The sequence below is a fragment of the Giraffa tippelskirchi genome, chromosome 9, assembly GCF_054371585.1.
Source record: "Giraffa tippelskirchi isolate mGirTip1 chromosome 9, T2T-mGirTip1v1.2.pri, whole genome shotgun sequence".
NCBI lineage: Eukaryota > Metazoa > Chordata > Mammalia > Artiodactyla > Giraffidae > Giraffa > Giraffa tippelskirchi.
In genome coordinates, this window is record NC_137283.1 from 96,802,856 (window position 1) to 96,874,944 (window position 72,089).

Sequence of the window (72,089 nt, forward strand, 5' to 3'; positions counted from 1 at the left end):
CTCAGAGTCCATAAAATTGTTCTATGCATCTGTGTCTCTTATTCTGTCTCGCATATAGGGTTATCGTTACCATCTTTCAAATTCCATATATATGCATTAGTATACTGTATTGATGTTTTTCTTTCTGGCTTACTTCACTCTGTATAATGGGCTCCAGTTTCATCCATCTCAGTAGAACCGATTCAAATGTATTTTTTTTTAATGGCTGAGTAATATTCTATTGTGTATATGTACCACAGCTTCCTTATCCATTCGTCTGCTGATGGACATCTAGGTTGCTTCCATGTCCTGGCTATTGTAAACAGTGCTGCGATGAACACTGGGGTACACACGTCTCTTTCACCGTTCTTTACCACTAGCCGTTCTTTACCACTAGCCTGCTTCCGTGGCACAACCTGTACTTCTGGTATGTGCAGACTGCTGTGGACCAACACCTGGGGTCTGGCGCTATGGTGATGCCCCAGGCCGCCTCGCTGCACGTGATGATCGTGGAGTTCAGGGACCTGTGGCGGATCCGGAGCCCCTGTGCTGACTGTGAAGGCTTCGATGTGCACATCATGGACGACATGATTAAGCGTGCCCTGGACTTCAGGGAGAGCAAGGAGGCTGAGCCCCACCCGCTGTGGGAGTACCCATGCCGCAGCCTCTCTGAGCCCCAGCAGATCCTGACCTTTGATTTTCGGCAGCCAGTCCCCCTGCAGCCTGTCCATGCTGAGGGCACCATTGAGCTGAGAAGGCCCGGGAGGAGCCACGGAGCTGTCTTGTGGATGGAATACCACCTGACCCCGGACAGCACAGTCAGCACCGGCCTCCTGAAGCCTGCAGAGGACAAGGGGGACTGTTGCTGGAACCCCCACTGTAAGCAGGCCGTGTACTTCTTCAACACCACACTCGACCCCAGAGTGCCCCTGGGCGGCCCGCAGACCATCACCTACACTGTGGAGTTCCACCCCCACACTGGAGACATCACCATGGATTTCACACTCTCAGATGCCCTGGACCGTGGGTGCTGACCCTCACTTGTTGAGAAATAAAGTGGAGGAGGGCTCTGGGGAAAAAAAAAAAAAAGGCTGCTATCCAAAAGTCTACAAGCAATAAATGCTGGAGAGGGTGTGGAGAAAAGGGAACCCTCTTACACTGTTGGTGGGAATGCAAACTAGTACAGCCACTAAGGAGAACAGTGTGGAGATTCCTTAAAAAACTGGGAATAGAACTGCCATATGACCCAGCAATCCCACTGCTGGGCATATACACCGAGGAAACCAGAATTGAAAGAGACGCGTGTACCAGTGATCCTTTTAAACATTGTTTTCACTGAGATCTTTCTTTTGATTTATCTTTTGGTCGGTTGGGTTTTTCAATTTTCTGGAAAGGCTCACAGGTGTTATATTCCAGGACTTCTTAAATGTTTCAGCTGGCCATTTTAGTTCATTCATTACTTTAGGAAATTTTTGTATTTTGTCTTTGAACATATTTTCTGTGCCATTAGTTGAATGCCATGCTGTGTATACTGATTGCCATAGCCTGGATCATCTTTTCCTTCCATGTGTATCACATTCTCTCTACATAATTAAATTCTTAATCTAGTTCCTTTACATTCCTTTATTAAGTTCTTTTATAGCATGATGTGTTAATACTTGTAGAGAATGATCTTCTTTTTATTAGATTTGGTTTTCTCAAAATAAATTCTACATCTGGTTTTGCATGCCATGATCTCCCCTGACTTTTTTTTTTAACTTTTTGTATTGTGTGTGTATGTGTCTAGTACATTTCATCTAGCTTATGCTAAATAGCAGCATCTCTGTACAGACCTCCTATTGGAACTGATTCAGAGGGAGGGTGGTTGCAATTTGTCTTTACCATATTTGAGAACTGTTACTCCCAGTGAACTGAGTTTTAGAGTCATGTCATGGGAGTTCTAGCCATGGGAGTTCAGCACCTTCTAGTAGGGATGGGCCAGAAAAGAGGTCTTATTAAAGCCTGAATCCAATCTATGTCTTCCAATCTATGACTTCTGTTTTCTGTTCTTAGATTTTGTCTTTGATTGTTCTCTAAGAATTGTACTCTTATTCCTGTGTCAGTATAATTTGAGGTTTCAGATCATTTTCCCAGTTTGGAGTGAAGCCCTATAAACTAGTGAGCCCTAAAGTTTCTTCTGCATTTTCTCTGAGCCTGAGACCTAGATTCTAATAATTTGGGCATCTGTTCTTGAGGATTTTACCACAATGTCTTCAGAGTTTCTTTTGTCTCTGTAGATTATGTGGTGTTGGTGAGATTTGTCAGAGTCAACTTTTCTTTTTCTCCCGATACAGCTTCTGAGCCCTGGTAAGGAGCCTTGCTCTTTTAGCTAGAATCCCATTTTTCTGCTTGGCCATCATTTTTCAAAGTTCATGTAATAAAGGGTTTCTTTCATTCTGTGGTGGTGGTTGTTGTTCCATCACTGAGTTGCATCTGACTCTTTGCAACCCCATGCACTACAGCATGCCAAGCTTCCCTGTTCTTCACCATCTCCCAGAGTTTGCTCAAACTCATGTCCATTAAGTTGGTAATATCATCTAACCATCTCATCCTCTGTCACCCCCTTCTCCTTTTGCCTTCACTCTTTCCCAGCATCAGGGTCTTTTCCAGTGAGTCAGTTCTTCATATCAGGTGGCCAAAGTATTGGAACTTAAGCTTCAGCATCAGCCCTTCCAATAAATATTCAGAGTTGATTTCCTTTAGGATTGACTGGTTTGATCTCTTTGCTGTCAAGAGTCTTCTCCAGCTCCACAGTTCAAAAGCATCAATTCTTCAGTGCTCAGTGTTCTTTATGATCTAGCTCTCACATTTGTACATGACTACTGGAAAAACCATAGCTTTGACTATATGGACCTTTATCAGCAAAGTGATGTCTCTGCTTTCTAATACGCTTTCTAAGTTTGTCATAGCTTTCCTTCCAAAGAGTAAGCATCTTTTAATTTCATGGCTGCAGTCACAGTCCACAGTGATTTTGGAGTCCAAGAAAAGAAAATCTGTCACTGTTTCCACTTTTTTGCCATGAAGTAATGGGACCAGATGCCATGATCTTAGTTTTTTGAGTGTTGAATTTCAAGCTAGCCTTTCTACTCTCCTCTTTCACCCTCCTCAAGAGGCTTTTTAATTCCCCTTCACTTTCTGCCATTAGAGTGGTATCATCTGCTTATCTGAGGTTGTTGATATTTCTCCTGGCAATCTTGATTCCAGCTTTTCATTATCCAAACTGGCATTTCACATGATGTACTGTTCATATAAGTTAAATAAGCATGGTGAAAGTATACAGCCTTAACGTCCTCCTTGCCCAATTTTGAACCAGTCCATTGTTCCATGTCCAGTGCTAACTTGCATTTTGACCAGCATACAGGTTTCTCAAGAGACAGTAGTACTACTATTGAATTTCAATGCTTCCCCCACCCCCATTGTTGTTCAGTCTCTAAGTCATGTCCAACTCTTTGGGACTCCCATGGACTGTAGCACGCCAGCTTCCCCTGTCCTTCACTATCTCCTGGAGTTGGTTGGAACTCATGTCCATTGAGTCACTGATGCCATCCAACCACCTCATCCTCTGTCACTCCCTTCTCCTCCTGCCTTTAATCTTTTCCAGCATCAGAGTCTTTTCCAATGAGTCAGCTCTTTGCCTATGTTTATTTCATCAATTTTTGGCAGATGATCAGTTTGCAGTGTGACTTCATTCTCCCTCATACCTCAGAATCTCTGTCTTTTACACTTAAATAATCAATTAGATTTCTGAACACTCTAATGAAAACAATTACATTTTTGCCTATATCTAGAGATAAAAGCTGACAGCAGACCTTTAAAAACAGCTGACTACAAACATCCAAAGAACTGGCTATCCCCACCCTACTTACCTGCCTCATTAGATCTTTCATTCTTTGAGGTCTGTTGCTTATTTATTTTTGATTTTAAAGACTAGTTTTCTCTTCTGGATATAATTACATCACATACAGATTAGTATGCACTTTGGCTTTCTATGAACATCTACTTGATTAATTTGGTAATATTTTAAACAGTATTAATAATCTAGGATTTTATTGGCTCATTCTTAAATATTTATATGCTTTTTGTACAAGAAAGTCTTTTCTATGGTCACTATAGAAGCCACTTTATTGAGTTCAGAGTTAAAACTGACATATGATTTGCCATTTTTAGATTATTATCTTATTTCTGTTCTTACTACCTATTTTGATATTTTAGAATAGAGATATTATTTTTGGTTTTAACTTTTAAAGTATCAGTTTAGGACAATGACAAAATATTCTTTTCTTAGCTGATATTTGGTTCCTTTTATCTAGCAAGCTTGGGAGAGAATTTTTAGATTAAAACAAATTCTACCCTGTTTAAGAGTAGAAGGAGTGTTCCACAGTTATTGTTTACTGGTGAGTTCTCGTTTGGGCTGAATCTATGCTTTCACTTTTGAGGATCTGTCACATATTCAGGCTGCAGAGGAAAACAATTATAACTCAAATACGTGTTGTATTTTTGTTTGTTTACCTGAAATGCTGAGACTTTCCAGAGTTTAGAGATACGCACACACTGATACACTTCAAAGGCAGCTGCAGGTTTGGGTTCAGTTGATTGTATTGTAGAGAATATGAAATTTATGACATGCTATCATAAAATCCTTCTACACCATTGAGGAGGAATGTGTGTGTGTGTGTATGTGTGTGTGTGTAATTTCTCCCTTAATGGATATTATAGATTTGAGGAGACAAAAAGCATGCATTATGCACTGTGTTTTTATTTTCAAGATTTACATACTGCATACAGCCCTCCTCTTTCCTTCTGCTACCATAGAACTTGTGTGGAAGGAACCTGACAAGACGGACAGCTACATTCCTGCCCAGTTCTGCCTGCCAGATGGTACACTCTCATTAGCCGTTACCATCTCTCCCTTCTGTTCTTGTGTCACTTGTCTCTCACAGGTGTTTCTTCCATCTTTCTGTTTGCTACTAGCAATTACTCATACTCTGTGCCCACATTTCTAAATAACCCCTGTATTTGCTTGCATTATGTTTAAGAACCAATTTTCTCTTTTAAACCAATTACTGATGATTTTTTCCCCATCATCAGTATTTTTACAGAGTAGTTGAATTCTTTCAAGTTCAGGTTTAAAACTGTTGAAAGCCATATTTACCTAGTTAACATACATTCTATATGATGTTGCATAGTCAGTATGTAATTATTGACTTTTTATTTTCCTTTATGATGTCTTTGAAAGGTTGAGCAAATCAAAATATTTCTTTTTTCAGCTCTGTTAGGTCTGGATAAGACATGTCTATATATTTATAGTTAAAAACCTTCCAGTGAAACCACCATTTATTTTTTTTTAATCCTTTGACTACCTAGTAATGATATTTAAACAGTGAAGTCATTCCCTGAGTGTTCTCTCTAATCTTTATGTTTTTGAGCACTCTTGTGTAACAAGACAGGAAAGAAAACAGAAGCAGTTATTTTGTGAAAGAAAAAAAATCAAGAAAGAATTTAAGCAGTGTTTATAATAACTTCTATTCCTGTTTTTAAAGTTAGCACGGTGTTAGCACAATTTTAAATATCCAAATGTAAACAAAGTCAGTTCTTTTCTTTATAAATTTATGCGAAATTCTTCCTAACACAGGATGGATACTATGACAACATTATAATCTGTACTATACCTGCAAGTTATTAATTATATTTGACTTTCATTTTTCATAGATATTAGCATGTAGGTACTACTAGTAATAAGAATTGTCACAGAATTTTGATATCTTTTACGTCAAATTAAAGAAAATTGATCACTCCTTGGGAGAAGAGATATAATAGGAAAGAAGCAATTAATCTTCTTGTGAAACTCTAAATGAGATTGGCTATTATTACAATTAAGCTTGAATAAATGGGCTTCCCAGGTGGTGTTAATGGTAAGGAACTCGCTTGCCAATGCAGGAGATGTAATAGACGCTGGTTTGATCCATGGGTTGGGCAGATTCCCTGAAGGAGGAAATGGCAACCCACTCCAGTATACTTGCCTGGAGAATCCCATGGACAGAGGAGCCTGGCGGGCCACAGTCCATAAGGTTGCAAAGAGTCGGACATGACTGAAGTTGCTTAGCATGCAACACGCAAATGAATCCAGGTTGTTAGTTATGTCTTTCACATTCCAGGCTCTATTTTACCATTTTCTTGGGGGTAGAAATATATGTTATTGTCTAGAGGATCTTATTACTAGTGATAGATGAAGGATAGATAGCCCTTGGTGCAGTGGCAGTGCATTTGGTAAAACATTCACAGGATGAACTAGGATAGACTGGAATGTATACTGGTGAGAGGGATTCATTAACTGGCTCATTGTTTCAGGAATTTAGAAATATGAGAGGAATAGTAACTGTAATGGCAGAGTTGGATGATGCTCTCAACAAAGATAAAGTGGAGAAAGTGAAAGTGAAATCGCTCAGTCGTGTCCGACTCTTTGCGACCCCATGGACTGTAGCCCACCAGGCTCCTCCATCCATGGAATTTTCTAGGCAAGAGTGCTGGAGTGGGTTGCCATTTCCTTCTCCAGGGGATCTTCCCAACCTGGGGATCGAACCCAGGTATCCCGCACTGTAGGCAGACACTTTACCGTCTGAGCCAAGCAAATACTAAGCAGTTCAAAGCTAAATATGAAAGGCCAGATTCCCTGGAGGAAGACTTGGCTACACCATGGCATTATATATGGTGATATGTGCCCAGTTCTTTTTCCAAAGGGACCTATGCACGTTTAATCAGGTAACTATAAAATGTGGGAAAGGGAATCCCCAAACATTTTGGGAACTAGATACAGGGTCAAATAGAATTGTTTAATTCTGCCGACTACCCCCTGAACAACTGGTAAATTGTTCATCATATTTCATCTGAGGAGGAATCATGGAGATTAGCACCACCCTTAGAAACATAGAAACCCAGGATGGTGGTTCCCATGGTGTTTCAATTTACCTTACCTTACCAGTCTTGGACCTGCTAATACCTGCTGGATCCTTGAGGATGTTATCAGATTACCACAACCTCAACCAAGTAGTAGCCCCAGTTTTAGCTGCTGTGCCAGGCATGATATTGTTGCCAGAGTACATTTATACAAAGTTGGGCACATTGCTTGTGGTGAGTAATCTGAGGAATGCATTCCTTCCAGTCTTAACAGAAAAGAGGATCAGAAAGTTTACATCTACATAAAACAGATTGCAGAATACTTTTACCTTTCCCCCAAGATATAAACTCTCCTGCCCTCTGGCAGAATGTAAGCTCTGCTCCTCTCTGCTAACTATACTCAGCCCACTCGGTGCTTCTGCCCATCCATTTCAGTCTCTTTAATCTATTCTCAACCTGTAGCACCTTAACTTCTGTTCCTTTTTAACACTGTGACCTTCTGTATGATAGATAGTTTCTTCAGGCTTCATTTCAACCTTAATAAATGGGAATAATAATTATGCCTCATAAATGAGATCAGTTTTGTGTTAAAAGTTAGGTGAACATGGATTAGACCTGGTGGCTCAGACTTTGTGATAATGTAATCAGGGTCTGTCTTAGCTTGGGCTGCTGTAACAAAATGCCACAAACTTGTCAACAACGCAAATTTCATTTCTCAGAACTCTGGAGGCTAAAAGACCACGGTCAGCGTGCTGGCATGGCTGGTTTCTGATGAGAGCCCACTTCTGGGTTGTAAACTCCTGACCTCATGCTCCTTCTCACGTGATGGAAAAGAAGAGCAAACTGGCTCTCGAGACTCTCATAATGGGACCAGTCCCACCTATGAGGGCTCTAACTTCGTGTGCTAATAATCTCCCAAAAGCTCACCTCCAAATACTATTGCCTAGGGTTTAGGATTTCAACACAAAACTTTGGGGGGAACACAATCAGTTAGTTAATAGCAGGATCTAATGAGGAAAATAAAGTGGAATGTGCTTTAAGTAGCACCAAAGAGGAAATTTCCATAGGTGATGCTGGAGATGAGAACCAAACAAAGAATGCTGAGGACCCAGAAATTGACAGCAGCAGAAGTGTTCATCCCCCACTAGGCCTGGAAGACAAAGGAATGAAATAGACTGGTGTTGTTAGAACTCAGAGGTTAGGTTGATTAAACGGAAACTGGAACCACAGTGGGCTTGAATGGTGGGAGCTGAAGCCAAAGAGGAAATTCAGCCGTTCTCAAAAGAGCTGACAAAAGCAAAGAATGGAGAGATGAAGAGAGAATTACTAGAGTTGCTCTGTTTTCCCTACCCTCCAATATCTTGCCTCTCAATGACCAGAAGTCAGTTGACATTGAGCCAGGGAAACGCCACCTGCAGAGGTCAGCTCAGAGCACAGGAAGAATCTGAAGCCAACAGTGTTTTCATCTTTCGGAGATCACATGACATAAGGCCACATCATTGTGGGTAGGAGTGGGTGTGGGGTGTCCCACGGACGTACTGCTATTGCCACAATCAGCTTTTCTGTAATTAAATTAATTCTGATTTAGGCAGTGAGGAACTGGAAAAGAAAACTAATGGAACACTAAGCAGCAATAGGAAATGAATTTCCAATGCATTATGCTAAGTGAGAGATGCTAGACATATAGAATATGTATACCACGTGATTCCTTTTATATAAAATTCTAGAAAAGACAGTAGTGATGGAAAGCAAATCAGTGGTTTCAGGAGGCCAGGGTATGGAGGGAGACGAGTAACTGCAAGGTGGAATGAGAAAAATATTTTAGGATAATGAAAATATTCTTTGTTATAATTGTGATGCTGGTTGCATAACTGCATATATTTCTAAAAGTTTATCTAATAGCACATGTAAAATTGATGAGTTACATTTTATGTAACTATCGGTAATGCTTACCAAAACAAGTGAAATCAAATATACACAAGTAATTTTAATACATATTTATTTTAAAGGGATGTTAATTGATTTCTCAAACCTGAAGACGTCTCCCAATTTATTATCATTTGCTATTATGTTCTGTTCTCACAAATCAGCATATAGATTGCTATCATGTGGGAGACTAATTTTCTAACCCATCCTTTGATTATGTTAGAGAAGTCAAAACTCAATTTTTCTGAAGTCACGTTTAAAACTGTGGTTCTAACAGTGCGTACTCATCTGAATGATTGAGAAGATTTTCCACTTTTCATCCAGCATTTAATCATGGAAGCCCAGTTAGAATGTATGGTTCATATGAGGCACATGTTAGCATTTGACATCAGGTGCTTTAATGATTAATTTTCTACAACATCTAAACAAGGCATGTTAGAGGGGAAATGACTGTCAAGAACTCTGGATTCCACATGAAAGACTCATTTCAGGAAATTATTTTCTGAATCAAACTGTATAACTCCATGACCTCCCTGGAGGGAAAACTTGAAATACTCTTGCCTAAAATAGCAAAGTTGGACTTCTAAATTATGGAAAATGACAAACACATTGAAAATCTGGAAGAAACATCTTGGGAGATTAAAACAAACATCACAAAGTACAGTGCATAGAAAAGAGCTGATTAAATTCAGTATCATTATGAAAAAGATGGGCGGTACAATTTTAAAACCTAATAATATCATGGACTGACTGGAATGTTTGGAAACACTCCTTAGTGGAATTTTGGCAAGGCTGATGGAGTGTTGATAACTTAATGTTGTATGGAACTTACTTTCAGATATCAGTATTGTAGATAAGATCCATAATGTGGGATTAAAGAAACCCTGTAACCAGAGAAAAGTCATTGTAGGTAGAGATTTGAACTCTTGGTGTGAGAGAAACCCTTCAGTCAGAAGGAAAATCCTTTTCTCCTTGGAGCTAAGCCTGGAGACGCAGACTAGGGAGGGGGGCTGCCTGAAATACCAAAGAGGGCATAGTTATTGTTTCCTGATAATTGTCAGTGACACAACAACAGCAACTTATCTCCTTTGACATATTGAAGGCACACAAAGACTGCTGGGGAGGAGGCCTGTTGACATCACTCAGACGCTAATCTTGCCTCTAAAATAAATTCAAAGGAACTTTTATGTTTCCTAGAACTGGAGAATTTCTATGATGCTAATCGTACTTTAGCTGTTTGGAATTGTTCTATCTTTCAGGAGTCTTTATGCTCTTCATAATTTATCTCAGTCATAATGAGCATAATTAGAAGTTTGTCTTTTTGTAATCTTTTAGCAATTTAAAATATATCATTAAATATTGCAATAAATATGAAGGGTGAGCTTTCTGCATTAATAGTACTCAATAATATATTTTAATTGCATTATGAAAATACATTTAATAATGCATTTCCATCATTATGAACATATTTTCCATTGTCACTTGGGGGAATCAGGAGAGTTAGGCCTTTGTCAATGGAGTGTGTAGAACTCTGTTTATAATGTCAGTGTGGTAATACAGTAAAATGTCATTTTTCAAACTGTAATACAGAAACTTGATAGGCATGAAACTTTATCATCCCGAAACATGTTTTTGGTTAATCAGACCATAACTTAAGTGCTGCACTAATAGAATTTAAATCAGTAAGTTATTATCACTCACAATAGATCTATTGATTAGGGAAAACATGGAAAAATTTTACTCATAGATTCTTATTTCAAAACCTTTCTGTCATTGAATTGTGACTTTAAGTGCATTATGTTTTGTGTCTTTGTATTCTACACAGCTCTGGTTTCTTTGAACACATAGATATTGCAGATAAGACTGTCAGACTAAAAGATCGAGTGACTCTTAGGAGGTATTGGGGGGAACAGGCACTGGGAATGTGAACAGATGTTAGGAATATGCTTTAATCCCTCAAGGCTCTTCAGATGTCAATTGGCTTATGTTTCTGGACATTATCTGCTGGATCACATTGAGCTATCTCAATGTTATATTCCCAGGGATTGATTTCATTAATGAAGAACATGCCAGAACCTGGGGTTATCTACAATGAAAGATGATTTCTTCAGGCCTGGTGAGCTGAAAGATGACTGGATGACCACTTTGTGAATGGAAGAAGTTCAAATTCGGGGCTGTTGTGAAGACTTTTAACAGCAAGCTGAAAAAAAAACTGGACACACTTCAGAACTTGCTGGCAAGTGTTTACAATCAACTGGAACAATTTCAGGGCACGTTAAGAAGAGGAGGAGGAGGCCTGAACTGCTGCTGTGAGAAACTGGGGCACGGAGTTCTCATCTTACAGCAGTTAAATGCCAAACATTCCCTCATCTACAGAGAGAATGATGTTGGGTTGAGTGAATGCTTAGAGTAAAAAAATATGCGTCACAGAAATAACAAACAGGAGATAGGGCTAGGAAGTAAGGACGTATTCTGATTTGGCTTGTGAACTTTATGTTCAGACATCTTACTACTTTCTGAGCTGAAGGCAGTAAGAGTTTAAATCCATCTATGACATTAGAATTTAATTTCCACATTATTACTCAGAAACTAAGTGGCTTGTGGAGGTTCAAAGTGAGAATCGATACTTATTTAAATAGATACCTAGAACATTTAACATGTTATCTGATGTCTGAATTACAGCAGTTTCAACCTGCAACTATTTCCCAGGGTTTCTTAGTGTGTTAGTATTGGGACAGGTTTTATGTTGGAGCAGACAGCTTTGGTCAAATGATATTCTGCAGCCATGTGTGCTAAAGAGAATCCTATGGGCACTCCAGGAACACTACAAAAATGAAGTTTTTGTATACTTTTCTATAAATTATTAAATATCACTCGGATAAAGAGCTATTATTCTCTTATTTCCATTAAGGGATTGAGGGTATTTCACTGAATCTTGAATAAGATTCTTTGGCATTCCCCTGGGGGAATAAAATTCATTTGGACATAAGCTTTTGTTTTTGTTGTTTTCTATTTTATTTTCTCATGTAACAGGAATGATGTTCATCTGCTGTATACTCTATTAAGGCTAGTTTACTCCTTTTTCTAGAGCTGACATTTTTAGCTATTGGACTTTTGACACGTTTTTATTCCTGAACATGTGAGAACAAAGCATACTTTCCAAAAGAAAAAATCTAGCTTCCAATTCTGTTGAATAGTTTAGTCTAGTTGATTTTTAATACATACATTTAATTATGTTCATCCCACAGCTTGTGTCTGCTAGAAATAAGAAATAAAGCCTCCAACATTTCAGGTATATTTTTTTGCGACACCATGGACTGAAGCACGCCAGGCCTCCCTGTCCTTCACCGACTCCTGGAGTTTACTCAAACTCACGTCCATTGAGTCGGTTATACCATCCAACCATCTCATCCTCTGTCGTCCCCTTCTCCTCCTGCGCTCAATCTTTCCCAGCATCAGGGTCTTTTCCAATGAGTCAGTCCTTCGCTTCAGGTGGCCAAAGTATTGGAGTTTCAGCTTCAACATCAGTCCTTCCAATGAACACCCAGGACTGATCTCCTTTAGGATGGACTGGTTGGATCTCCTTGCAGTCCAAGGGACTCTCAAGAGTCTTCTCCAACACCACAGTTCAAAAGCATCAATTCTTCGGCACTCAGCTTTCTTTATAGTCCAACTCTCACATCCATACATGACTACTGGAAAAACCATAGCCTCGACTAGACGGACCTTTTTTGGCAAAGTAATGTCTCTGCTTATTAATGTGCTGTCTAGGTTGGTCATAGCTTTTCTTCCAAGGAGCAAGCATCTTTTAATTTCATGGCTGCAATCACCATCTGCAGTGATTTTGGAGCCCCCCCAAAAAAAAGTCTCTTCACCGTTTCCATTGTTTCCTCATCTATTTGCCATGAAGTGATGGGACTGGATGCCATGATCTTAGTTTTCTGAATGCTGAGTTTTAAGCCAACTTTTTCACTCTCCTCTTTCACATTCATCAAGAGGCTCTTTAGTTCTTCTTCACTTTCTTCCATATGGGTGGTGTCATCTGCATATCTCAGGTTATTGATATTTCTCCAAGCAATCTTGATTCCAGCATGTGCTTCATCCAACCTGGCATTTCTTATGATGTCCTCTGCATATAAGTTAAATAAGCAGGGTAACAACATGCAACCTCGACATACTCCTTTCCTGGTTTGGAACCAGTCTGTTGTTCCTTGTCCAGTTTTAACTGTTTCTTCTTGATCTGCATACAGATTTCTCAGGAGGCAGGTCAGGTGGTCTGGTATTCTAATCTCTTTAAGAATTTTCCACAGCTTGTCGTGATCCACATAGTCAAAGGCTTTGGCATGGTCAATAAAACAGAAGTAGATGTTTTTATGGAACTCTCTTGCTTTTTTGATGATCCAGTGGATGTTGGCAATTTTATCTCTGTTTCCTCTGCCTTTTCTAAATCCAGCTTGAACATCTGGAAGATTATGGTTCATGTACTATTGAGACCTGGCTTGGAGAATTTTAAGCATTAATTAGCTGATGTGTGAGATGAGTGCAATTGTGCGGTAGTTTGAGCATTCTTTGGCATTGCTTTTCTTTGAGATTATGTATAAAGAATCAAAACAGCTTTCCTGACTGTCAGATATTTTATAAAATAGTCTAAAAACTTAAATTATTATGCATTGGTTTATTGAACTGTGCGCTGTGTTTATTGAACCATGAGGCTCTCATTAATTTCAATCACAGTCTGCAATCATGAGCTGTTGACTACCCTATCCTCTCATATAAGCCTACCTTAGGCAGATTGTACATCCTTATGGTCACTCTCCATCATAAAAAAACACTGTCATCTTCTTAATTTTCATCTTTTTCTCTTGATTACTCATCTCTTGCAACTTTGTCCCAAAGACTTAAATTGGAGGCGAAATATTGTCTGTTTTTTTCACTCTTTCCTCTTTTTTTTCTCTCTCTGTTTTTTGAAAAAGAAGATGGAGAGGGCTGAATGTCTAGAATGAAACTCAAATTGCTTATCCTTTTGCCTTTTGATGCTCTTCTTGGTAAGAGAGTTCGATGCCAGTTCTGCCTTAGACTGCATGTTTGAATTTCTTGGGGTGGTTTGTGTTTGGGAGTGGGAATTGCCCATTTCAAGGTTACCTAATGTGAGGGGCCAAGTCCCATTTTATTTCTTCCTAATCACTTTTCAGAGTCTGTTCCTGAATGTTCACTGCAGCAGGCCTAGATTGACACCCTGGGCTTGGAATGTTCAACCACACTCAAGACTAGCTATTTTCCATGGGATTCAACTGACCTGCCTCCTTTTTGTTCTTCATGGTAGTAGTTCAGTTTTTCCACAGCCGCCCCCTCTTCTGATTTCCCTCTCCCCCCACCCATTCTCCTTTCCTCTTGTTCAGCACAATAATGAAAAAAATCAATTAGTCTACCTTATAATTTAGTGCCCAACTAGGGCTGGATGACTCACAAGCTGGAATCAAGATTGCCAGGAGAAATACCAACAACCTTAGATATGCAGATGATACCACTTTAACGGCAGAAACTTATGAGGAACTAAGGAGCTTCTTGATGAAAGTGAAAGAGGAGGGAGAAAAATGTGGCTTGAAACTCACCTTCACTTCATGAAATGAAGATCATGGCATCTGTCCCATCACTTCATGGGAAATAGATGGGGGAAAAGTGGAAACAGTGCCAGATTTCATTTTCTTTGTCTCCGAAATCCCTGCAGATGTTGGCTGTAGCCATGAAATTAAAAGACACTTTCTCCTTGGAAGAAAAGCTATGACAAACCCAGACAGTGTATTAGAAAGCAGAGACATCACTTTGTTGACAAAGGTCCATATAATCAAAGCTGTGGTTTTTCCAGTAGTCATGTACAGATGTGAGAGTTGGACCATAAAGAAGTCTGAGTACCGAAGAATTGATGCTTTCAAATTGTGGTGCTGGACAAGACTCTTAAGAGTCCTTTGGAAGTAAGGAGATCAATCAATCCTAAAGGAAATCCACTCTGAATATTCTTTGGAAGGACTGATGCTGAAGCTGCAATACTTTGGCCACCAGATGGGAAGAGTCGACTCATTGGAAAAAACCTGATGCTGGTAAAGATTGAGGGCAAGAGGAGAAGCGGGTGACAGAGGATGAGAGAGTTGGATGGCATCACCAGTTCAATGGACATGAGTTTGAGCAATCTCTGGGAGATAGTCCAGTTCATGGGGTTGCAAAGGGTTGGACATAAAATACCAGTTTCCTTTTTTCTTTTTTTTTTTGCAGGCACCTCTCCATGAATCCCCTCTCCCCAGGTTGGCATTGGGAAAGGCAGGAAAAAAATAACAACCCTTCCCCACATTTCCAACAATTTTATTCTGATTCCCCTCTACTTTCCCCATCCCTGCTTGTGCAACTAGATGGAAGGGCTTGTGGAGATTATTAAGGAGAAGTGGGTTCAGCCACTACTTAATAACGTCTGGAAGATGAGTTCCATTGTTTGCAGTTCTCTTCATATTGATTAATATAGGATATCTTTTTGTATCTCAGGCTTGAATCTTGGTCACCAATTCCAGGGCAAGAAAAAAAATCCCATTCATCACATTGTTACACTTACAGAAAAACAATTTTGTAGTATTCTCTATACATCAATCCATAAGTATAAGGCATTATAAGTACTCCTGTCATTGATTGTGCTTATGTTCAGTTGTAATCTCATATTGTTCATGAAAAAATGATTGTCTTTTAAAGATTATCCAGGGATGTGATTTTTTTTTTTAGCAGCTGATTTTTTTCTCCATCAGTACATGATCTTTACATCTGACACTAATGGCTGTTAACCACATTCTCCATAAAATTCTTCCTAATTTCATGGTCTGAGCTCCCAGATATAATACCTTTCAAATTTTCTTTACATCATTCTCCTGTACACAATCTTTAAAAAAAAATAGATGTACCTTCTTCCTCGCTGTTACGGCTACCATTCTAGCCTGATGTCTGTAAATTTAAGCTGCTATAAAAGTGTGACTCCACTTTGATTCAGACACACATTATGTGTATTAGCCATACTAATCTGACTCATCTAATTTAAAAGGAACTTTCACAGAGCTTTCACCAACATTAGAACACTGTACTCATTCAGTATTTATCTCAAAGACAGACTCTGCAACAACACTTTTTTTTGTTGTTTTTTGTTTTTTTTTTTCACAGATAACAGAATCTAGTATTGGAATCAGTTCAGTTCAGTTCAGTCACTCAGTCGTGTCCGACTCTCTGCGACCCATGAACTGCAGCACGCCAGGCCTCTCTGTCCATCACCAACTCCCGGAGTCTACCCAAACCCATGTTCATCGAGTCGGTGATGCCATCCAACCATCTCATCCTCTGTCGTCCCTTTCTCCTCCCGCCCCCAATCCTACCCAGCATTAGGGTCTTTTCCAATGAGTCAACCCTTCGCACGAGGTGCCCAAAGTATTGGAGCTTCAGCTTCAACATCAGACCTTCCAATGAACACCCAGGATTGATCTCTTTTAGGATGGATTGATTGGATCTCCTTGCAGTCCAAGGGACTCTCAAGAGTCTTCTCCAACACCGCAGTTCAAAAGCATCAATTCTGCGGTGCTCAGCCTTCTTCACCGTCCAACTCTCACATCCATACATGACCACTGGAAAAACCATAGCCTTGACTAGATGGACTTTTGTTGGCAAAGTAATGTCTCTGCTTTTAAACATGCTATCTAGGTTGGCCATAACCTTCCTTCCAAGGAGTAAGCGTCTTTTAATTTCATGGCTGCAGTCACCATCAGCAGTGATTCTGGAGCCCAAAAAAGTAAAGTCTGACACTGTCTGCACTGTTTCCCCATCTATTTCCCATGGAGTGATGGGACCAGATGCCATGATCTTAGTTTTCTGAATGGTGAGCTTTAAGCCAACTCTTTCACTCTCCTCCTTCACCTTCATCAAGAGGCTCTTTAGTTCCTCTTCACTTTCTGCCATAAGGGTGGTGTCATCTGCATATCTGAGGTTATTGATATTTCTCCCGGCAATCTTGATTCCAGCTTGTGTTTCTTCCAGCCCAGCGTTTCTCATGATGTACTCTGAATATAAGTTAAATAAGCAGGGTGACAATATACAGCCTTGACGTACTCCTTTTCCTATTTGGAACCAGTCTGTTGTTCCATGTCCAGTTCTAACTGTTGCTTCCTGACCTGCATACAGGTTTCTCAAGAGACAGGTCAGATGGTCTGGTATTCCCATCTCTTTCAGAATTTTCCACAGTTTGTTGTGATCACACAGTCAAAGGCTTTGGCATAGTCAATAAAGCAGAAATAGATGTTTTTCTGGAACTCTCTTGCTTTTTCGATGATCCAGCGGATATTGGCAATTTGATCTCTGGTTCCTCTGCCTTTTCTAAAACCAGCTTGAACATCTGGAAGTTCACGGTTCACGTATTGCTGAAGCCTGGCTTGGAGAATTTTGAGCATTACTTTACTAGCATGTGAGATGAGTGCAATTGTGCGGTAGTTTGAGCATTCTTTGGCATTGCCTTTCTTTGGGATTGGAATGAAAACTGACCTTTTCCAGTCCTGTGGCCACTGCTGAGTTGTCCAAATTTGCTGGCATATTGAGTGCAGCACTTTCACAGCATCACCTTTGAGGATTTGAAATAGCTCAACTGGAATTCCATCACCTCCACTAGCTTTGTTCGTAGTGATGCTTTCTAAGGCCCACTTAACTTCACATTCCAGGATGTCTGGCTCTAGGTGAGTGATCACACCATCGTGATTATCTGGGTCGTGAAGATCTTTTTTGTACAGTTCTTCTGTGTATTCTTGCCACTTCTTCTTAATATCTTCTGCTTCTGTTAGGTCCATACCATTTCTGTCCTTTATCAAGCCTATCTTTGCATGAAATGTTCCTTTGGTATCTCTAATTTTCTTGAAGAGGTCTCTAGTCTTTCCCAATCTGTTGTTTTCCTCTATTTGTTTGCACTGATCGCTGAGGAAGGCTTTCTTATCTCTCCTTGCTATTCTTTGGAACTCTGCATTCAGATGAGAATATCTTTCCTTTTCTCCTTTGCTTTTCGCTTCTCTTCTCTTCCCAGCTATCTGTAAGGCCTCCTCAGACAGCCATTTTGCTTTTTTGCATTTCTTTTCCATGGGGATTTTCTTGATCCCTGTCTCCTGTACAATGTCACGAACCTCTGTCCATAGTTCATCAGGCACTCTGTCTATCAGGTCTAGTCCCTTAAATCTATTTGTCACTTCCACTGTATACTCATAAGCGATCTGATCTAGGTCATACCTGAATGGTCTAGTGGTTTTCCCTACTTTCTTCAATTTAAGTCTGAATTTGGCAATAAGCAGTTCATGATCTGAGCCACAGTCTGCTCCTGGTCTTGTTTTTGCTGACTGTATAGAGCTTCTCCATCTTTGGCTGCAAAGAATATAATCAATCTGATTTCGGTGTTGACCATCTGGTGATGTCCACGTGTAGAGTCTTCTCTTGTGTTGTTGGAATAAGGTGTTTGCTATTACCAGTGCGTTCTCGTGGCAAAACTCTATTAGCCTTTTCCCTGCTTCATTCTGTACTCCAAGGCCAAACTTGCCTGTTACGCCAGGTGTTTCTTGACTTCCTACTTTTGCATTCCAGTCCTCTATAATGAAAAGGACATCTTTTTGGGGTGTTAGTTCTAGAAGGTCTTGCAGAAGCGAGGCGGCTGCGACGGCTCGGCGCAGAAGCGAGGCGGCTGCGACGGCTCGGCGCAGAAGCGAGGCGGCTGCGACGGCTCGGCGCAGAAGCGAGGCGGCTGCGACGGCTCGGCGCAGAAGCGAGGCGGCTGCGACGGCTCGGCGCAGAAGCGAGGCGGCTGCGACGGCTCGGCGCAGAAGCGAGGCGGCTGCGACGGCTCGGCGCAGAAGCGAGGCGGCTGCGACGGCTCGGCGCAGAAGCGAGGCGGCTGCGACGGCTCGGCGCAGAAGCGAGGCGGCTGCGACGGCTCGGCGCAGAAGCGAGGCGGCTGCGACGGCTCGGCGCAGAAGCGTGGCCGAGAGGAGCTAGGCCGGGCCGGGGGCCGGGAGCCGGGGGCGGCAACCGAGAGGGGCTAGGCAGGGGCGGCGGCCGAGAGGGGCTAGGCCGGGCCGGGGGCGGCGGCTGACAAGGGCCAGGCCGGGCCGGGGGCCGGGACCCGGGGGCGGCAACTGAGAGGGGCTAGGCCGGGCCGGGGGCCGGGGGCGGCGGCCGAGAGGGGCTAGGCCGGGCCGGGGGCCGGGGGCGGCGGCCGAGAGGGGCTAGGCCGGGCCGGGGGCCGGGAGCTGGGGGCGGCGGCCGACAGGGGCTAGGCCGGGCCGGGGCCTGGGGGCGGCGGCCGACAGGGACTAGGCCGGGTCGGGGGCTGGGGCCGGCGGCGGCGGTGGCGGCAGCAAGAGGAATTACCCAAGGCCCAAGGTAAGAGAAACCCAAGTAAGACGGTAAGTGTTGCGAGAGGGCATCAGAGGGCAGACACACTAAAATTAAAACTACAGAAAACTAGCTAATCTGATCACACGGACCACAGCCTTGTCTGTCTCAATGAAACTAAGCCATGCCGTGTGGGGCCACCCAAGACGGATGGGTCATGGTGGAGAGGTCTGACAGATTGTGGTCCACTGGAGAAGGGCATGGCAAACCACTTCAGTATTCTTGCCTTGAGAACCCCATGAACAGTATGAAAAGGCAAAAGGATAGGACACTGAAAGATGAACTCCCCAGGTCAGTAGGTGCCCAATATGCTAATGGAGATAAGTGGAGAAATAAATCCAGAAAGAATGATGGGATGGAGCCAAAGCAAAAACGATACCCAACTGTGGATGTGACTGGTGATAGATGCAAAGTCCGATGCTGTAAAGAGCAATATTGCATAGGAACCTGGAATGTTAGGTCCATGAATCAAGGCAAACTGGAAGTGGTCAAACAGGAGATGGCAAGGGTGAATGTTGACATTCTAGGAATCAGCGAACTAAGATGGACTGGAATGGGTGAATTTAACTCAGATGACCATTATATCTACTACTGTGGGCAAGAATCCCTTAGAAGAAATGGAGTAGCCATCATGGTCAACAAAAGAGTCCGAAATGCAGTACTTGGATGCAGTCTCAAAAACGACAGAATGATCTCTGTTCGTTTCCAAGGCAAACCATTCGATATCACGGTAATCCAAGTCTATGCCCTGACCAGTAACGCCGAAGAAGCTGAAGTTGAACGGTTCTATGAAGACCTACAAGACCTTCTAGTATTGGAATAGCCATGAATATTTTCTTTTTTTTTTTTTAAATAAATTTATTTATTTTAGTTGGGGGCTAATTACTTTACAATATTGCAGTAGTTTTTGCCATACATTGACATGAATCAGCCATGGGTCCACATGCGTTCCCCTTCCTGGACCCCCCTCCCACCTCCCAACAACACTTTTAAGGCTTCAATAGTGCTGTCCTTTTGTCTCTTTCCAATTTTTTTTTCAGCCCTCTTTGCCTCTCAAACTTTGCTTCAGGCATTCCTGTATCCTCCTGTCCTTGGTGTCTGGGGAATATATACCTTTTCCTGTCTCTGTGTTTTAGCAAATGCTTCCCATCCTAATCAGAAAGCCTCTGAACTTCACTCAGCTGCCCAGATAATGAGTTTTAAATATTATACTCTGTCATGAAATATTTCTGGACAGCTCTAGTTTATAGAGATCTTTTCTCGATTACTACATCTTATAGGTAGACCTCATTTTGTTTGACTTTTCATTCAATATGTTTCCTGCTATGTTCGCTCCTCCTTGGATTTAAATATTTTGACTCATTAATACATTAATACTTACTAAGGTTGGTGACCATATCATAGATTTCTTTTTATGCCTTGAAAGAACTAGCGTATGTATGACAAGTAGATAATATTTTTAAAAGTATAGTTTATTGTGCTCAGTTGCTCAGTCGTGTCTGACTCTTTGTGACCCCATGGACTGTGGCCCGCCAGTCTCCTCTGTCCATGGGATTTTCTAGGCAAGAGTACTGGAGTGGTTGCCATTTCCTTCTTCAGGATCTTCCTGAACTGGGGATCGAACCTGCATCTCCTATGTCTCCTGCATTGGCAGGTGGGTTCTTTACCTGCTGAGCCACAAAGAATATATAATATAGTGCAGCAGAAAGAGCTCTTGGCCAGCCCTCAGAATAGCAGTCTGGTCTTGGGAAATACTGCTTTCTGTCTTAAACCTCAGTTCTCTGGTCTGTAAGATACGAAAGTAGTGTCCCTTCTGTCTACTCTGAAATATTATTAGGGTTGTGAATAGGATGTGAAGAGTTTTTAAATCTGAAAATAATGCTTTGCCTATTACTTTATATACATTTAGAAAAATCTGCCTAAACTTACTGTAAGTTCAATATAAAGAAAAGACAAGAGTTGGATGGACTACACTCAAAAGGACAAATTTTTTTTTTTAATAAATTTATTTATTTTAGTTGGGGGCTAATTACTTTACAATATTGTAGTAGTTTTTGCCATACATTGACATGAATCAGCCATGGGTTTACATGTGTCCTCAAACCTGAAAATTTTTCTATTAGCAAGGTATAAGCAATTTGTCCTTTTGAGGACATAAATTTATCAGTTTAGTAGATGAGGGTGTTGATGCACACAGCAAAATTTTGTGTCTTATATAAGACCAATGACAGAACTAGAAATATAAAAATCTTAAGGGGGCAACAGAGGATGAGATGGTTGGATGGCATCACCAACTCAATGGACATGAGTTTGAGTAAACTCCCAGGAGATGGTGAAAGACAGGGAAGCCTGGCGTGCTTCAGTCCATGGGATTGCAAAGAATCGGAGACGACTGAGTAACTAAACTGTGACTCTTGGGGGTCTGAATATCTACTTAAGTTTTCTATACTGTTGTAAAATGAATAGAGCAACTAAAAGTTTGAAAAAATTAGTTTTGAAATAGGGGGTTTTATACTTTATTACATCTAAAATCTAATTTTTCTAAATTTAAAAATATGTCCTCTATAGTTTTGTTTAGCATGATTTGAGGACAAAGAGGGAGTTGATGATAATGACAAAGAACGTACAGTGTTCTGCCTAATATTTCCTTGTGGATTCTTATTTGCCTGGTATTATTGAAGGAAGTTCCAGAGTTTGCATTTATGGAGATCAACTTCTAATCTGCCTTCTGGGTTTATAATTTATGAAAGGTGACTGAAATATTTGAAAAAAAATTAAGTATACTTTTTTATTCTGTGACTGATAATTCACCTTAAAATATTGGAGAGCAGTGCACACCCACAACTGTAACTATATAGATTTAGATCAAGTTTAATTTTTGTTTTCTTAACATTCTGGCTTATTCTGTTGAGGCTTGTGATGCAATTCTCAGCAGAGAAACAGACAAATGCCAGCACATCCATACAGTATCACATCAGAATGGGAAGAATGTGCTTTGTTTCACAACCTCTCCATTGTGGTAAAGCAACACTGGGACCAGGCTAAGGAAATGCTGACTCAGTGTTTCTCATCCTAGAATTTTAACAGCAATGCCACAGACCTTCCTACCCCCTTGCCAGGGAAAATTGCCTTTATTTGGCATAAACAATTTCAGTATATCTTATTGCTAAGTTAGTATTCACTTCTAAATTCCTGAACATGTTGACCACAAACACACTGTTCCTTCCAGCTTAAATAATATATTACTTTAGGGACTAATTCTGTGGCTTTTACTTAGGAAATATAGCCCCAGAAGTAAGTCAATTCTAGGCTGTAAATTCATTCTAGTTCCATCATTTTTTCTCCAATTCAAATGCTGTTCTCAGCCCTTGTTAATAATGAAGATCTGTTGGAAGGGTCCTGGATGTGATTATTGTTTTTATTTTTGAAATGGGAGTTAGAGTTTGTTAACATAATTTTTTCATTAGTTTACTGAATACACTCCTTAACACTTTTTTAGACAGAATTTTTAAAAATAATAACTGACATTTTTTATACTGAGGAATAAAAATTGGTGAACAACTTTCTGTAGAAATTATTTATCTCCCTTGCTCTAATCTCGGTACCTTTAAAAACAGATTAAACCCATTAGAAAAGTTAGTTAAAACCACTTTCTACTTTAGGAAAAAATCTCAAAACTTTATCAAGATGCATAGATGACCTTTGCACTTTGCTTTTCCCCATCTGTATACAAGACATGTTCATATCCTGTACTTACTGATTTGATTAATATTACTTTTATCACCATCATTCTCTTTCCCCTCAGCCACTTTCTTGATTCAGTTCTTCATTGTCTCTTTCATTTTGAATTTCATCAGTTGCTGGACTGATCTTCTTCTTTAGTTTCATTTTAAGTTGTTAGTAATAAACATTTACACTCTTCAGCAGTATTTTCAGTTCTTCTCCCTCCAGCACATGGTAAAACTGCACTGTTTTGTGTCCCTGTGTGAAATATGAGCTGTGACAAATGTCACTTCTTGTTGGGAACCTCCAATGGCTCAAGTCACCATGCCCCCTTCTCTCCTTTGCTATTATTGCCAATGATGCTCATGTGTGAAGGCTTTGTCAGCCAGCATCCTTGAATGAGAGTGAAATGGAATAGCACTCTTGCCTCCACCCTAAACCCCAGACAAACCAAGAAATAAACTGTAGTTTTTTAAGCCACTGAGAATTTTAGATTTGTTTTTAACTGCAACATAACATAAACATTCTTTACTGATAGACTGTCCCACTCAGAAAATAAATCTTTGAAGAGTGGTTTTTTTCAATATGCAAATCTTTTGATGTTACAACTGTGCTCAGAATTCTCTGGTGGGGCCCCAAGATAAATAAATAAAAACAAAATTCCTATCTCTGGTACCAAAGGCCATTGTCATTTTCTGTAGTTTCTTTTCTTTATTCTTCAATATCTATGAACCCTGCTCTGTTTGGGGGAGGAGAGGCTGCACAGAGGCAAGACTGAGATCAAAAGATCACTTGAAGCCTTCTTGGGGTCCTCTGGAATCTTTAGGTGGGAATTTGGAGAGTACAGGGGCTTCCCTGGTGGCTCAGAGTGTAAAGCGTCTGCCTGCAATGTGGGAGACCCAGTTCAGTTCCTGGGTTGGGAAGATCCCCTGGAGAAGGAAATGGCAACCCACTCTAGTACTCTTGCCTGGAAAATTCCATGGAGAGAGGAGCTTTGTAGGCTACAGTCCATGGGGTCACAAAGAGTCGGACACGACTGAGCGACTTCACTTTTGGAAAGTACAGCTGAAGCATCCCTCATCACTTCTAAAAGATGTGTATCTTTCATTCTATCCATGACAAGTGCTTTAGGGAAGAACTTTCTTGTGACTACAGATTAAACAAACAAACAACCCAAACCCTGCCAATTAAGGCTCATAGACAGGAGGAAGATTCTTTCCTGTAATGGTGATATGTTAAGGCAATATATCAGGGCAGCTTGGGATTTATTGGCAGCTCAGCAAAATAAAGAAACCAGATACTTCTTAAGGTTACTGTCATTATATTGGCAGTTGTCTTTTCTTAACACCAGAAATTTTAAAGAGATAGGAATTAGAGAGTCTGTTAATGTCACTTAGCTTTTGGAATGTAGGATATATCCTTGCTGCTTAGGGAATCATTTCTCCCTCCTGAACAAAGAAATGTTGGCATTTTTTAGTGGTGAAACTCCTAAATTTCATTCATTTCTTTACCATATATCAACCATTATGCCATCATAAAAATTATGTTTAAAAAAACTCAGTAATATAGAAGCATAGGAAAATGGTAATCTTAGGTAGAGAAAACATGTGAAAAAATGTATGTGCTGTATAGGCATGATTTATAAGAAAAAAACCAATCTAAATATTTACATGGAAATACAGAAGAGTGTTCTTTAGGTTCTATTTCTTAATTTACTGTATTTTTTAAAGTTTTTCAAAGACCCGTGTATTTTATTGCTATTATAAATATAATTACTCATATATATATATCAGTTCAGTTCAGTTCAGTTCAGTCGCTCAGTCGTGTCCGACTCTCTGCAACCCCATGAATTGCAGCACGCCAGGCCTCCCTGTCCATCACCAACTCCCGGAGTCTACCCAAACCCATGTTCATCGAGTCGGTGATGCCATCCAACCATCTCATCCTCTGTCGTACCCTTCTCCTCCCGCCCCCAATCTTACCCAGCATTAGGGTCTTTTCCAATGAGTCAACCCTTCGCATGAGGTGCCCAAAGTATTGGAGCTTCAGCTTCAACATCAGACCTTCCAATGAACACCCAGGATTGATCTCTTTTAGGATGGATTGATTGGATCTCCTTGCAGTCCAAGGGACTCTCAAGAGTCTTCTCCAACACCACAGTTCAAAAGCATCAATTCTTCGGCGCTCAGCTTTCTTCACCGTCCAACTCTCACATCCATACATGACCACTGGAAAAACCATAGCCTTGACTAGACGGACTTTTGTTGGCAAAGTAATGTCTCTGCTTTTAAACATGCTATCTAGGTTGGCCATAACCTTCCTTCCAAGGAGTAAGCGTCTTTTAATTTCATGGCTGCAGTCACCATCAGCAGTGATTCTGGAGCCCAAAAAAGTAAAGTCTGACACTGTCTGCACTGTTTCCCCATCTATTTCCCATGGAGTGATGGGACCAGATGCCATGATCTTAGTTTTCTGAACGGTGAGCTTTAAGCCAACTCTTTCACTCTCCTCCTTCACCTTCATCAAGAGGCTCTTTAGTTCCTCTTCACTTTCTGCCATAAGGGTGGTGTCATCTGCATATCTGAGGTTATTGATATTTCTCCCGGCAATCTTGATTCCAGCTTGTGTTTCTTCCAGCCCAGCGTTTCTCATGATGTACTCTGAATATAAGTTAAATAAGCAGGGTGACAATATACAGCCTTGACGTACTCCTTTTCCTATTTGGAACCAGTCTGTTGTTCCGTGTCCAGTTCTAACTGTTGCTTCCTGACCTGCATACAGGTTTCTCAAGAGACAGGTCAGATGGTCTGGTATTCCCATCTCTTTCAGAATTTTCCACAGTTTATTGTGATATATATATATATATATATATATATATATATATATATATGAAGTTTATCTATTTTGCATACTTCTATAATTGGTCACATTATTGAATTCTTATTAATTCTTATTAGTGCTAGTAATTTCTCTGTTGACTTACAATTTAGCAGCCCAGAAACATGTTAAATAGTAGTCAATAACCATGAATTAGTTGTGATTTTAAAAGAAATTTTCTAATGTTTTATTATAGGTATGCTAGCTCTCATTTTTAATACATAAGTATCATTTATTAAGTTACAGAAAGCACTTCCCAGGTGGCTCAGTGATAAAAAATCCACCTATCAATGCAGGAGATATGGGTTTGATCCTTGGGTTGGGAATATCCCTTGGAAAAGGAAATGGCAACCCACTCCAGTATTCTTGCCTGGGAAATCCCATGGACAGAGGAGCCTGGTAGGCTGTAGTCCATGGGTCTCAAAAGAGTCGTACGTGACTTAACGGCTTGAACAACAACAAATTGATATTTATAGATATTTTTAGATTTGGGGGTTATCTATAAAAGATTCATAAAATGAAATTCAGCCGTCTACCTTTTTTATGCCTCAACATATTTTATAGAAGAAATATTATCTGTTCCATGTAAATTTGAGTGAATACACCCATGAAATTGCTAAAACCAGGATAAATACTTCTTTTATTACTTTAAAAATCCTTTATGATTAAAAGTATAGTCAGTCATTTGATTTCTTTCTTTTCAATAATAACAATTCATTTTTTCCTAGAAAAACATTAATCTTCCTGAAATTTTCAAATTGAATACCAATGATATTTTATGCAATTTTATGATAATTTTAATACTTACCTTTCTGTAGTCTTATCCCCTTCTCATTTGCAGGTGTGTGTGTGTGTGTGTGTGTGTGTGTGTGTGTGTGTGTGTGTGTGTGTGTGTGTGTGTGTGTGTGTGCGCGCGTGCGCGTGTGCGTGTGTGTATCTGGTAGTTTAGATTAGCCAGAGGTTACTTCCACGTGGAAAAACCACATTTTTTTTCAGATTATCTCTCTTCCCTTTCTTCCTTGACTGGACACCTCCTACTCATTCCTTATGGCTCAGCTTAAATAGAATTTCCTTAGGAAAGCCACTCTGATTGCCTCAGTTCAGTGAGGGTCCAACTGCAGTCTGCCATATCTCACTGTATAGTTAACTTTGGCTAACCTTAATTAAGCAGTAGATGCAAAAAAGTAGTAAGATAAAGCATAGTACCTACATATATATGTGGCTCAGAAGGGTTTCTGGGGATCTGGTAATTTTTAAATTGATGATAAATGAATTTTTCACTTAATGATAATTGATTGAATTCTGCAATTGCTTTTATACATCTTGTAGATTTTTGATGTTATATTTCACAATAAATGCTTTTAAAACTTGATACACTATTCTTATTTTTCTCATTTTCTTCTGGTGAGAACTTCACCATAGAGTTGACCATTGTTCAAAGACAGGACTTTGGCACTACTGATGTGACTGACAATTTGGAATTAGCAAAAGATTTAAAGTAGGAAACTCACAATAAAATTTAAGAGGAGCATATAAAGAAGTAGGGAAACCAGTTATGAAGCCATTTCAATAGTTCTCTTGACACTTTGTTTCTAGAAAAGATAGAGTTAGAGGAACTAAATTTACCTTGATGCTTGTTTGAACCAAATCACAAACAAAGTATGTGAAATAATGGTTTTAAAGGCATTGTATAAAAGGCAGTAAGGGACAGTGATTCTTGGTACACTGGAAACACATGAGGTGAGGTCTACAGTTTCCCAGGTGAATTTCTTGACAGGGAGTCCCAGTTCTTGTGTAGGGAGGAAGAATCCAGGCAGAGCCCAGCAGACTCCTTAAATTGATAAGATGAAGCTGACCATCTAGGAAGACTAAGGCAGTTAGAGTTCATAGGACAAAATATTGGAGAGGAGAGAGCTACACAGAAAGAGAACTTCTAAGATACTCAGAGAACTGCCCTCTAGTATTCAGCTAAATACTCATCAGCTCATTCATGTAAGGAAACTATCAGGATAATCCAAAAGGATTAGAGAGAGCAGTGCCCAAGATTCATACAAGAACTGGAATAGTGCCTGTTCCTACCAGTCAAACTGGAAAACCTTATGATACATGGGGCTTTAGGTAGAGCACCCAAGAGAGTCTTGGTTCATTAATGGCCTGAAGGCTTCTCTGGTTCTGCCTAACAGAGCTTAAAAACAAAACATAATAAATTCAGTTGCATCCCAGAACAAAATTCAAGGATATTTATGGTAGTACAAAAATATCTAGCATCGAATAAGGTAAAGTTCATAGTGTTTGGCATTTAATTAAAAATTATTCGACTTTCAGAAAAGATGAAAAATATGATCCATATACATAAAATTTAAACAGATGCTAGAATTAGCAAACAAGAATATCAAAAATTATAACTGTATATATTTTATATGTTCAAAATGTTATGCAGAGACATAAAAGCTTTAAAAAATTCAAACAAACTCTTCCCTACAAATATTACAATGTCTGAGATGAAAAATACACAGGTGGAAATGTAAATTGATGCAGCCACTATGGAGAATAGTATGGAAGTTCCTTTAAAAACTAATAATAGAGTTGTCATAGTGTCATCTATGCCACTCCCACTTTTCTGGATATATATGAAAAGATGTATCCAGAAAAGACAAAAACTCTCATTTGAAAAGATACACACACCCCAATGTTCATAGCAGCTCTATTTACTGTAGCCGACATACGGAAGCAACCTACATGCCCATCAACACATGAATGGATAAAAAAGATGTGGTGAGTATATATATGTATATATATATATATAATGGAATATTACTCCGCCATAAACAGGAATGAATGCCATTTTCAGTAACATGGAAGGGCCTAGAGATTATCTTATTAAATGAAATAACTCAGAGAAAGATAAATAAATGATATCACTTATAAGTAGAATCTAAAACAGTGATACAATGAACTTATTTACAAAACAGAAATAGACTCACAGACATAACAAAGAAGGTCATCAAAGGGTAAGGGTGGGGGAGGGATAAATTAGGAGTTTGGGATTAACAGATACAGACTACTATATACAAAATAGATAACAAGTTCCTGGTACAAAGAACTATATTCAGTATCCTATAATGAACCATAATGGAAAAGAATGTGAACATATATGTATATATATACACATATAACTGAATAACCTTGCTGTACACTTGAAATTAGCACAATATTATAAATCAAGTGTATTTTGGTTTAAAAATCTTATATGCAACAAACATGATATAAGTTAAAAAAAACTGGTAAAAACTGGAGCATTTTTTCCTGGAAAAGGACATTATAATAATTGTCTTTAAATATTGAGAGGATTGCTGCATAGGAGAAAGAATTAATTTTTCTATATCTAAGTAGAGATATTAAGAAAAGAAGATTTAAAAATCAATGTAAGGAATAACTTTAGAGCAATTAGAGCTGTTGAAAAGTTGAGTGACCCATTTTTTAGCTAATGAATTCCCTCTTATTGGCAGTGTCAAACAGAAGTAGAAGGACTTATGTCAGAAATGCTGTCAGTAAAATTTCTGAACTGGTGGGGGTTTGTTAAAAAAATAAATAAATAAAGGATGGACTTCTAAATTTTTTTCCTTTAGGGAGCCCAATTGAAGTAGGTCAACAAAAATGTTTTTAGAAGGGAGAAAGCACTACCTTGGAGACAGAAACATTTAAATCTCTTGCAGACTGAAGAGTCACAAGGACTTTACGTCCAAACAAGCATTTTCAAAAATCTCAGTCCTGTTCATGAAGGAAAAATACTACAAAACCCCATTGAATTAGAATATCAGGATCAGGTTATTATGTGTCCCTGAGAATAATGGAGATGTACTCTCTCTTCTTGTCCCTGTGTAGTATTCCAGAATGTTTGTTCAAAGAATGGTTGTTTACAAAAATTAGCATATTACTTTTCTGTCCCTTGCAAATTAGCATCCCTAAGTGGCTAAAAGATTTTTCTAGGCTTCCAAGGGCCTCTATAGCATTCATCAGAGTAACTCAAGCTGAATACATTTTTTTGCTTGCACAAATTTGTTGCTAAGCAGAAAATTTGGTACATCTAATTATGTAATGCTACTTATCCTTCTCCCTAGGAAACGCCCCAATTTTCACAATGTTAGAGTGCCCCAAACTTAGCCAAAGCATGCTTTGTGTTTCTTCCTGGATACTGGGCAACAGGGAAGTCTATGGGATAAAATAAGATTCATTTCCTCTGTCATTAGAAGATTATGCCTAAATAAAAGCCCTTTAAAAACAAGCAATGTTTATCATGAATTGCTTAATGGTGCTGGTTTCAAATAAGTCTTTATTTTAAAGGACATGAATTGTATTTTCCACTAATCTAGGGTGCTGATAAAACTTATAACCAAGGATTCAGAATACTTGAAATGGCATCTGAAATGAGATTCTTAAACTGCCACTGTACTGACTTTGCTACAAATGTAGGTCCTTCAAATTTTGTGACAGGCTTAATAGAGGATGTATTTCTAGACTGCTTAGCCATCCTACTTGATCTTGGATCTGGAACTGACACCTTCAGGTGGAGTTACTACACCTGTGACAAGCTGCAAGGTGATCATCTAGCTTGCCTCTGCCTTCTGGTATAGTCATGATGGGATTACAGATAACTTCTCTTTTTGTTGGTACTTTTTTTTCTGATCAGCAGTCTAATTGGATAAGAATGCTCTTTCTGTCTTTAGTATAGATTGTAACTTAGTACTTTCTCATCTCTAACATGAAATTTTGTGGAAAGATATGTGTGAGTTTCTTAGAAGAGACTTTGAACTTCCTGTTTTGTATTTCCCAGCCTCTTGAACCATGTGTTTAATGTCTTCCTTTGTTACAAATTATTTTAATATTATCATTTTGCCTATGATTTCTCAGCAGCATACATTTTAAAAAATGCTATTTAGCATTAATGTTAAAAATTAATTTGCATCTCTATGAATTCAGATCTGTCAACAATTTTTATCTGCATTTAGTGCCTTCTTACATTCATAAATCTGATCAAAGACATTAAGCATTAAGCTGGTTAACTGATTAAGTAGTACCTATTTGTGTTTGGGAGTGGAGGAGATTGATAGTTTATGTCTAGTCTAGTAGTTATTATCATCAGTCCCAGTTATCATCAGTACCAGTATCAAAGAACATTAAGTAGGACATCCAAGGTGCACCAAGAGGCAAAGTTAGTCTTTTTGTTCTTCCTGATATTCTTTGGCTTCTTGAGCTTGAACTTGGCAACCAAATGATTGATTTTTGATTTGTCAAATTCTTCTTTCTTAACTGGGTCTCCAGGCTTAGACTTCACTTCAAGGTTTCCATATTGAATAGGGAACTTGGTAATATCAAAAAAGTCCAAAGGACTAAGTCAAAGATCCAAAGGACCAAAGACCAAATCATTACTTGACTCTATACAGCAATCAGTCAGTTCAGTTCAGTTCAGTCGCTCAGTCGTGTCCGACTCTTTGCGACCCCATAAACTGCAGCATGCCAGGTCTTCCTGTCCATCACCAACTCCCGGAGTCCACCCAAACCCATGTCCATTGAGTCGGTGATGCCATCCAACCATCTCATCCTCTGTCGTCCCCTTCTCCTCCTGCGCTCAATCTTTCCCAGCATCAGGGCCTTTTCCAATGAGTCAGCTCTTCGCATGAGGTGGCCAAACTATTGGAGTTTCAGCTTCAACATCAGTCCTTCCAATGAAAACCCAGGACTGATCTCCTTTAGGAGATCAGCAATATTCTTGTCCAAATAATAAGAAAGAGCACAAAGAGTTGGCCCTTTGCTTATTCAAGGTCTTAGTAAGTAAAGGATTGCTTTCTTTTCTCTATATAGGAAAAAACCCAATTTTGGTATAAATCATAAATTACAAGGCGGCATGCTTCAATATTAAAAATGGAGTAAATGATATAAAATTTGAATAATTGATATAAAATGTGAATAATTACGATTGATTCTTTTTCATGGTTTAGTTTTGACCCTCCCAAGTATTTAATGGTCATGTAATTAAACAATTTTTCTGTTCCATTACTTATCCATATTTGGATTAATATGGATAATCCAAACCAGTATCTGTGTTTGGATACTGATCAAGTTCTTTATTTTCTAGCTCTGAATTTTCCTATGTACAGATCCAATGCCTTAATAATAAGAAATTAGAGGTTAAATGGAAACTCAATCGAAGGTCATTTTGTCTTGTTCCATTATAGCAGAACCACAAAATACCACACTTAGTGAGATTTGACTTTCCATATAATTTTCTACCCAATGATATAATTTCTCTATAATTTGCTTCTTTTTCTGAGCCAGTTTCTTTATTAGTTAAATGTCTATTTGGCAATGATATAGTTGTCCTTTTTAAAATGTGGAAAAAACTCCTCCACCTGCATTTCCATTATTAGCCTATTTAAAGTTTTGGTCTTTGTTTGACTTACCTACTGTTTGTCCTACTAAGAGACCTTAGCAGATGTAGGGAAATGCAGTAGGTGTTGAAGGACATGAGTTAGAGAAAGGAAAAAATATCAAATTCAAGGACAATAGGTAACAATCACCTTAATTTCTCCTGGTGGTAATTTATTACATCCGGAAATGCTAGGCTCTTCACTTTTTTTATTTCACTGTGGAAACTGTGAGGAGAGAACAGGATATAACATGCCAGAAGTATGTCAAAAAGGAGAGGAAAACAGAAAATAATGAGACAAACTCTTCATTTTTTATGTGAAACAGCAAAGGAAGATGAGTCTTTTCATCTTGTCCAAATGTCATATTCCATTATTTCCTTTTGAAAGTTTTTTTGAGGAAATCTAGATTCTCTGCTCTGGACTCCTTTGTAGTAATGAGTGCTGCAGTTAACACTTTTTGATATTTATTGAGGATTATGAAGGGAACCTCCCTGGTTTTTCAGATGGTGAAGAATGTCAATAAGATTTGAGGACCAGAAATTGTAGGCAGTAAACAATGAATTGATATGAGAAAAATTTGAAAAGTATAATGTTTTACCTAATGTAAATTATTGCATCTATTATTTATGCTAATAGTAAATGCCTTTTGTAATTTACTTGAATGTTCTGATTTATTTTTATTATTTTCATGTTTGTAAGGGTTTACATTTAAGGGAATTGGTAAAGTTCAAAATTTTATTAAATATTAAAGTTGGGATTTGGGGGATGTAACTCTATTTACTCCTTAGCTGATTTGATGCTTGAACCTGAATTCTATTCACCCAGGTACAAGTGAAGGGAAAATGGGAATAGGAATATTTTTCCCTCATGTTTAAATAGCTTTTGTACTGTCTTGAAACATAAATGATACTTTTCTGGCATTTAATGATTACTGCATAGCTCAGTACATATTTTTTACAGAAATCTGACCTATTTCTTCTCAAAGAAGACTATATTTTTTAAAATTGAACATTTAAATCTTTGAGTATCAGATTATGTGTGAACACAATAACGGTAAAACAAAAATACAGAGGAGCAGTGACAGTAATATAAACAAAATTTACATTTGGTTTTGGGCTACGTTTTGAGCTTAGAGTTGAATAGCATCATAATTGATATTCTGTGAACTAAAGTACTTCCAACACAATAATGTCTCAAGATGTGTTTAGAAGGCAGCTTATTCCTAATGTTTTATTATTTATAATTTGTGGGGAATACTTAAATTGGTTGCTTTGTGAACTTAATATAAAATGTTGGCCATTTGCTCCCTCTCATCTCACTAATTTATCATATCATGTTGTATTTTTTGGGGACTAGGAAAATAAGTAGGTGAGAAATTTATAATTTTTTAAAGGATATAGTTTAGCAACTGCTGGCTAAATGTAGAACAAGTTAAAACAGATAAGGTTAATATCAGTAAGAACAATTGCAAAGAAAAGAGATAATCAACTAGCAGGAAAAACTTGGAATATATATTAATAATTAAGAAATCTAAATTTATCCATAGATTTACAACTAATTTTCCATTTCTTCTTTTTTCCAATTAATCTCTTTGAGTCTTAATTTTCTTATCTGCAAAGTGTGCGTTAGAACTTCTATTCAGATGTTTGCAAAAGGGGGTGGGACATCAACCAGAATGCAACAGCCACAATAAAAAGATAACCTTTTCCATAGGTAGATTCCTAGGTTGTGGTATGAATCAAGCTAATAATATAGAACTTTATAAACTCTAAAGCACTAAACATATTACCATTTTTAACAAAAAGATAACTAGGGCATGCTAATAACACTAAACTCTGAGTTTGGACTGTAAACTCCAGTGAAGAGACTGGAGTTTTGTGTCTTTATTGTGACTATAAAGCTTGTTGACATATGATGAGGATTTGGTGAGAGAATGAGAGACCTATTCAGACAAGACAGGGTTGGGTATGATTGGCTACTATTTTCAGGGTTGGTCTTTGATTCACACACACCAGTATAATCGTGTACTTCAAAAACTGTAAACTTTTTGCATTAACATGACTTAATTATTATTTGTCTTATCTTTGCAAGGAAGATACATTATAATCCAACTGACAGATGAAGAGGCTGAGAGACCCAGTGGTTAAAGGCCTTAGCCAAAGTCATAAAACTAAGGAATGTCAGGGCCAGTATCAGAACTTCTAAGGTGGTGTGGTTTCTGCCACATTGTCAATGATGGTTTAGATATGGGATGATAAAGTGATGAATATGGATACAAGTTCAAAATGCTTGGACTTAATATCTCTTTTTGAATCCATCATTTTCCTCCAGAAGTGTGCTGGAGCCAGGAACCTACTCTCTCAGTGAGAAATAGAGGAAGAAACCACTTGAATCACAACTGAAATATTCAACCCAATCAAAGCAACCTTCAAGAGCTGACAAGTAGCCACAGCTTTGAGAGTCCATGCAAGTAAGCCAATAAATTTCATGATATATATTAAATATCCCATTAAAATGACACTGAAATCTAGTCCTTTGCCTACATTATTTCAGAGTTGCCAAATTTAAAGATATAACAACTAGCAAAATACCCAGAACTTCTAGCAAGCATGGGGAGGTAAACCATTCCTTTCCTGAAAAAAAGAAAAAATGTTGTATTTGTGTAGTTGAATCTTATGAGGATGATATCATAAAGAAACTTCTTGGATAATGACATATTTTGAGATTCCTAAAATATGTCTCTAAAAAAAAAATATGTACTATTTTAGGAAATATTTAATGTCATAAGATCATGACTTCTAATTTGGACACCTTTTAGAGAGTGTTGTATGAGATTTGAATTGCTTATTAAAATACTTGTATTCAAAGGGTTTATATTTCTGTTATACTTTTATCTTTCTCATGTTTTTTCATATGTAGATATCCTTTGAACATTTATTGAGCATGTTTTCATAACTATGAGAACATCAATTTATCATATTAAAATTTTTATTTGATATATACATAAAAGTCACTTATACAGTATAGAAAATAATTAAAGTTTTGAAATAAATTATGGTGGGTAGAAGAGGATTCAGGTCTAGAGGCTCTGCTTCTTATGCTAATATTTTGTAGACAGTAGACTCTCAATAAATGTCACCTGAATGATTGAAAAAATAAATGGGACTATCTCTGAGCTTTAGTTCCCTCATACATAAAAGACAAAAATACTTTTGATACTGTTTTTTTTAATGGGGAAGTTTATATCTAATTTCTGTTGTAGTGACTGGACCACAACAGCTGCTTAAAAATGATAGCTGTTATATAAATATCAATTTCCTCTCCTACTTCCTGTTCTTTTTCCTTTGATTCATTTTAGATGGAAATCTTTCCAAAATATTGCCCATTCTTTTCATAAAATGAAGTTATCTGTGCTGTGTGCTGTGTTTAGTTGCTCAGTCATGACAGATTCTTTGTGACCCCATGAACTGTAGCCCTCCAGGCTCCTCTATCCAAGGGGATTCTCCAGGCAAGAATACTGGAGTGGGTTACCATGTCCTTCTCCAGGGGATCTTCCCAATCCAGGGATTGAACCCAGGTCTCCTGCATTGCAGGCAGATTCTTTACCATCTGAGCCACCAGGGAAGCTCAAAGTAATTTTTGTGTAGAAGACTAAGAACATAGTAATAACTAATATTTATTGAGTTTTACTATGCTCTAAGAGCCATAAGAATCATAACTTTTTTCTTAAAGGAAATCAAAGCTCAGATAGGGAAAACAGTATCTTCAAAGCCATATAGCCATTTAATGAAGAGTCAGAGTGTAAATCTAAGCATTTGGACCCCCAAATTCCTGTGCTTGGCTCTAACGCCCAAGCATGGTTGTGATAGTGGGCTTGTATACAGGGAGACTTAGAAATTACTAGTGCTTGTTTCTGGAGAAGGCGATGACAACCCACTCCAGTACTCTTGCCTGGAAAATCCCATGGACGGAGGAGCCTGGTAGGCTGCAGTTCATGGGGTCGCTAAGAGTCGGATATGACTAAGTGACTTCATTTTCACTTTTTACTTTCATGTATTGGAGAAGGAAATGGCAACCTACTCCAGTGTTCTTGCCTGGAGAATCCCAGGGACGGGGGAGCCTGGTGGGCTGCCATCTGTGGGGTTGCACAGAGTCGGACACGACTGAAGCAGCTAAGCAGCAGCAGCAGTGCTTGTTTGTCCTACACTGAATATTCTAAATAGACTAATAGTAATGTGCTTTTAAAAGTTCAGGCTGCTTTTGATGATTTTTTTGGTCTTACCTGTTAACTGACGACTTAAGTCATTTTCTCCTTCATAGTCCAGGAGAAAGTGCTTTTATTTCACTGCACTGCTATTTTGTGGGTTGACAAATCATTTAACAACATGTTTAAGACTCTAGATAAAACAAAAATAAATATGCCTGAGGAATTCTTCTCTTACCAAAAGATAAAATTTAGCAACTGAGCTTTTAAGGCAAACTCATTATGGATCTGACTAATGCTTATTAAATGTTGGGCATTAGGTAGCATATAAAAATGGGAAAGACTTGTCCATTACCCACAAACCTTGTAATTAAGTCATTCAAGGTACCATATTATGTGCAGATAAAAACTAGAAGATAGGTTATATGTTTAAATTATGGAATACTCGTTTTTGAGTCAGAGAGAAGACAATATAAAAATTGTGAGCATACTTAGAACTTCTCTTGAAACAGAGAGTATCAGTAGATTTTCCTTAAGTTGAATTATTTAAGTTGAATTCCAAGATCCTAAAGGTCTTAGTGAATATAAAGTGCAAATAATAAAGGCCAGCAAATCATGGACAAAAAATAAACAGTAGGAAAGTTTATGTTCTGAATAAATGTCTTCTGAACAACTGTTATTTTAACTCAATTCTTGAGTTGGAATATAAAGATGAAATGAGTTGTTTTTGTCTGAACCCGTCCCTTTACCGGAAACCTGTCCCATTTTTGTGCTATGCTGAAATTGGCTAGTAGGTATTTCTGTAGCATTTACTAGTATGGGAAATTGTATTTTCCAACAATGGCTGCCACAATATTTGCCATCACATCTACTCTTCAGCAAAGCAACTATAGAACACATTTCTGGACAGCAGAGAGTAGATGAAGTGAATAGCTGATTAAACAGAACAAAAGAGACTATGATCCAGATCACTCTAAGTAAGGGCTGCAGGGGAGGGAGGAGCCAATCTCAGTGAAAATCTTGGGGGTAAGAAAATCAGGACCATTGATGGTATGTCCTATAAAATTGCTTCTTCTGGTCTTGCAAGGCCCCCCTGCACATGCCTGTATGCTAAACAGGCAGCTGGAATTTACCCACATGTTAAAAAAAAAAATACAGCAAAGGGCTTTTTCTAGAACAATTAAACAATTTTTCTGAGGAAGAGCTGAGGTTGCCTGAGGTGGATTTTACAGTCTAGAGTAAAACCCTATTTACGTTGACCTCTGGGGACCTAAACCTCCAGGTCAACTTCTTATCTGTACTCTCCAACTTGAAACTTGCCCTTTGACAAGTTCTGCCTGATGACTCAGATTTCTGTCTTCCTACCCTTTCAAAAAATAGATGTATAAAAGCAACAGCAGAGAAAACCACCCAACTACTTTGAGTCATCAGCCTATTTATTATTAAAAATAAAGGGACATGTAGAGGTCATTAAGTATGTGAGTAAAACCGGCAGCATAGAAGAGAAAGATCATAATTAACAAAACCCAGGGCAAGCAAAGATAATTCAGGAAACAAAAGAGAATATTAAAATGAAAATTTGTATATTTAGGGAAATTCAAAATTTATTATATTCACATAAACAGAAGAAAATAATTTTAAACGTGAATGATCAGAGAAACCAGAAGCTCTTGAATATTTAAAAAGGAGTATTACCAAAATATGTTTTAATGAAAGAGTTAGAAGACAAAATTATTCAAGCCCTCTAATATATAGGAAGAAGAAATAGAAAACAATGAAAGAGAAATAGAGGATTCCTCCAAAAGACTCAATTGCTGAACATCTCACTGGAGAGGAGTCTCAGAATAGAGAACAGAAAATGTGAAAAGGAGCAAATAATCAAATAAGTAATAAAAACAAAAATTTCCAAATCTGATAAAAGAAAATTTCTTCTGACTAGAAATGTTTGGAAAAGGCAATGGCAACCCACTCCAGCACTCTTGCCTGGAAAATCCCATGGACGGGGGAGCCTGGTAGGCTGCAGTCCATGGGTCGCTAAGAGTCGGACACGACTGAGCAACTTCACTTTCACTTTTTACTTTCATGCATTGGAGAAGGAAATGGCAACCCACTCCAGTGTTCGTGCCTGGAGAGTCCCAGAGACGGGGGAGCCTGGTGGGCTGCCATCTATGGAGTCGCACAGAGTTGGACACGACTGAAGTGACTTAGCAGCAGCAGCAGCAGAAATGTTTACCATCGCCTAACCCAGATACATGAAAGTTACACACAAAGCATAGAGACAAGATTACAAAATTTTTCAGAAATATGATGAGGAGAATATTAAGAATATAAAGAATAGGAGGAGAATATAGTGGCAAAGAAAGAGGAGGAAACTTACTTTCAATCAGTGGGGTGAGAGTAAAGAAGGAGAAGAAAAAACAGTAGAGGGATAATTCTAAAACATTGAAGGAAAAGGATTTCGAATTTATGATTTTATACTCAGCTAAAATTGTCAACTGAATGTGAAGGCCAATTAGAAATATTTTCAAACATACAAAGATTGTGAAGTCTTACCATCCATGCATTTTTCCCTTGAAAAATTGTTTAAGGTGTTACTTTAGTAGTGTATGGGAGAAATCCACGGAAGACCTGGAATCCAAGAAAGCATCAAAGTCAGGAATCAGGAAAGGGAAGTGTTAGCACATAAGCTGTGCAGACAATCTAGAACATACTGGTTCAGGTTGGAGCAGGAGAATGGTGTGCTAAGGGAGAGTATGTCTCCAGGAAAAAGAAGAAAGATTCCATGCAGTAAATGACCAGATTAAGACAATGGGAAACTATGGAATATTGTGAACACAGATTTTTTTTTTTCATCAAAAAGGAACAGAACTGAAACTCTAAGGGAAAAAAGTTGTATGAATCTCTCATGGTTAAAATACAAAGCAAACTAGACTGTGGCACAGAGTAGTAGAAAAAAATAGAGTTGATTTTGATGGTAGCAACGTTTCTCTTTGCATAGCACAGGGTATGGAACACTGGACCTGTGAAGAGGAAATATAATTCTAACACACAGTTTTGAAATATAAATGATTCATAGGCACAATAACACAATATATAGGGGTTCAATTATTAGAATTGACCAATAGATAAACATGCAGACCATTTTTCACTATCTTTACCCTGAGGGTTTCAGTGACATGTCACGTGATAGATGTATTGAACTCATTAAGCAATGAAATCATATCCAAAATGAAAAAAAGTCAAATTTATCTAAAGAAGCACTTTTGTTTTAACAACTTTTGATTAGTCTACTGGAGGAAAAAACGTGATCTTAAAATATGAATAACATCACTCCAAATACAAAATATTTCAGTGGTTTCTGGCTGCACTTAGAATAAATTCTAAACTTTTCCCCAAGACCCTGTATGTCTGGATTCCTTTCAACAATTGTTTATAGGGTTTCATACCACATTCTCAGCATCTCCTCTACCTAACAGTGGTTCCGGGCACTGTCATCCACCCACAGCACCCTCCAACATTTCAGTTCAATGTTTGTTATATCAGCTCATTCTACTTATTAAAAGTATCACATTTTTTTTTTTCTTTTTAAGCTGGTGTTTACTTTTTGTTTCCCACCAGGAGATAAGTTCAAGGAACAAGAATGAAGTCTGTCTTTTTTCACTGCTATTTCCTTGCTGTTTGTTCTGCAAGTTTTAATATTAATACATATGGAACCCACATTCTCGGTGACATCTTGATCAGTTCTTAACAACATCTAAGACAATGACTTTGCTAAAGATCATAAAATTTGAAGGGACCTTGCTATCTTTTGAAAAACATTTTCCAATGAGGTCCATCTTGAAAGCACATGTATGATACTTCAGCTTGGACAAGCTCAGGCCCATGAGGACTTGGCTAGGTTGTGGCAGAGCATTGGATAAATGAGGTGTCTCACATTTAAAAAGCCAGAACAGGTTATTAAGAATGCTTTGTAAAATTAATAACAAAGGGTGGTGTGGAATTCTATAGTAGAATTACAGCCAGGCTCTTTTTATGAATTTTAAAATGAGCAGGATGCTACTCTGAAAGTATATTTCTCATTTATTGTACTCCAAAATTTCTGAGAAAACAGTTTTGAAGAAGGTAAAGCCAATGTTATCATCAAGTATGATGCCAAAATGGATTATTAAGAAAACAATAAAAACTGTTGTATGAGATGCCAGGCACTGTACTGAGCCATCAAAATCTATGACTTCATTTAATTTTCCTAAAGAACCTTCGATCTCATCCCTCTTGTACGATAATACCAATGTTCAGGGATATTAAATAATTCAACTAAAGTCTCCAAATTAGTAAGTGGCAAACTCAGGCTTCTAATCTACAGTATAGCATTATAAAGGTCAAGATCAGAAGGCAATGAAAAATCAAGGCAATTTAAATGAAGGAGGAGATAATCTTTCCTAAAATATTTATTCATGTAATCGGAATATTCTATATTTGCAATTAAAAATTACAGTGTTTTTCATGATTCCAAGAGTAAATTAGCAAATTCTATGCTAAAGGCATAAAAGACAAAGTGACATAGAATTCAATGGATTTGATGATGATTTTTATAATAAAGAGATCTAAGAGCTTTAATAAATATTTTCTCCTAATGGAACAAAGGTTTTTTTTTTAAATAAAGTAAGAATGCTTTTGCTGAATAAGATTGTTGTAGTGAGAATATGATTTAATGCCATTAAATGCCTTGGGAAAACCTATGAAGAGGTTACACTTGTGTATGAGGTCCTAAAACTCAAAGGGTTCTTGGCCATTCATCTGTAATCACACTTCTTTTCCATTTTACTGAAGACGTTTTTACTAACAGACCCTCAAGATAGGATTTTTGTAAAATTCATTACTCTATTACTCAAAATAAAATCATTGTAACAGGTTTATGCAGAGTAGGTATTCAACATTGTTGAATATATTAATGAATAAAGGATACTGAATATTTACCATGTTTTTTGCATAATATTTTGTGCTTTAATATACAGTATCTCATCTAGTTTCTAAATAACCCTGTAAGTTATTATTTATATTTATTTATAAACTTCATTTTTGTACAATTCAATTTTTACTATTTGAAATAGAATTTAAAGTGTCATGTTTGGTCAGTATATCACATACATACGATCCAAATACATGTACAATCATAAATTGGGAATGATTCTGTTCAAGGCTTAAATCTTGCTTTGAAGCACTCTGCAGCAGGTCAGGTAGTATTAAGTACATTTTACAATTTTGCAAAAAAAGGCTAAGGCAGAAATGTACCTTATACCAAACAGCCTTAGGTGTTTGGAACCCAACTCCTCTGACCTCAAAATCACCTCTTTTTCCATAATAAACTGTTTTAGTATCTTATCTTTTTGTTGAGAGCATTGCTCGTTGGGATATCTGAAGAAGGTGAGATGTAAGAACATGTATATGTCTCTCTTTTCCAAGAATCACACTGAGTATGTACCTCACTGGCTTCTAAGTATTAAACAGGGCTGGAAGTCTTCAAGTCTTCAATTTTCAGCCAGGCTTTGGTAGCTCAAGCATTCTATAACCTTGATAGAAACAAAATGAACAATTCTTAAAACTGAAGATTGTATTGAATTTTAATGAAATGCTCTTTAAAAATACATATTGCTTGGCTTTTCTGGGCTCAGTTTGCTCATTCGAAAGAGAAGACAATTGGATTATATGGCATCCATGCTCCTACCAAGAGCAGAACTACTTTCAGTATTATGAAGAAAGTGCGTGCATTTTTTTCAGCTATTAGGAGCTTGTTTCTTTCTTTCTTTTTATCATTCTATTTGTAGACAGTCTTTCCAGCATGATATATTAATGTACGGTGGCTAATGGAGGTGGTTCCCACAATGTTTATAAGACTATACTATACATCTTCTTGTCCAACAACTCTAATTTGGTTAAATGCTATTGGAAATTTGGGAGGATGGGATTATAAGACCAAGTATCTTTAGCTGTTCTACAGCCTGCTTCATACTGGTGTGTCATTTTTAGATGTTCATACCTATCTCTTTCTGAAGTGGATAGGGATTATATTCTCTTATTTGTATCTCCCAAACATATCGCCTCACAGCAAAAGACGTGTTGGTGATATCTTGTTGACAGGAAGAACGGACTGTGTCAGCGATAACAAGCGTGTTCCTGCTCCCTGACCCTGCCGTGTATCTCCTGGGTGCCACGTTTCATACCTCCGATAGGCTTTCTGGGCAGATTTTAAAATGACCACGCTGTCAACCTTTTCATGTGATGAGGACATCCAGACTGCTACCCTTGCCAAATACAGAAAATGACACTTGCAGTAGCCCAGAAGTCACCTCTGTTCTGCCTCAGCTGTGACCAATGACACGGACTACAGCATGTGAGAGAACTGCTGCTTGTCCTGGGAAGGTACGCATTTTCTAAAGAAAGAAAACTGTTTTGGAATTTCTGGATGTGACAGCCTCTCTTGTTCACACTCAGTAGACACATTAGCTGGATTCTTTTGATTGCCAATTAGCAATGTTTTTGCCGGGAAGACTGGCATCGATGCTGTTTTTAGCATTGAAAAATCCTGTGGGAGAAATGCGGAATTTTGCGTGTTGTAGGTCTTAGGATTCCTGAGTGTCTGACAGTCTTCTTGGAACTATTATAACTAACGAAGTTTTCAATCTGAAAGACTGACTCTTACTGTTAGGTTTCAAGAGGAGTTTCTTTGAAAAATATAAGTAGTAAGGGCTCAGATTGAATCTACTTTCAGAGGCAAGTCACACCTCTCATTATTGAGCACTTGGGCTGAAGAACTCCCAGGGCACATGAGGCCAAGGTCAGGAGTGTTCAGACATCAGTGGCCAAGTGCTGTCTTGTAAGAAATGATTCTGTCCTTCAGTTACCGTTTATTCCCTAGCCCTGACTTGCTCTCTCATTGAGGAGAGATGGTCGTTGTACCTGACACAAAGGAGGCTAAGAAAGAGATTGTGAATGGCAGTGAAAATCATCATGATACCAAAATAAAGCAGAGAGCTAGACTGAATGTGGGTTTGTAGCTTCTCCTTTGTGTTAAGCTGAGCCACACAAAATTGCTAGGTTTGCTAGTTAAAAAAGAAAAATAAGAGCTACTTTATATGGTTCAAATTTACATTTTTCTGATGATAATACAGAAAGGAGAATTTAGAGAATTCTATTAGGTCAGCTAGTCTGATTCTTTTTCACACAAACACAATTTCTTCAAGTTAAATGATCAAACTTATACTATTTTAAATACAACAAAAACAACAGGGTATTTTAAAATAAAATTTAGTAGAAACAAAGTGACACAATCTAATAAATGATTAATTATTTTATTTAAGCCTGGTAAATTATTGGGGCAGTTCATGTAATTATGTGATGATGACTACCTCCTGAAGCCAGGATGCAAGGTTCAAACTGCAGTTCTGACACATCATACCTTCACCCTCAAGCAGGTTACTCCTCCTGTGGCTCAGTGTCCTTACCTTTAAAATGGGCACGATAATAGTATCTATCTTGTTAGGTTGCTGCAAGGACTAAATGAACTAATCTGCATAAGACATTTAGAATGGTACTCAATAAATATTAGCTATTATAAGTAGTTACTTATAACTACCAATGACAAAATGAAGTTATGGTAGAAAACTAATTAGATATGCAAATCCCTGTAGTTGTCATTTTTGAAATAGATTTTCAGTCTAGAGCAATTAATCATAGAGCCCAGTGTTGTATTTTAGGACTGGCTAGCGGTGTTAGGCAAAGCTCACGTGCATGTTGGGTGATAACACTGTCAAGGATGGCTGAAACATTTCACATGATGAACTTTAGAAGAGCCAAGAACTCCAGTGAGCTCTAAAGATAGATCATCAGCCTGCAAAGAATCCATCTCTGCTGTTTTCCAGATCAAAAGTGCCATGACCTCATTATGAGTCTTTTAGAGGATAAGTACGATTGGATGAGGACAGTGTTAGTTACTTGGTTGGTCATGATATTCCAGTGCCTATCAAATCTTTGGTGTCTGAAACTTTGTCACATTGATTCCTGTCACCAGGAAAAAGGGGCCAATCCTTTCTTGTCCAGGAATTATGTGAGATTCAACAAATACATAGCAACAAAGTTTTAATTTGAGCAGGGTAATAGATAAGTTCTCTGTATCCTACCAGAATAAACACCTGAGATAGCAGTGTTTATGGTCAGATGACGCTGAAAATGAAAGAAGGTGGAATCTAAAAGCCAGAGTTTTCAGGGCAGTGGACCACTACCTTTCCTCTCTTCCACTGAAAACTGTGGAAGTTGTGGACATGGAACTGTAATTTCTGGAAAACGAGTTCCTTTCACACTGTATTTAGCAGTAGATTTGAAGCAAAATGTCCCTGGTCATTGTTTTACTCTGTTATTAGGGAGAAAGGAGAGTGGTATAAACACTCAGCCTCCCTGCTTCTCTCCCACTCTGCCAAATTTGTTTGTTTTGACGATTCCTAGTTAAAGTAATTGAGCATTGCTGGAGAAGAAATTTACAACTCAGCTAAATGCTTTTAAATTCACATTAGTTCTCAAATGGGCACTCAATTCTCTCCTACAATCCTATGAAATCTCCCTGAGTGTTCACTTTCCCTATCTCTGGCACCTGTATCACATGTTCTGTCCCACCCTCTTCTCTTGTGTTCATCTGCTGACTTTCCATATGCTTCACAAAGAAACCGAAGCCCTCTCATGGGAATACCATCTTCCCACCATCAAGTCAGAAACCCACCTGCTCTTTGCTCAAATTCTCTGCTTCCCCTCCCATTCTCTCTGCTTATTATGCATAGATCAGCCCTGTTTCTTTTACATCATTCTGCTCTTATGGATTTTCCCCACTGGAATTATAACTTTAAAAATGTATTAATCTTCATATATATAATCTACTAACACATTTTTCCTCTTCCCTTTACAATAAAACTATTGAAAGTTGTTTACATTCTCTTTTTTCTTTTCCTCGTTTCAGTCCAATAAGACTCCCCTTGCCAGCCCTCCCCTAAAATTCCTCTTGTCAAGGTCAGCAGTGACTTTTGTACAGCCAGATTCAATGGTGTCTACCCTCTCAGTTGTATTTGATAGAAAAGACTGCTTTCTTCATCTCCATACATCTCCTGGTTTTCCTGTTGCCTCAGTGCCCATATGCTGTCTCAGTTTCCTTTGCCAGCTTCACTTCCTACGTTCCACCTTTCCATGCTGGCACACTTTAGTATCTGGTCCTATGGCTCTTCTCTTTCCCACGTACATACAGTCTCCAGGTAATCTCAGTTATGGCTTTGCATGCTGATAATTCCCACACTTGTAGCTTTTGCCTGGATTATGCTACAGACCTGTGGACTCATAGATCCGATTTTAGACTTGTCATACAAACTTAGCAGGTTAAACTTTCAGTGTTCTAAACAGAGCTATCAATGTATGTTTTCTCCCTTCCCGCATATCTATTTCTTCCCTATCCTAGTAAACGGCCATAGTTTACCTGAGTAGTGGAAACCAAAATTATATGTCAGCCTGTTCTTTTTGTTTGTTCACTTCTCATTTCCAGTCCAGCAGCAAATACTGTCCAGTGTTCTTTCTCTATTTTATGAAGGAATTTGTACAAGATTAATGGTATTTCTTCCTTAAATATTTGATAGATTTTACCAGTGAAACCAACAGTCTGGAGTTTTCTTTGGGGTAGGTTTTTGGTTAGCAGTTTTACTTTATTTAAAACAGGGCTATTCAAATTGTCTGTTTTATCTCGTCAGTTTTGGCAAAGTGTTTTCAAGCAAATTGACCATCTCATTGAAGTTGTCAAATTTGTTGGCATAAAATTATCCATAATATTTTTATTTTTCTATTGTAATGAATCCCTTTCATTATTGACTCTGGTAATTAATATGTTCTTTCTTCCTTTTTTGTTTATCAATCTAGCTAGGGGTTTATCAATTTTGTTGGCTTTTTCAAAGAAATCTTTATTGGCTTTATCAAATTTTTCTGTTTATTTTCTCTTATTTCTACTAAATTTCTGTCAAAATACTTTAAGTTTATTTTTCTCTCTTTTTTTTTTTGACTTCTTAAGGTGGAAGCTTAGGTCATTGTTTTTAGAGGTTCTTAAACTTTTTTGTCTCAGAACTCATTCACACTCTTAAAAAACCAAAGAGAACCCCAAGAACTTTCCCTTTATGGATTATATCTATTGACTGTCTATGATTACATATCATATAATAATTTTTTAAAAATGTTATAAATATTTATTTTTTAAATGTCTGTAATAAACCCATATGTTAACAAAGTAACATATTTATAAAAAGTAACTGTATTTTCAAAAGCAAAAATAATAGTGAGAAATGACATTGCTTTAAGAAAATTTCTGTATGTCTATCATCTGGCTTTATAGAAGACAACTGAATTCTCATTTCTGCTTTTGTATTCAGTCTGTTGAAATACATTGTTTTGATTGGAGTTTATGAAGAAAATTCAGCCTCATACAAATATATAGCTGGAAAAGGGAGTTTTATTTTAATAATTTCTTTAGATAGTGGTGGGTATTCTCCTTTAGTACTACACCAAAACTCTCAACAATTGTATTCAAAGGTTAGTTTCAATGTGGAATCTAAAATCATGCCTGTGAAATTTTCATACTCTTATTTTAAAATGTACTTTACTGTGAACTTTGAATGGATCTGTGAACCTTTTATTAAATTTTTTTTTTTGTAGTAACAGCATGCTTTGTTTATCAGAAGACTGTCAACTCACAGTTACACAAATCTTCCAAAGGTTGACACATTTCATTATGCAGTTTGAAAAAAAATCTCACTTGTTAATATCATCACTGATCTCCTCTGTTAAAGCCTTTAAACATGGGTATTTGGAATTAATCAAGTTCACAGTGGCAGATACCAGTTTTCCAAAATTCTAAGTTTCCTGTGAAAGCTTATGTTCTTTATTACTGGTAATAGTGTCAATTGTTATCCTTGAATTGAGAAGCTCATTTATTTTTGGCAAAATATCTTCTAAACATTCAAGTTAGATTAATGATTCCTTGTCTGTCAGTCATTTTTCAAGTAAAATAATTTTTACTCAACAATTTTCTCAGTAAATTTTGAGTTTGCTTAACAATTCCTTGAAAATTATGGCTAGGTCATCTCACAACATAAACAAGCACAGGTGTGCTTTTCTCCTCAAGACTTTCATTATACTTTGATATAGATACCAGAGGGCCTTCTGCATGATCTCATTTTGTCACACAGAATGATAAAAACTTGTATACACTAGAGTTAGATTTAATAAAGTTAATATTTTTCCTGCTTTATCAATGATATTTTTAAGTAAAACTGGCAATTTTTTCTTTACTGCAAGTGATGATGCAGAATGCAATGACTACTACCATAATTAAGTCCCATGGCCCTGACTTGTACTAAAGCACCAGCAGTTTTACCAAATATTACTTTTGCATCATCAGTACAAATGTCAACATTATGAAAATATCAAATAATAACATCAATATTAGCAATACATTTTTCTCAAATTGTCTTAGGTGATCCTCATGTTTTTATGGAGCACATTTTGAGAACCTCAGGCTTGACTGATAAAACAGGTAAATATACTATTTATTGTAAATATACTATTTATATACATATAAATTTACTGCATAAGGTTCCTCCTTCCTACAGTCACTTGCCTTACTACCCCTCAAATGGAAGAACCAAGACTCAAACTTGGCTATCCAAGAAGCCTAGTCTTACTCCTTACCAGATACTGTTGGGTTTTCTGATAGGGCAAATGGATTATGTTTGGCTTCTTAACTCAGCAAATTAGTTCTGGAGGCTAATTTTTTTGGCTTTTCATGAAGCAGAGAGAAGTAACTAAGTAGTTGCCATCTGAAGAACCACTTCCTCTGCAAGAGCCCCAAATCATTGTAGCCCAGCCCTCTATCTATTTCATCATCATTCCAGGTAGAAGGAAACTTCCTTTAGTAATTGTACCGGTTCACCTCAGCTTGCTACTCAAATCATTCCAGCTGATTATATAGCTTAATAAATATGTTTAAAAATGATTGATGGTTTTTAGAAAACTTAGCATGCCAGGCTTTTCTGTCCTTCACCATCTCCCAGAACTTGCTCAAACTCATGTTCATTGAGTTAGTGATGCCATCCAACCATCTCATCCTCTGTCATCCTCTTCTATTCCTTCTATTCCCCAATCTTTCTCAGGATCAGAATCTTTTCCAATGAGTCAGTTCTTCTCATCAGGTGGCCAGAATATTGGAACTTCACTTTAGCATCAGTCCTTCCAATGAATATTCAGGCTTGATTTCCTTTAGGATTGACTGGTTTGATCTCCTTGCTGTCCAATGGACTCTCAAGAGTCTTCTCTAGCACCACAGTTTGAAAGCATTTGTTCTTTGGCACTTAGCCGTCAGCCAACACTCACATCTGTACATGACTAATGGAAAAACCATAACTTTGACTATATGGACCTTTGTTGGCAAAGTGATATCTTTGCTTTTTAATAGGCTGTCTAAGTTTGCCATAGCTTTCCATCCAAGGAGCAAGTGTCTTTTAATTTCATGGCAGTAGTTACTATCTGCAGTTATTTTCGAGTTGGAGAAAATAAAATTTGTCACTGTTTCCATTTTCTCCCCTATTTGCCATGAAGTGATGGGATCAGATGCCATGATCTTCGTTTTTTGAATATTAAGTTTTAAGCCAACTTTTTCACTCTCTTTCACCTTCATCAAGAGGATTTTGAGTTCCTCTTCCCTTTCTGCCATTAGGGTGGTGTCATGTCCCTTCTATTAGCTTATTAAAATCTACACTGAGCATCTTGAAACATGCAGTGAACTCAACTGAAGGGCTTTTAAAACAAACTTAGGAAACATTTTCTTCAGGGATCTGAACACATATAACTGTGTTGAGGGGAAAGATGCCGTCAAATTTGCTTTGACTTTTAAAGTGCTGAAGCCCTCATGGGGAAACTAAAAGCATGCAAATAAAAAGGTTTATTCTAAGATACCTGAAAACTCTTTCAAATATATTGCATTTATTCTCTCTACTACTTTTCCATATGACAAAAAAACACAACCCCACACTGTAATAAATACTATTTTCCCCCTTTCCTCTGATTGAAGTCCAAGACACCTTCAAAGAAATACTCCTCCCCAGCTAAAAGAAGAGCAACATTCTCAAAGAGGAGATATTTTATATCTCAAAGGGTATAAAATTTGATATCTGTATAACTCACAGTAGACTTAAATTTATTTGAAACATAATATGATAATGTAAGTGAAAATTGAGCCTACTAAAGTTAGTGACACTCCAGTATTCTTGAATGTCTAACTTTAACATTTGGCTGGTGCCTGTGAACTCACCATTTCAATAAAAACAAACTAGTTCAATCTCCTTGTCTGAGAAACTTAAGGTTTAAATGTGTTTCCTGCACATCTTTACTATGATATTTAACAAGCTAAAAATACAGTCCACTGTGGGGAAGTAAACTAGGAATAAGTCACATTAAAGCTGTTTGAAGTCTGAAAAATGTGATACTTTTGAGCCCATCAGAGGAAAAGTGACATTTTTTACTACCCCATCAAAACTTCTAGTAACTTAAGTCTGTTTCTTGTTATCTTTTCTCCATTTTTCTTAGAACATTTTTCTTCACTCTACTTTCCCATTGTGAACCAGGTTCTTATAGACATTACCTGTCTTAGAAACAGTCCTGCGGTCCTTACGCCATGGGGTATACTGGAGCTGACCAGATCTTGAAGTTTATAGGCTAGCTTATTCTGAATGTTTTCCAACAGAAAGACCTTTAGTCTTCAGCACTTTGAATATAAGGAATTGTGTTTCCTTCTCTGTGATTGATCATATTCTTATTTGCCATTGAAAAGGTATATTGTTTTCACTTGCCAGGCTCTCCCCTGCAAAACCCCTGATGTATATGAGATTTATTTTATAGTCGTCATCCTGTTGGAACATTTAAAACTATAAGTAAAACTAATGTCAACATAAATAAAGCCTAAGCATTTTAGACAGATTCCTCCCACCCCCTGCCGGGTATTAGTTTTTTAAAATAACCTTGGTTTATTGATCAGTTAAAATAAATCTGATTTACAGACTTTCAATCTGTCACTCAACCTGATTATTCAATCTGATTCTGCACTCTTTGTAGGTCACTATTCAATTTCTCCTGATGTCATCATTTGTGAGAGAGGCTTTCTTTGATCAAAAAGAAAAAAATTATCTTGGCTGTTTATATTTCTACAGGGCCTGTTATCTAAAAAAATGCATATTTGACATATTATACTTCCTTGAATTTTATAACTGTTTGAAGATTTTTTCCCTGTACATTTTAATTTTTTTGTATCAGAAGGTTAAATTCCCTGGCCAGAATTTAACCATTTATAATCATTGAATTGAATGGTTTGCTTTGCAAATGAACTGAGAAATTCTGTTGTTTTTTAGATTGCACCTAAGTACTGCACTTTGGACTCTTTTGTTGACTATGAGAGCTACTCCATTTTTTCTAAGGGGTTCTTACCCACAGTCATAGATATACTGGTCATCTAAATTAAATTTGCCCATTCCAGTCTATTTTAGTCCACTGATTTAGTCCACTGAAGATAAAAAAAGAGAATGAAAAAACTAGCTTAAAGCTCAACATTCAGAAACCTAAGATCATGGCATCCAGTTGCATCTCTTAATGGTAAATAGATGGGGAAAAGTGGAAACAGTGACAGATTATCTTTTCTTTGACTCCAGAATCACTGTGGACAATGACTGCAGCCAGGATGTAAAAGATGCTTGCTCTTTGGAAGAAATGCTGTGACACAGTAAAAAGCAGTGATCACTTTGCCGACAAAGGTCTGTATAGTCAAAGCTATGGTTTTTCCAGTAGCCATGTACCGATGTGAGAGTTGGACCATAAAGAAGACTGAGTGTTGAAGAACTGATGTTTTCAAATTGTGGTGTTGGAGAATCCTCTTGAGAGTCCCTTGGACTGCAAGGAGATCAAACCAGTCAATCCTGAAGGAAATCAAGCCTGAATATTCATTGGAAGGACTGATGCTGAAGCTCCGATACTTTGGCCACCTGATGTGACGAGCCGACTCATTGGAAAAGACCCTGATGCTGGAAAAGATTGAGAGTAAGAGTAGAAGGGGGTGACAGAGGATGAGATGGCTAGATGGCGTAACCGACACCAAAAAACCTCAGTTTGAACAAACTCTGGCAGTTAGTGAAGGACAAGGAAGCCTGACATACTGGAGTCCACGGTGTCACAAATAGCTGGACTCAGCTTAGTGACTGAATGACAACAATAACAAGCATTGAATTGACCCTTCTTTACTCAACTTTTTCCCACTGTGTTAATAAAGCAAATATTTTCATTCTGTGTTTCATTTTGATAATTCAATACTGGCTCATCTATGAAAGCAACTATGTTTAAAGTAAGTGAAAAAAACATTTATGGAGCTTGAAGAATATTTATTTGGTTATCAATATTCATGGAGACAACATGGCTAAACTTAAATGTAACCCCCCAAAAAAGTTTTTTTTTTGATGGCTTTTCTGGTGGCTCGACAGTGAAGAATCCACTTGCTAATGTGGGAGACACAAGTTTGATCCCTGGGTTGGCAAGATTCCCTAGAAAAGGAAATGATAACCCACTCCAATAATCTTGCCTGGGAAATGCTGTGGACAGAGGAGCCTGGCGGGTTACAGTCCATGGCGTCGCAAAGAGTTGGACACAACTTAGTGACTAAACAACAGTAACAAAGTTATTTCAAAAGCCCCTTTTTGATTTTGAAGATAAACAACCATCAGGACACAGTCGTATCACTCTGAGATTTTAGTTAATGAATCAAAATCATCAAGGTATAGAGATTTCCCCTGTTTGAGAGAATGTATCACAAAATATTGTAAAGCATATATCCTCCAATTAAAAATAAATTATGAAAAATTTGTTTAATAAGATAGGAAGAAGTCTGCATTTTTAGCAAAATATAATATGTATTGCTATTTGAAACAAATTAAATTTACACATAATGGAAGAAACACTTTGATTTTATTTTTTTTGTTTTTTTTTGGTTTTTTTGTTTTTTTTTTATAAATTTATTTATTTTAGTTGGGGGCTAATTACTTCACAATATTGTAATAGTTTTTGCCATACATTGACATGAATCAGCCATGGGTTTACATGTGTTCCCCTTCCTGGACCCCCCACCCACCTCCCTCCCCATCCCATCCCTCTGGGTCATCCCATTGCCCCGGCCCTGAGCCCTTGTCTCATGCATCGAACATGGAATGGTGTTCTGTTTCACATATGATAATATACATGTTTCAATGCTATTCTCCCAGAACGTCCCACCCTCACCTTCTCCCTGATTTTATTTTTTAAAATTATGTGGGGAGTAAAGAGATAAATAGGAAGAGAGAAAATAAGTTAGTGGTGTATTCAAAATTCTGCACTTCACCTGTTATCATCAGTAAAACTACTGAAAAACCAACAGGGTTAAAGGGAACCTGGTCCAGTTTGTACAGTGGTTAAAGAATCCACCTGCCAATGCAGGAGACGCAAGAGACATGGGTTCCATCGTGGGTTGAGAAGATCTTCTGGAGTAGGAAATGGCAACCCACTCTAGTATTCTTGCCAGGAAAAATCCATGGACAGAGGAGCCTGGAAGGTTGTAGTCCATGGTGTTGCACAAAGTCAGACGTGACTGAGCAACTGAGCATGTAGCATAGGTTTATATTCATGAAAATTAGTGATGCATCACTTAGAGTACAGACAGATCTAATGTTACGAATATACCTAAAATACAGTGGCTTAAACAAGAAGGAGGTTTATTTCTTTCTCACACAATGGTTCAGAGGTATGTGGGTGGTTCAAGATCAATAGATGGCTCTGCCCCAGTAGGTCTTTGAGGAACCAAGGTGTCCTTTGTCTTGTTGCTCTTTCCTTTTCTAGGATGTTGACCTTGTCCATGTGGTAGAAGATGGCTGATGGCTAAGTGCATTCTAGACAGAGTATGTGGATAAGAGAATACTCAAGGCTGAGGAAGGAACAGGGAAAGACTGAGCTAATATGATATGAGTGATATGGATATAAAATGTTATATGGATAGAAGGAGGTATATGGATAGAAAGAGAATGAGAATTAAAAAATTCTGAACTATCTCAGGAAAAAGTTTTAGAAATATAAAAATAGGGTGATCTAATTAAATAATAGACTAGGAAGATTTTGGCAGTTATCTTGAAGATGACTCAAGATGAGTAGTATAGATGAGATTTCTGAGAGAAAAATAGTGCCATCTGTCTGGCAATTTTGTACATAATAAATGAACTCGCTTAGTCGTGTCCGACTCTTTGAGACCCCCTGGACTGTAGCCTACCAGGCTCCTCCATCCATGGGATTTTCCAGACAAAAGTACTGGAGTGGATTTCCATTTCCTTCTCCAGGGGATCTTCCCAACCCAGGGATTGAACCCAGGTCTCCTGCATTGCAGGCAGACGCTTTGCTGTCTGAGCCACCGTGGCACTGTACATAAAAAGTTGCTAGCTAAATGCTTAATGATGTACAATGGTATTAGGATGAGTAGCCACTGTGTAACCACTGGGTGCCATGTACTTCCCGCTGAGAAGGAAATAACAACATGACTCTGAATATACTTTTATTATTGAATTTCTGAGAAGCACACTTTTCCTAGACATCTATGAGAATAAAAGGTTGGAGAAGGAAATACTCAGGCCATCACAATTAATAAGATTGAGTGGATGACAATCCTTTAAAACAATGGTCATGAAACTTTTCCTTTGAAGTGCCAGATAATAAATATTTTAGGATTTTGTACCACACAGTCTCTGTCATAGCTCCTGAGTTCTGCTATTGTAGGGCAAAGTATTCATGGGTAATATGCAAAGAAATGGGAGTAGTGATGTTCCAATAAAACTTTATCAATAGAAGGTAGAGGAGCAGATTAGGCCTATAGACCATACTTTCTTGGCCTCTGTTTTAAAGCAATTAAATGAGAATAATTAGGTAAATAAGAGAAAGTTTTTTTTTTAATTGTAAGGTTATAAAAGTTCATAAATAAGTTGCACTCTACTAGATATAAACTATTTAGAAAGATCAACAGTAAGCAATAAAGAAGATATTAATGTTCTCAGAGGATGCAGATGCTTTGGAGTAGAAGATAACAAATGTTATTTTCATTATATAACATTAACAACATTATAAATATTGTTGCCTCTTTGAATGTTTAGATTCTAAAAACAATATTGATAAACCAGCATAAGTTATATGTAAAAAACTAGAAAACACTAAAATTATATTTAAAAATTATATATAAAATTATATTTAAAATAATTTTAAGAAATCATAAAGAAAAGAGCAATTATTGTATATTTCATTCAATGAGTTTCTCTCTTTCTCTCTTTCTTTTTTGTTTGTTATAATTAAATTAGTTGGTCAGTCCTTCTGAAAAGGACTCATCTGGTATAGATAAACTGATTCTAAATCTCACTCCAGACCTTCAAAATACCTTCATGATATAAAAAATTGTATCAGGGAAAGGTGCAGAATTCCAGGTAGACTAACAACTGAGAGCTATTATTCCTTCCAAAGGATTTTAAACACTAAACTTTTTTTATTTATGCAACATTATAGAACCTGTTAAGAACATAAAATAAATTCTATTTTAAAATATTACATTAGAAAAATGTTTCCTATATAACAATTCTTGAGACTCAAACAATATTTTTATAAGATATAACACCACCTGTTTTTCTCTCAGAAATAAATGCCATTGGAAATAATTGCCTTACCTACTTTGGAGAGTGACAGTCAAGTGAATAATAGCAATTATCTCAACCCTTCACTCTAGGCTGAAAAGGGTTAAAGTGTCTCTGTCTGTGGAAAGATCCACTTGCCTCAAGTTCCTATTCTTGGTGTGTTTGCCCTTCTGATTTTTGGAACTCCTGGCAAGAGAGCACTTTCAATCATTGTTGCTTTTAACCAATGTCTCGATAGTTAGTGTCTCTCTGTACTGGCACTATTAAGTCTTGCCAGTGAAAAGTCCAATTTGGAGATCTTAAAAAAGCTGAGTGGTACTCTGCTGCTGCTGGCCTACACTTGAGGCACTTTACACTTTATAAAATATTTTTACCTAAATGATTGAATTTCAGACTTGGGACCACTCCTTGGGATGAACAGGGTTGTGGTTCTTATTTTCTAAAGGAAAAAATAAATTCAAGGATTTGAAGCAAACTGTAGTCCATAGCAATTCAGAAAGAGCTGAAACAAAGACAAGATCCCATTTTCTGAGACTACCTGTCTAGTCTTCTCTATTTCAAGCCTGTCAGTTTTTCTATCTCAATACTTCCAAAGTTCATACCCTTTTTCTACTTTCCACTGAGAACTGTGAGACAGACTTTATAATATCAATGGTTAAACCGGGGGAAAAATCACAACAACATCTAAGCATATCAAAAACTTAAATAGCAACTATATGAAGGTTCCCATTACCAAGCCTCACTATTAGCCAAGAAGCTGAAGTTCTTGGCCCTCTTATTAACTCGTATTAGCTGTGTGTCCTTGGACAAATCAAGTAACCTATCTGGCTCTTGGCTTCCTTATCTCTTAGATGAAAGGATTATATAAGATCCTTCCTGCACATAAAATTCTGAAACATTAGCAAAGGGATACACATTCCTTAAAAAAAATTGTTCTGTGTTGTTCCCTCTTAGAATTGCTGGAGTGGACTTCAGACTGCAGTATTACAGCTGCCAATTCTTTAACAGTTTGGACTGTGCAGCACTAACTTAAATCCACCTGTGGGAATAGAGTTGGAGGCAATACACCATCTCAGCTTGCTGTGTTTGTATTTTCAAAACCACTAAGGGAAGTTGGGCTGAAACTGGTTTTGGAAAAATACAGAAACTCTATATCAAACTTGACAAGAAAGCTAACCGTATGCCTTATTAATAAGTTTTGACTGTATTAGTAATTTCCTATTGCATTGTTTTGAGATTCAGTTATGTTGGCACAAAATAAAAAACAATGTGGTTCCAATTTAATTTAATCTGTTAAGAGTCCAACATGGGACACAGGTGCATACTATTTCAATGTATGTAACTAATACAGTTTAAAATTTACGTAATTGATAAATTGTGGGCTTTATTAGACTGACATCAATAAAAGTGTCTGACTGATCTGCATTTTATCAATCTCTCTGGGGAGTCATCTTGCTTCTCCTGTTTTTGTTTATCACCAGACCCAGATTTTGGCTTGAAGAATTTCCAAAGATAAAATGGTCAGTCTCAATAATCAACATCATCAACTCCATGCCTCTTATTTCCTCTCCTCTCTCTTCTTCTCCTATTTTTGACTTTTGAAGAGATGATTATTATAAGAAGGACAAACTTCCCAACATTATCCAGCACAGCTACCCACAAACATATCTTTGAATCCAGCAGACAAGCCTGTGGTCAGCTCCTATTTTGCCGTTCCTTTATAACGTAAGGTCATCCAGTTCAACTGAAAGGCAAGATGCTGAACTGTTACTTCTCTAATTCCACAAAGTAGCTAGCCATCCAAACACATAATTTAAGAGGGCAGCAGCATGTGTTCCAGATTGGTGATGTAATATTTCGGGGAAGAGTATGTTGGTGAAGTCAGTAGCACGCCCACCTAGCCACTACTATATTTGTCTAAAAAGAAGGCTATTTTTCTTACTCTGTGGACATTTAAGCTCAAGTCTGTTAATTGTTTGCAGTTCAAGGTTTGTCCATGTCAAAATTAATCATACATAGTCTAATGAATAGCAAACCATGTAGACTGCCAGAGAACTCCTGTCAGTTTCCCTGGTGTGAAGAACTTGGCAGTGACCTTTATCAAGTTATTCACTTTCTCTTTGCTTTAGAATTTTTGAACTCTAATCTTTAAAATATAATACATATCTCATACTCTACATGGAATCATAATTAAACATTTGTAATGAATCTTAAGTCTATTAGGAAGAAGTTGTATAAGTACATATCTTCCCACTAATTCACCTCCTGTAAGTTGTCAATGCTAACAGTTAATTTTTCTTCTTTGTTTTAATTAAATCTATAGAAGTATAAGTTTCTAAAGTGCTTTATTTAAAGAAATGTCTTAACAGTCCCCACTACCGAGCCCCCTTCTTAAAGTATATCTGTGGAATTTACAGAAGAACAATAGAGATTATCAACCAAAAACTGGAAATTTCGCCTTCTTTGTATCTTAATAGGGAGCATATTTAAATACTTAAGTGTAGTTTTATTTATTGTGGAAGCAGAAAGCATTTTTTTTAAACTGAAGAACTTTCAAATCTTATTACTGATGCACGAATGAAACACTGTCCATCCTCCCTTTGCTCCTGCTTCTAGATACATGTCTCTTTCCTGGAAAGCACAACATAAATAGGGAAAATGGAAATTTAGCTCTTTTATACACTTCATAATTACAGGGTTACATTAGTATCACTAAGAAATTGTGTTTGTTTTTAATTATGATTCCAAAGGAAAGCAAACCCAGGAGCAGATGAGTAACAGATCAGGTTCAGTTGGAAACTTTTGTGTATGTTACTTTTTAAGAAATTCTGAAAGCCTTCTCCATACTCATCCCACTGGCAGAGGGGACCCAAAAGAAGAAGACAAGAATATGACATGCTGATCTCGTACACTGTCTGTAGCTGTAAACATCCCAAGTCCTTCGAGGATCTCACTCTGGCAAAAGTATTTTGAATCATACCACTTCCTTCCCTTTCTGGAGTGCTTCAGGAGGCTAAGGTACTTTTTGAAAAAATCTTGGGAGAATTGAGACTCTCTAAACTTCTTTCTAGACTTTTCTACACATATACCAGAATGAACTCCCAGCAGACTAGTCTTTTCTGAAAAGAATAGAACTTGTCATTTGCCGACAGAAGCTGAAGGACAAGCTTTCACACCCTTTCTCTAAGTCTAGATAGAAAAAAATGTAGAAGAGAGTTAATAAAATTCATATGATTCTGTTGAGGCCTCTTTGGAAACACTAAAAATGGATTTCGGGCATTTCTGCATGAAAATCATCTTTGATATGTCTCTGAAATGAAAGAGAGGGTTAGAAAGGAAAAGGGACAGAGAAGTGGATGGAGGGGGAAGGAAGAAGTTGCATGGTGAGATACCATTTCAGAGAGACCAGTTTCCCCAAAGAGTATCTTAACTTTCTACTTTACTTTGCCTGTGTAAATACAGCCTCTGCAAGCTTCTCTTCTCCTTTCTCCTCCTTCTTTCTCTGGAAATTTGCATTTCACTGTAACTATATTTTTGAATGCAGAAATTTGGAAATTCATCTTATATTCAGTTTTCTCAACATCACTTCAGTTCAGCCCAGTCGCTCAGTCTTTGCGACCCCATGAATCGCAGCATGCCAGGCCTCCCTGTCCATCACCAACTCCCGGTGTTTACCCAAACTCATGTCCATCGAGTCAGTGATGCCATCCAGCCATCTTATCCTCTGTCGTCCCCTTCTCCTCCTGCCCCCAATCCTTTCCAGCGTCAGTATCTTTTCCAATGAGTCAACTCTTCGCATGAGGTGGCCAAAGTATTGGAGTTTCAGCTTCAAATTCAGTCCTTCCAATGAACACCCAGGACTGATCTCCTTTAGGATGGACTGGTTGGATCTCCTTGCAGTCCAAGGGACTCTCACGAGACTTCTCCAGCACCACAGTTCAAAAGCATCAATTCTTCAGCGCTCAACATAGGTGCTATTTATCTAAACTTTTATTTTGGTAAATGTAAGCAAACCACAATAAGATTCAAAAACAGGTAAAATGAAGGGGCAACTTTTCAACACTTAACCATCTTCAGAAAGAGAGAACTTCATAAAAGCATTCCTATCATTGCCTTCATCTGGAATATTTCTTTTCATTAAGATCAAAGATTTGACAGAGAGGAAAGACCCCCCCCCAATTTTACACAGAAATATATATCAACCAGGAAAGACTCCTTAAGTGAAAACACTCCTACAATAACCTTCTTTATTTCCATCTCTTTACCTAATAAATTTTCTGAGACACTTTAAAAATGAAATGGAAGAAAGGAAATGTTCTTTGTAGGCATTTCATATTATGACTCCATTCAACAAACAGATTATAAAATATAGCCATCACAGCTCTTTTTTAAAAAATCCGCGTTTGTGTCATGTACACTAAAGGTTCAAATGACTAAGAAATATTCCACTGTTATTAAGATATCTGGTACTGTGTTGAAATAAAATTTGCACATAATTTATTGTTCCAACAACTGGGTAGAAGGGTAAAATTAAAATATGCTTTAGATTCCTTAAAAGACCCCAATGATTTTCCTGTTTCACTGAAGGACAAATCTAGTCTTTTCTGAAAAGAATAGAACTGCATATTCTATGTCTGATCTAAACAGAAAAGTATATACACTTTGTTCTTTTAAATATATGGATAATTCTGTGTCATAGAGAGTAAAACATCCATATTGTTGGCATCTCACTTGTAGGAAACACAACTCATCTTTCTGACCATAATTAAAAAAATATTTTTATTACAGAAAACAGTGTATAGAGATACAAAAAGGAAGAAACTAAACATCATTTATAATCCTCTATCCTCTTCCACTCAGAGCTATTCACCTGCTGATGCCCTGAAGTGGCTCAGACAGTAAAGAATCTGCCTGCAATGTAGGAGATCCAGGTTTGATCCCTGGGTCGGGAAGATTCTCTGGAGAAAGTAATGGCTACCTACTCCAATATTCTTGCTTGAAGAATCCCATGGACAAAGGAGCCTGGCAGGCTACAGCCCATGAGGTTGCAATGAGTTGGACACAACTAAACTACTAACCACGCGTATACATGCCCTGAAGTGGGGGTAGATGCCATTGATGTGGGTTTGAGTTTAGTGTCCATGAGAGGACTAAAGAGGACCTTGAATCTTTAAGAGGAAGAATAGAATCATCTATCAAAACCTAGATTATTTACATCAAACTAAAAAATTTCTTGAATTTTTATTTTTGCAGCAATTGAAACAATTAACAAAATGAAAACTCAAACTACAGGAAGGGAGAAAATATTTGCAAACCATATATCCAATAAAGAGTTAATATCCAAAATATATAAGGGGCTCATACAACTCAATAGCAAAAAGCCAAATAATCTGATTGTAAAATAGGCAAAAGACTTGATCTGACACTTTTCTTACAAGACATACAAATGGCCAACAGGTATATGAAAACATGCTCAATAATATTAATCATTAGGGAAATGTAACTTAAAGTCAAAATGAGATATCACCTCAAACTTGTTAGGCTGTTATGAAAAAGTTGAAAATAACAGGTTTTGGCACAGATGTGGAAAAATGGGAACCCTTATATACTATTGGGGAGATCGTAAATTGGTATAGGCATATGATAAAGAGTCTTATGGAGGTTCCTCAAGAAATTAAAAATATGATCTAGCAATCCCACTTCTGGGTATATATTCAAAGGAAATAAAATCACTATCTAGAACTTTTCACATCAATGTTACAAAAACAATCTGATGACAAATGTAGGTATAAAGAAAATGTCTTGTAAGCAATTTGATCTTAGATTGAAACTCCTCTCTTTTTCTCTATTTGTTGTAAAAAATTCTCAACTTTAAAGATAGGTTTTTTAATTGTATACATTTTATTAATATAAAAACATTTAGAAACTAGAAACCTTGGGAAACATGCGTGTCTCCCAATTCCTTCAAAACTGAATGTTAAATGCTGCCAATTTAGCTTTTCCCTTGTCTGTTGTGAAGTGTTTCTTTATCACAAGACAAAAGAATGAAAATCTAATAGATTTTTAATGGATGTAAAACTCTTAGTCGTAAAAATAAGTTAAAGAAGAATATTTGAGAAAAGTTTTTAAGGATAGGCATCTAAAATTTAAAGTCTTTATTGTTCTTTTGTTGATCTTTCTCATTTTAAAGTATAGTCTTTAATTTTGTGCCAAAGGACTTCTATTTTTGCATTACTAAGAAGTTGCTTGATGGATGATGATATTGTCCATGCTCTGCCTGGTGATCCATCTCAACATTGTTCTGGTGAATTTTGTACAAATAATTTTACAAAGGCTTATTCAGTTTCTTAACACCTCCCATGGGAACTTGGGTTTGGCAGCCTTCTATTAGTGATTATAACATTTAGCGTGAGTTGAATCAAGACACGGACTGTGATGTATTCCATTTAAAACCCATTTGTGGGGCATTAGCAGAAGATTTATGGAATATTGTAATAATACCATTTAATGGAAGGTAAGAATGTCTTCAGCTATGTGAATAAATAGAATTTGATTAGATTTCAAGAAGTGGTTTAAGGTTCATTATTTTCTTATATATTTGAAAAGGCAATCAACACTATAGTATTAGAAAAACTCATGTATTAACTTTTGAAATCCAGTTTATATTCATGTGGCTTATATGTACATGAGGCAGAACTGTATCCTTAAGTAGGTCAAATAACTTCCTGATCTTTTGAGAATTCAGGCTGGCTTTTGTTTTGGAGTCGCTCAAACAAGGCTCAGACTTTTGGCCTCTTCTTTTATGTAGCTCTTCAGTTCGGTTCAGTCCTTCAGTCGTGTCCAACTCTCTGCAACCCCATGGACTGCAGCATGCCAGGCTTCTCTGTGCATCACCGACTCCTGGAGCCTACTCAAACTCATGTCCATCACATTGGTGATGCCATCCAACCATCTCATCCTCTGTCATCCCCTTCTCTTCCTGCCTTCAATATTTCCCAGCATCAGGGTCTTTTCCAGTGAGTCGGTTCTTCGCATCAGGTGGCCAAAGTATTGGAGTTTCAGCTTCAGCATCAGTCCTTCCAGTGAATATTCAGGACTTATTTCCTTTAGAATGGACTGGTTGGATCTTCTTGCAGTTCAAGGGACTCTCAAGAGTCTTCTCCAACACCACAGTTCAAAAGCATTAATTCTTCGGCGCTCACCTTTCTTTATAGTCCAACTCTCACATCCATACATGACTACTGGAAAAAACACAGCTTTGACTAGACGGACCTTTGTTGGCAAAGTAATGTCTCTGCTTTTTAATATGCTGTCTCTCCTTATTAATATGCTGTCTAGGTTGGTCATAGCTTTACTTCCAAGGAGCAAATGTATTTTAATTTCATGGCTGCAGTCACCATCTGCAGTGATTTTGGAGCCCCCCAAAATAAAGTCTCTCACTGTTTCCATTGTTTCCCCATCTATTTGCCATGAAGTGATGGGACTGGATGCCATGATCTTAGTTTTCTGAATGTTGAGTTAAGCCAACTTTCTCACTCTCCTCTTTCACTTTCATCCAGAGGCTCTTTAGTTCTTCTTCGCTTTCTGCCATAAGGGTGGTGTCATGTGCGTATCTGAGGTTATTGATATTTCTCCCAGCAGTCTTGATTCCAGCTTGTGCTTCATCCAGCCCAGCATTTCACATGATGTACTCTGCATGTAAGTTAAATAAGCATGGGGACAATGTACAGCCTTGACATACTCCTTTCCCGATTTGGAGCCAGTCTATTTGTTCCATGTCTAGTTCTAACCGCAGCTTCTTGACCTGCATACAGATTTCTCAGGAGGCAGGTCAGGTGGTCTGGTATTCTCATCTCTTGAAGAATTTTCCAGTTTGTTGTGGTCCACACAGTCAAAGGCAAAAGTAGTCAATAAAGCAAAAGTAGATGTTTTTTCTGGAACTCTCTTGCTTTTTCGATGATCCAGCAGATGTTGGCAATTTGATCTCTGGTTCCTCTGCCTTTTCTAAAACCAGCTTGAACATCTGGAAATTCATGGTTCACTTACTGTTGAAGCCTGGCTTGGAGAATTTTGAGCATTACTTTGCTAGCATGTGAGATGAGTGCAAATTGTGTGGTAGTTTGAACATTCTATTTGCCTTTCTTTGGGATTGGAATGAGAACTGACCTTTTTCAGTCCTGTGGCCACTGCTGAGTTTTCCAAATTTGTTGGCGTATTGAGTGCAGCACTTTCACAGCATCATCTTTTAGGATTTGAAATAGCTCCACTGGAATTCCATCACCTCCTCTAGCTTTGTTCGTAGTAATGCTTCCTAAGGCCCACTTGACTTCACATTCCAGGATGTCTGGCTCTAGGTGAGTGATCGCACCATCGTGATTATATGGGTCGTAAAGATCTTTTTTGTGTAGTTCTTCTGTGTATTCTTGCCACCTCTTCTTAATATCTTCTGCTTCTGTTAGGTCCATACAGTTTCTGTCCTTTATTGTGCCCATCTTTGCATGAAATATTCTCTTGATATCTCTAATTTTCTTGAAGAGATCTCTAGTCTTTCCCATTCTATTGTTTTCCTTTATTTCTTTTCATTAATCACCGAGGAAGGCTTTCTTATCTCTCCTTGCTATTCTTTGGAACTCTGCATTCAGATGGGTATATCTTTCCTTTTCTCCTTTGCTTTTCACTTCTCTTCCTTTCTCAGCTATTTGTAAGCCCTCTTCAGACAACCATTTTTCCTTTTTGCATTTCTTTTTTTGGGGATGGTCTTGATCACTGCCTTCTGTACAATGTCATGAACCTCCGTCCGTAGTTCTTCAGGCACTCTGTCTATCAGATCTAATCCCTTGAATCTATTTGTCACTTCCACTGTATAATCATAAGGGATTTGATTTAGGTCATATCTGGATGGTCTGGTGGTTTTCCCTACTTTCTTAGGTAGCTGTACCAATTCCTTTTTGCTCTTATTAAGTCTTAAGACATGAAATATACTGATGGCACTAAAATTATTATATATGGTTCAGAACTCTTTATGAACTCAGACGAATATGTCTGATGGCCTATATGCAATATGTCCTTAACATGGTTTATAATAGGCCTATTAGACTCAATATATCCAGAGCTTAGTTCCTTATTCCAACAGCCCCACCTCCAATTCAACTTTTCAACCCATTGAATGGTAGGGTATCTGTAAACCTATTTTGCCTGTTTTCTCAGTGTAATTATTAATCCTATTTGACTCTCAAAAGTACCTTCTTTAAGTTTCAGATATCATGATATATTCTTATATGCTCATGTTCATGATAATGATAATTTCATTTTCAATGTTGTTTCAACCCCCAAGGAATAGCTATACCGTTTTTCTGTCTTCCATATCCCACATCTACTTTATCAGCAAATCTTGTGGTGTTTACTGTGAAAATATATGCAGATTTTGACCGTTGTCCACATGCCCGTTGTCACCATGATGATTCAAGCCAGCGTGACCTTTTACCTGGGTGATTGCAATAGTTTCCTAAAGTGGTCTTGCTGGCATCCAGAGCTCCCTATTATAATAATTGTTGGATGATAATTCCTCTCAGCTCTAGATCCTCAGCTACGTGACTAGTTTTATTAGTTTTTGATAGACTTTCCTAATGTCAACCATTTTAAAGCCTGCTTGGGCTTGGGAGATATAGCCCTCTATCATAATTGAGTTCTCCATCACTATACTTTTCTTACCCATTGGAACAACTACTGCCTCTGTCTTGCTCATTTGCCTGGGCTGCAAACTGCCACTTGATTCCTGGTCACCAACGTTATCAGATTGGATTTTGGATCCTGTACTTAGCATCTGCAGCTGTGTCTACCCTGTTCCTTTGCTCTTGCTTGGCCCAGCATGTTGAGTAGTCTTTGAAAGGCCCTAATAATTCCTAGTATAATTCATCTTGCTTTAAGTAACCAGGACAGATCCATTTGGTTGCTTAATTAAGACCACCGACATCTTGAAGTAAAGGAGAAAGCCAAGTTCATTAGAAGAGTGAACTACCTGAGTACCAATAACAGGAATGATAATGATAATATATTTTGCTCAAATTTATCTATTGCAAAATTGCTTGTCCTTTTAATTTATTTGAAAAATATATCTAGACTTGCATTTAGGATTCACACTGTAATTTTATTATTTTCAAACATCAGGGCTACATTTTAGGTGAATGTTTCCTGGAATGGTGAATTTCCACAACGATTTTAAAGAAATTTTAAAAAGTGAACTTTGGAAATAATGCACACATATTTAATCAAAATAATCAATCCATGAGAAATATAGTCTTGTAAAAATAATAGTAGGTAGTTTATTAGAACCTGAAATTTTTATTCAATGCACCTCCCTAATAAAATGGTTATGAAGGCTTTGGTAAGAAATGATGTGACCTGCTTTTTTTTCCCCAGTCATGCTAAATTTTTGTTCTAATGTTCAAAATTAAACAACAAATGGAAAATTTTGGCATGTCCTTGGTTTCTGAGAGATTACTTACTAGATTCATGTTCCCCAGTCCTTGAAATTTTTTATGTCCTGATAAGTATCTTTAAATTAATTGCGTATAATCCTTATAAAATCTATCTTGATTTTACACACAATGTTTCTCAGCATGAATCAGTGAGAGATTTGATTAAACTTAGGTTTTTTATTTTTTTCAAATTCACAATGCCAAGACTTTTTGTTGGCCTTTTTGAAAGGGAGTACTAACATTCATATTTTATGTTAGAGTTTGTTGCACAGTCGTGTCTGACTCTTTGCAACTTCATGGGCTATAGCCCACCAGGCTCCTTTGTTCATGGGATCCTCCAGGCAAGGATACTGGAGTGGGTTGCCATTCCTTTCTCCAGCGGATCATCCCAACTCAGAGATGGAACTCGGGTCTCCTGAATTGAAGGCAGATACTTTTACCATCTGAGCCACAAGGGTTTAGTACTGTTTTATAAATTATCATATGTGGAAATACAAGTTAAGCTAAATGACATAAAATGTAACTCAGATGAGGTCACTTTCTTAACCCTTTGGTAAACTGAGCGATTTATAAACAGTGAAAAATATACCTAGAAAATTTTGTAACAGAAAATAAGGCCTGATTTTAATTAGGTTCTGGAACACTTTACAAGAGAATTAATAGATGAAGGACTAGCCGTCAATCCATCATGATGAAATAGTGATTTAACCATTTGTATGTTTCGATGTAGCTGATAAAACTTGAATGCTGAAGTCTTAACCAAGTCTTCTAACCTCATCCTAAAAATTAGTTTTATTTATGGTATTAGAAATAATCTATTCCTCATGTGAATCTACCCAATAGTCCAATTACACAGCAGAAATTTTAGATCAATCCCCATGTATCTATCAGAAGCTTTTCTTTATAGATCATCTTACTCAGAAAAAGAATTCATTACTCATATTCAAATCCTTAAAGTGTTATCAGTAAAACTCTTTTTTTTTTTGCTCCTTTTATGAATTAGCTAAGCCATCTAATAATTGGGAAACCTGTTTTCTGTGACCCTAAGGAGTTGGAAGAAGTATCACAGGAGGCTATTGTAATATCTTCATTTTCTCACAAAAGTTCAAATGGAGATACAAAACATTGTCACCAAAAAGATCTCTCATGTTGCCATCTTATAGTCACACCTACTTCTCTCTTTCTTTGAACTTAATCCCTGCAGCTATGATCTCTGTATTATAATTTTCAACCATTCATCTGTTGAAGGATATATGTACTGTTTCTAGTTGTCAGTTATTACAAATAAAGCTGCTAGGAACATTCATGTGCAGGCTTTCGTGTGAACATATGTTTTCATTTTTCTGGGCTAAGTGACCAGGAATGCAATAGCTAGGTTGACTGGTAATTACATGTTTAGTTAAAATCTTTTTAAAGAAATTGCCTAACTGTTTTCCAGAGTGTCTGTACCATTTTACATTTCCAACAGCAAGTTGCAAGTGATTCAGTTTTCCACATATTTGTCAGCATTTGGTGTTTTCACTATTTTAAGATTTTAGCCATTTTTTCTAGGTGTATGATTATATCTCATTGTGATTTTAATTTGCTTTTGCCTAATGGGTAATGATATTGAACATCTTTTAATGTACTTATTTGCAAGACTTATTCTTTGATAAAATGCTTGTTCATATTTTTGATCCATTTTCTATTTGGATTATTTATTTTTTAGCTCTTGAGTTTTGAGGGTTCTTTATATAGATACTAGGCCCATTAGACATGTAGTTTGCAAATATTTTCTCCCATTGCGTAGCTTAGCTTTCATAACCTTATCAGGGTCTTTCACAGACAAATGCTTTTAAATTTGGTAGAGGCCAATTTATCAGTTTTTGTTTTTAGGGATTGTCTTTTTGGTATCAGCTCTAAGTAAGAATTCTTAGCTTAGCCCTCAATCCCAGATATTTTCTCCTATTTTTTTCAAAAAAACTTCTAGTTTAACATTTTGCATATGTGCCCATGGTTAATTTTGAGTTAATTTTTATTATATAAGTTGTGACAATTAGGATGAGTTTCATTATTTTTTTTAAGCCTGTAGAAGTGCACTCATTTGAGCATCATTTATTGAAAAGGTTATCCTTCCTTCACTGAATTGCCTTTGCATCTTTGAGAAAAAGCAGTTTAAGATATGGGATCTATGTGCCTACCCCTCTGCCAGTACTATGTGGTCTTGATTATTGTACCTATATAATCAGTCTTGAAATTGGGTAGACTGATTCCTCACACTTTATTCTTCTTTTTTCAAAATCAGTCAGTTCAGTTCAGTTGCTCAGTCGTGTCCAGCTCTTTGCAACACCATGGGCTGCATCACGCCAGGCCTCCCTGTCCATCACCAACTCCCAGAGTTTACTCAGACTCATGTCCATTGAGTCAGTGATGCCATCCAACCATCTCATCCTCTGTCATCCCCTTCTCCTCCTGCCTTCAATATTTCCCAGCATAAGAGCTTTTTCCAATGAGTCAGTTCTTCATCTCAGGTGGCCAAAGTATTGGAGTTTCAGCTTCAACATCAGTCCTTCCAATGAACATTCAGGACTGATTTCCTTTAGGATGGACTGGTTTGATCTTGTTGCAGTCCAAGGGACTCTCAAGAGTCTTCTCCAACACCACAGTTCAAAAGCATCAATTCTTCGGTGCTCAGCTTTCTTTATAGTCCAAATCTTACATCCATACATGACTACTGGAAAAACCATAGCCTCAACTAGATGGACCTTTTTGGCAAAGTAATGTCTCTGCTTTTTAATATACTGTCTAGGTTGGTCATAGCTTTTCTTCCAAGGAGCAAGCGTCTTTTAATTTCATGGCTGCAGTCACCATCTGCAGTGATGTTGGAGCCCAAGAAAATAACGTCTGTCACAGTTTCCATTATTTCGCCATCTATTCACTATGAAGTGATGGGACCAGATGCCATGATCTTAATTTTTTGAATGTTGAGTTTTAAGCCAACTTTTTCACTCTCCTTTTTCACTTTCATCAAGAGGCTCTTTAGTTCTTCGTCGCTTTATGCCATAAGGATGGTATTATTTGCATATCTGAAGTTGTTGATATTTCTCCTGACAATCTTGATTCCAGCTTGTGCTTCATGCAGCCCAGCATTTTGCATGATGTACTCTGCATATAAGTTAAATAAGCAGGGTGACAATATACAGCCTTGACGTACTCCTTTCCCAATTTGAAACCAGTCCATTGTTCCATGTCCTAGTTTTTAACTATTCTAGTTTCCTTGTCTTTCCATATAAATTTTAGAATAATCTTCAGTTTATCTAACAATATTTTTGCTGGGATTTTGATACATAGAACAATAAACCTGAATATCAATTTGGAGAGAATTAATACTTTAACTATTTTGAATCTCCCAAACAATGAGCATATTGTCTTTCCACCTGCTTAGGTCATCTTTGGTTTCTTTCAGTATTTTTTGTTTGTTTGTTTATTTGTTTTAGGTTTTCAGCATACTATCTGAAGTCCTGTATTTTTGTTGAACTTACACCTAAGTATTCAGCTTTTTGAGTGATTATAAATAGTACTGTGCTTTTTAAATTTATTTAATTGGAGGCTAATTACTTTACAATATTGTAGTGGTTTGCCACACATTGACATGAATCAGCCACAGGTGTACATGTGTGCCCCATCCTGAACCCTCCTCCCACCTCCCTCCCCATCCCATCCCTCTGGGTCATCCCAGTGTACCAGCACTGAGCACCCTGTCTCATGCATCGAACCTGGACTGGCGATCTATTTCACATATGATAATATACATTTTTCAATGCTATTCTCTCAAATCATCCCACCCTCACCTTCTCCCACAGAGTCCAAAATAGTTTTGTGTTTTAAATTTTAGTATGCACTTGTTCATTGCTACTACATAGAAATGTAATTAATTTTGTATGCTTATCTTGTATCCTGAAATCTTGCTGAACTCATTTATTAGTTCTAGCAGGTGTATTGTGTGTTCCCTGGGATTTTTTAGGTGGACAATGATATCACAAGCCTACGGTGACTGTTTTATTTCTTTCTTTCCAAGTTGTCTGAGTTTGGTTCCCTTCTCTTGCATTACTCACTGGCTAGAACTTCCAGCACAGTGTTGTGCAAGAGTGGTGGAAGCAGACATCCTTCATTGAATTTCATTCTGTTTCTCTCTCTAGTTATTGAATTTACTTCAATCTTCAAATTTTATTTAATCTGTAAGGGTTCTGACCAGTGACCAGAACCCTATTACTCTTGTATATTAATTTGTACATAAGGCTGATGACTTGTAAAATAAAGAAGCATGCCTTCTATTCCTTTCAGGTCCTAAAGACAACATAAAACATTATAACAAAAATATGACTTGAGAAACACCAATTTTAAGCTTCGTTGCCTTGGCATAGATAATACTGAATCCTTTCTGTAAAACATCCTTGATATAATAAAATAGTCAAACAAGAAAATCCCAAAGGAGCCACAAGTGAAAACTCACTGCTTCTATAAGGAGAGGCAGGAAAGGGAAGTTGGAAGAAATTTGCTACAAAGCAGAGAATAACTACAGAGGTCTCACTAGTAATGACAGGAAATGCTTTTAGGGTTTATGGAACCTAGAAATTATAATATAAACAGGCTGGGACCCAGAGGTTATTTATACTTTGATTCCATCAGTAACTAGTATACAACCTGGGCACATATCTGTACATCTCGAAGTGTTTCCTGATGCCTTTTACTTTTACTTTAAGGATGGAAATATCTACTTTAGAGAGTCAGTTTATGAATTAAATAAAATAAAGTATAATATTTATATGATGTAATTAATTTGGTACATAGTGAGTATTCAGTGTTGATTTCATTTTCCTTTTTCTCTCATTGTTCTGCTAACCCAAAGTGTTTTATAAAACGTGTGCTAATACAAAGAACAGAGAAGGAGGCATTTTGTAGAAGATACTTGACATCATGTGACATGAACATAGTAATGCTGTTCGGTAGAAAGTACAAGCAGAAATACCTATTGATAATAAACATATTTGAGATTTTGTATTTTAAGTATATGTACGGAACATCTTTATTTATTTAAACATATCTATTGAACATCTATATTTAAATATATATATATATATTTAGCATCTTTAAACTGATATTTCTTACCCAGTGAGGAAACAATCTAACACAGAGTTTGAGAAGCCATGAAATAAGAGAAGGACCAACCAACAACTAAATGAGCAAAAACAGGAGACAGATAATTGAAATCACTAGTGCCTCCATCTAAGATTTACTCCAATGAAGAAAAATTGGTAGTTCACTCCACAACTGCATTAAAATTGTGCTTAAACAAAACTGTTAGCTGACTATTCATTGTGAGGCTATAGCCTTATTGTTCCTGGATCTTGATAAATGCAGATGTGGATAAAGGAGAGATATTTTGTTTATTTTTTGTTTTAATTTTGAAAGCTTTTATTAATTATATTCTCTCTCTATGATGAGGACTTCTTCCCTCTTGGGTGTGCCACTAGTTATATAGTTTAATGTTGGGATTATTAAAAAGTATGCCACACACGGAAGACTCAAAATTAGTGTAAATGTCAAAGAAGGTTAGAGTGTAGTTTAACCCTGAGCAATATTATTCTGTCATTAAAAAAATCATGTGTACTGACTGAAATTATTGCTTCAAAAACAAGGCTGAAAGAGTGCATTTTTCTAGATGGTTTAATAGCTATCTTTGACTCTTACCTCTTCCAAATTTTGTAAAATATTTTTGAACATTCCTGATAAAGAACTACACAGAGAATCGAGATGCTCCACCTGGCTGTTGCCCTTTTAGTTGGCAGGGCCTGATGAGCTGTGTAATTACATAAGTGTTTCACCAATACAAGGGGCACAGTAATGTTTTTCATCTTTTCCATTATCGTACACTTAACTAGAAAGCATACACTCATTTGGCATTCTAAGCACTTTTGATTGATTTACAGTGTCAGTAAAATTTACAGATTATGCATTCCAAAAGATAAGAGGGAATTAATGCCTTAGGAAAAGTTTTCAGCATAGCTCCTTTTGCCAACATTAATTTTTTTAGCATTAGTGTGTCTAAATGTGCAGAAGCAAGTAAACATGGATAAGTGTAATCCAAATTAAATTGCTGAGAATATTATTTTCCATTTGGTTTGCTCTGGGTTTATAAGTAATAGTTCTTGATGTATACTTTGAAGTATGTCCTGACTTTTATTAGCAATGTCAAAATAATGTTCAGAATGCTCTGTTACATGTTGTCTCATACTCCCTTTGGATATGCTAGCTT

At 37.4% G+C, this 72,089-nt stretch overlaps 1 long non-coding RNA gene across 3 annotated transcripts; it reads left to right on the forward strand.

Annotated features, from left to right (window-relative positions):
* Nucleotides 1-19,639: 19,639 nt before the first annotated feature.
* LOC145521193 (uncharacterized) lies at nucleotides 19,640-52,580 on the forward strand. Of its 3 annotated transcripts, XR_014065211.1 has the most exons (4): nucleotides 19,640-20,935; nucleotides 34,641-34,779; nucleotides 42,652-42,933; nucleotides 51,288-52,580. It is a non-coding gene; the product is annotated as an uncharacterized LOC145521193 (long non-coding RNA). The 3 variants fall into 3 exon arrangements; XR_014065212.1 differs by lacking the exon at nucleotides 19,640-20,935 and having other exon boundaries at nucleotides 34,620-34,779; XR_014065213.1 differs by lacking the exons at nucleotides 19,640-20,935; nucleotides 34,641-34,779 and adding an exon at nucleotides 34,863-34,926 and having other exon boundaries at nucleotides 42,620-42,933.
* Nucleotides 52,581-72,089: the final 19,509 nt, after the last annotated feature.